The sequence below is a fragment of the Lytechinus variegatus genome, chromosome 12 (genome assembly GCF_018143015.1).
Source record: "Lytechinus variegatus isolate NC3 chromosome 12, Lvar_3.0, whole genome shotgun sequence".
NCBI classification, from domain to species: domain Eukaryota; kingdom Metazoa; phylum Echinodermata; class Echinoidea; order Temnopleuroida; family Toxopneustidae; genus Lytechinus; species Lytechinus variegatus.
Window position 1 is genome coordinate 24,422,197 of NC_054751.1, and position 72,089 is coordinate 24,494,285.

The 72,089-nt window shown below is 36.4% G+C and overlaps 2 protein-coding genes across 2 annotated transcripts in view; one reads left to right on the plus strand and one right to left on the minus strand.

Annotated features, from left to right (window-relative positions):
- Window positions 1-6,293: 6,293 nt before the first annotated feature.
- Window positions 6,294-47,521, plus strand: LOC121424788 (C-terminal-binding protein 1-like). Its single transcript, XM_041620564.1, has 7 exons — window positions 6,294-6,592; window positions 26,854-27,067; window positions 27,612-27,787; window positions 39,884-40,028; window positions 40,619-40,825; window positions 42,675-42,799; window positions 44,257-47,521. The coding sequence occupies exons 2-7, from the start codon at window positions 27,007-27,009 to the stop codon at window positions 44,860-44,862; spliced, it is 1,320 nt and encodes a 439-aa protein (XP_041476498.1). The 5' UTR covers window positions 6,294-6,592; window positions 26,854-27,006; the 3' UTR covers window positions 44,863-47,521.
- Window positions 47,522-51,580: 4,059 nt separating this feature from the next.
- The window catches only part of LOC121425145 (protein Skeletor, isoforms B/C-like), a 31,252-nt gene continuing 10,743 nt past the window's right edge, over window positions 51,581-72,089 (minus strand). The window contains exons 5-15 of the mRNA XM_041621140.1: window positions 69,162-69,327; window positions 66,938-67,010; window positions 65,514-65,706; window positions 62,069-62,305; window positions 60,776-60,914; window positions 59,812-59,922; window positions 58,413-58,589; window positions 57,275-57,468; window positions 55,639-55,666; window positions 54,433-54,602; window positions 51,581-53,807 (exon numbers count right to left, since the gene is read on the minus strand). Coding sequence (XP_041477074.1) covers window positions 53,679-53,807; window positions 54,433-54,602; window positions 55,639-55,666; window positions 57,275-57,468; window positions 58,413-58,589; window positions 59,812-59,922; window positions 60,776-60,914; window positions 62,069-62,305; window positions 65,514-65,706; window positions 66,938-67,010; window positions 69,162-69,327 — 1,617 coding nt within the window. The 3' untranslated portion in view covers window positions 51,581-53,678. The remainder of the gene's footprint in view (window positions 53,808-54,432; window positions 54,603-55,638; window positions 55,667-57,274; window positions 57,469-58,412; window positions 58,590-59,811; window positions 59,923-60,775; window positions 60,915-62,068; window positions 62,306-65,513; window positions 65,707-66,937; window positions 67,011-69,161; window positions 69,328-72,089) is intronic.

The window sequence follows — 72,089 nt, forward strand, 5'->3', positions numbered from 1 at the left end:
CCGCGGCCAATCAGCACGGGAATTGTATGGGATGCAAAGATGGTTGCAAAATGCACCTGTACTATGGATTGTTATTTCTGCTGGGTGTAATTCAAGGAGGATGTTTAAAGGACAAGTCCACCCCAACAAAAACTTGATTTGAATAAAAAGAGAAAAATTCAACAAGCATACCACTGAAAATTTCATCAAAATCGGATGTAAAATAAGAAAGTTATGACATTTCAAAATTTCGCTTCATTTCACAAAAACAGTTATATGAACGAGCCAGTTACATCCAAATGAGAGAGTCGATGATGTCATTCACTCACTATTTCTTTTGTATTTTATTATATGAAATATGGAATATTTTGACTTTCTCGTCATTGTCATGTGAAATGAAGTTTCATTCCTCCCTGAACACGTGGAATTCCATTATTTTAACATTTTGTGCTTCAGGCAAGGGGGTCCTAATCATCAAATTCGTAAAAATTGAAATATTGTATAATTCAAACAATAAAAAACAAAAGAAATAGTGAGTGACATCATCAACTCTCTCATTTGGATGTAACTGGCTCGTTCATATAACTATTTTGTTAAAAATAAGCGAAACTTTGAAATGTCATAAATTTCTTATTTTACATCCGATTTTGATGAAATCTTCAGCATTGTGCTTGTCTGATTTTTCTCTATTGATTCAAATCAACATTTTTCTGAGGTGGACTTGACCTTTAAAGCTTGAGGATACAGAGTCAGCCTGTTACTTTCGCACACAAATATATTACTCTCCTATATCTTGTATTTTATCTTGGTAGGATGGTAATGGAATGTTATCAAATTCTTTTGGGTACTTTGGGTGGTAGCTCTTGCCCCACTGGATTTTTAGAGCACTGTGTTTGATGTTAGATAGGCTTTATAAGAATAGGCCGACACTCATCGAGAGCCAGACATTTCCAAAAGGCAGTACAAATTTAGGCCTATTTATGTCTGCATGTATATCCATCAATCTCTTAGAGGTTTCTCTTTAATTAGTATTCAGGCCTACACAATAGCTCTAAAGAAACAATAAGTAATATCCAAGTCAAAGAAATCCTTGATTTTCCAGCATAATGAGCTTAATTTTCTTATATATTTTCAGTCTTTACCATTGTTTTATTTATTTCTATTTTCAGTGAAGACATACAATTATTGAAGAGATCCTTCTGTCCAATATACATTGAAGTGATGTGTACTTTACTCTCATTTATTTGATTTCAAATGGCATTGGAGTGATGTGTGGGAGAATGAGTTTGACAGTGCGTCTATTACCCCCAATAGACTGTTCTAGATCCATTCTTGAATGAATTATTGGACTCTCAGTCTAGAAGGTATGTAGCCCTAACTGTTGCACCTTTGGCAAATTCTTCCGTTTTCAGTACAGACCACCTTTTCGATGTAGTTTTCTACTGGTACTTTTTTAAAATAGTTTTGCCAGGGACCGGCAGGTGTAATACATTAAGTGAACACCCTACTCTTTGATGAATAGTGTCTAAGGCATATAAAATGTGCATAGGTTTTGACTCTCCTTCTTATAATGACCAACATTTGCATCCTTCCTATGGAGGGAGTGATATCTTATTGCATTTCACACCTGTACTGAATACTGCGGTTATGCATGCCAATGCAGTGTTGTAGCATTAGTTTTGTTTTGTTCTTTCGCCATGATAGGGACTTGAACCTATCGATGAGATGAGATCATACAATCTTATCCGAAACAGGCTCTCTTGTAAAGTGACTGAGCTAAATGTATGCTGCCTTCTTCCATTGTAAAAGGTACACATAATGTACATGTAGGTCCAATGATATAATGTAGGTCTACATACTGGGCTTGTAATTCTTAGGTGGTGACACAACATTTCCTCCGGCAACAATTGCTCTGGGCTTTATTTCGTCAAAGATAGAGGGTTAGGGTGAGGGTTGCAATAGCGTTTTATTTAAGGTTTAGGATAGGGAGTAGTTTTACATCAAGGGTTGAAGTTGGTAGTTCTGTGTGTTGAATTTTCCGGAGCATGGAACCTTCTCAATCAGACCTTAATATTTCAATGTTTTGGGCATGGTCAGTTTCCCATACCACACATTCCTATATTACATGTACCATGCAAATGGTAAAAAGTTAATGAGCACCCAAAATATCTAATGCCAATAAAAGGGGATGAGGACCAATCACAGCGGGCTCGTAGAGGCCGTTCTCATGACGCTTTCTAAAACTAGTTACCTGGAAACCGATACAGGAAACTGGAAACCAGTTTGGAAGATCGCTTTGCTAGCGTTTCTACTTGATCACACGAAAGTGGTTTCCAAAATCACTTCACGTAAAGCGATCCTGTTGCTATGGAAACGCCCTCAGTGGGGTGACAAGTTTCGCGCAAAATTCGAAACTGCATCATTCTACACCTATGGTGTGGAGTAGGGCGCCAAAATTTGCAAAGATCGCTTCCCAAAGAATGGTTGTGTGATGCTAAAACCAGTTTAAGAAGGCAAAGCGATCTTGAAAACTACATCACGAGATGGTTTTCTGAACCGGTTTGGAAGGTCGCTTCGACCGTTCTCACTACATGTTAAACTAGTTTCCACTTAAATAGTTTTAGGAAGGTAGTGAGAAAGGTGTCTAATATTTTCTTGAATGCTGAAGCAATAGGCTTACCTTATTTCAGAAAGCTCACACCTGTACCTGTAAAGTAAAAGAAAAATAAGCATTTAAGTGGGGGAATGCTTCGGATTAGCTTGTGTAGTCTTCAAGGTCAGTGAGAGTTCATGAGTACTGTAAATGGAAACCAAACTGTTGAGCTGTTATCTCCCAAAACTTCTACCAGGAGTGTTTTACTGAAACCCTCCCCCAAGGCCATGAGGCTATTGATGAATCTGGTAATCTCTTGCCCCCCTCTTGATGAGCCACCAATAATCACATGTCTTGTCATAGTGGGTCTTCCACATATTGATATGATTCATTTTGATTCGTGTTGGGTACTATCTGAATAGAACAAGAGTCATTCTATATCTACCCCAGCTCAATGAGATACAGAACTGAGTGATTCTGGAGGTCACTTGGTAAACCAACAGAAGTCAGAAGATAATCAGTGCATTGCGGGGTTGAAAATGAAATATTCTTGACCTTGTCCAAGTTTATGACAAAGAAGTCACATGATAAATGATGTATAGGAGGTGGCAGAATGTCCGTGATAATGATTTCATAGAAATGATTTTGTCAATTGTATGGTTTCATCTATTTTAGAATTAATGAACAAGCTAAATAGCTTTAATGAATCTTTCAGGCAAGTAGTTACAGGTATCCCCTTCACATATTGTATCAACATGTTCAGAGTTTTCCCAGAAAGGAAGATACCACAGTTTTCATAGTTTCTGGGTTTTTTTTTTTTGGGGGGGGGCCAGATATGCTCTATTTTGCATCCTTATCATTTTCTCCTTACATTATTTGTCTTTAACCATGAATATGATTGATTTTGTTTCTGATTTGTATGTGTAATATTTAAGTTCAATGTCATTCCTGTCTCAGTTTCTTCATTTCTCTCCTTATTTCTGTTTCTGTTACCCTCTTATTCTCTTAACCAATTTTGCAATGTTAAACACTTCAATTTTTTGTTTGTTTTGGCCTTTCATCGGTTTTTTGTGTCTCCTCTCACTCTCTCTATCTCTCATTGTCCGGGGGCCCACTATTCCTTACCCTTCTCTTCCGTGACCTGAAAGGTTGCACACAGACCAAGCCATCAAATTTACATTTCTCCCTGGGCGATGCTTGTTCGTTGTGGCATATTACTCCTCCCGTTTCCAATCGTTCTCCGTCATTCTCAGTTGAAGGAGTATTGTTGAAGGTTGGTGCGTTGGACGGGTAAAGGAAACCTTGTCAGCTACCCAACCAACCAACCTTTCAGGCATCAGGCAGGCAGGCCTGACAGGTGATCTTATGCTAGGTTTACAAGTTCTTTTCCCTGGTATTGAAGTCAATGTATGCAGCAGGGGAGGGAAGAACGCTCTAGAAAAACTGGCTGGGCTTCGGGAGATTGTGCAACGAATCACGTATCCACCTTGTTCTTGTCATTCTCGATATGTCAATATTTTTTTAATTCTTTCCATCTCTGCAAATTGCAATGATAATTCAAAGATGTCGTGCAGGAACAATATCTGCAACCTGTGTAAGATGCATGCAGGGAATCGGTTCATGGATTGTTTGTCTTAGTTTTGCCAAGTTTCAAAGAAGTGCCAATTGTTCCAGTTAACCTTTTACAACCATTAAGGGATTTTCTTGCCCCTGTAGGTTTTCACAGATTTTTCCTGTCAGTCTTTTTGAAATCCAACTATTTTTAAACATTATATCACTATTTTAAAATAGGATCCTGTTATTTGTTATATAATGGAACTTGATATTTTTACCAAATATATGACTGTCTTGATGATTTAGCCATCTAACAGATTCCTTGGCTGACATGTCCCTGATATATGTCTTCTTGTATGACTTCATACTCCTCCGTGTTACCTCCAGTGGTTTGGTCATACTCTATTCCTGACAGGTTGATAGGGAAGAAAAAATCACTCACAGCTAGCAGGCTGAACAAGAACAAGTGGGCAATCTTATTTGAAATTCATACAGAGTGGTGGTTTTTCTACCGAGGTGATTTAATCAGCCTGGTAGTTTTACCTTCTATGCAGTGTATTAAAGGGCATGTCTTCAGCTGGGAATGACTTGCGATGATTCGTGGTCCAGGGCAGTTCTGACAGAATCGTTGCATTAAAGGGGATTATATGTGTTTTCCTGTTGTTCTGCATTTCTTTAATATTCATAATGACCCAAAGGGCATTTTCTGAAAAAATGAATTTCACTCTTTAATTGATAAGCTCTGTATATACATCATGAAGACTAGTATATATTTTCTAACAGGTCTAGGAAAAATCCCAAGTCTATTCCTGTCTAGTTGTCTTTCTAAGAAATGATTTCTACATCCATCCTTTATCTTGCTTTGTTTCTTTATTTCTTGATGGTTTGAGAAGATTAAACACCTCAAATAGGAGAATGCCAGTCTGAATCACCTAGAAGATCCTGCCCAAAAGCAAATGAATAAAACAAAGCAATCAAGAAAATCCTTATTGTGTGAAACACTTTTTGTATCAGAACTTTAAAGAAAATTGTAAGTACATTCTTTGCAATTCTCCTTTGGTAGAATTAGCAGAAGATTGCCAAGAAAAAGGCAGGAACCCTGTTATTAGAATCCTATTTAGCTAGCATGATAGAAAAAACACCTTTTATTAACACCAAATCAGGTTATACTCAAGATACGCCATTTATCATAAAAGTTTGTCCTCTTAATGTTTTTTATCCAATACTAAAATCAATGACCATTTCAGTTAAATTGATTCTGCAGTTGATCCTTAGTATTAGATGAGATTGTTTGTTAAGATGTCTTACAGAAGTAGTAGCATCATTAAATTGTCATTCCAGTTTGTTCAATCCTTAATTGGTTTATTGTGAATTCCATTTCTGAAGCAGAGTGATATATCATCATTTTGGTATCTATATCAAGTGGATGTGATTCATCATTTACGTGTCTAGCTTCAATGTTTTTATCATTTGTTTAATTTCTTATTTCCTCTGCTATTCATCATCCCCATGGATCTCAATTAATTGGACAGTCTTTTAAAAAATAAATTACAGATTGGTTGATCAGTTATTTAACTGTTTTTTTTCCTGACAATTATGTTAAGGTTTAAATTGGCCAGTCTGTATAGTTAGGTAGATTCATATTTTCCACATACATGAAGTTGAAATTTTGTTGGTCATCTGTCTTAATAAAACCTATCCAAATATAGTAAATTATTAAACAAGAATACAAAAATGAGAGTGAAATCTTTGTAGAGCAAAAAAAAAACTTATTAAAAGTTTTAAATAAGTAATGAAATGGCAGATCATATTAAGATCCGCTTACTTTACCCATCACCCAGATTTGATGAGGGTTTGAAAGAAAATCCTTTTTAATTTACTTGTAAATCAATTTAAATTGTAGCTAAGAGCAAGACATGAGAAAACATTCTTTAATCCTTTTCCCTTCTCACAGTTGAATATTTTTACAGTGAGTATTTTTTTTCAGGCAGCTGGTTTATATTTAACATCTTGATGTTTGATTGGTGATGCGGAGAAGAGGAGGGAGGTAGGAGTCGGAGAGTAGGAGAGAAGGAAAGAGACACGGATGGGACAATGGAGGACAGAAAATGTGGAAGGAGAGAAGAGAAGAGAGAGGGAGAGAAGAGATGAGAGGGAGAGAAGGTCATTCATGCATAACAATTGCTATTATTACCTCTGTTGTGTCTATTGTGAAGGATCGAGGAGCGTGGGGGCCGTTGGAACGCCCATTGGCTCACGTGTGTTGTGTAGGATTGAGGCTATGTATATGCGGTGCATTTATAAAATCGCATGCATGATTGTAGTGTGCGGTGCATGTATTGTGTGATCATATCATATCAGACTTATATTGCCTCGTGAGATAAAGAGTATAGTGATATAATAAAAGCATGGCAGGCTTCATATGAAGACAATATCCCCTAATCAAGATTATGTGCACTTGCAGAGGTAAGTACCACATGCTTTGAGTTGGATGTTATTTAGAGGTTATATTATTGATGCTTAGATTGGAAGAGGGATGATAACATTTGATGGATGCCTTTCGTGGATTAAGTCCATGTCAATAAGATTCTCTTTGGTCTGTTGTTGGTTCTTTGTACTCTGCGTGATGTCTGTGCGTGGAAGGGAGAGGTTCTTGACAAGAACAATTACTGTCATACTCCGCAATTTAATACTCTCATCTTCCTCTACTCTAAAATCAATGTTATTCTATTGATGTGGATTAGGTGGGAGTAGGTGACTGAGTGTACTGTAAAAGTTGCAGGGCTGGTGGAGTTTAATCAAAGTGATGTAGGCTCTTTGAGACATTGCATATTTTTGGTGAAGTACATTTTCGATTTAAGTTGTATGTCATAACTGCCGCTATGATCGTCTGAAGCTGTTTATTACTTGTCAGACATGTACATGTATGTGATAAGTGGTTCTCTAATAAGATGAGAACCACTAAATACTACATGTAGATTGATGCATGGATTTTCATTTACCAACAGTATCAAGATGTTTTTGATTTCATAAAATGTCCCCAAAGGGTTTTATTAATGAAGCAGAAGAAGCACATGTCCTGCGTATAGTCTGGACTGGTCTCTCTTTATAAATGCTGTTAACTCTTTTACAAATTCTTCAGATTAAGGTTTGCATGTGGTGTCGTCTATGCAAATGATAAGCTTTAATTTTTTAAAAAAAAATGACAAGCCATTGAATCTTTATATATAGATAGAGAAGTCATTTAAGATCAAGCCCCTTGTCTCATACAAGTTACTATGATTGCATCTTTATCACTCAGTGGTAACTACCATGGTAACAATGCTCATAAGCCAATCAGAATCAAGGATTGCATGAAAGTTACCAATGGATTGCTCTTATTCACCAGGGGCCAAGGAATTGATGTTCTCCAACACTTCAACATTCCGTGAGCTCCTGGTTGTTATTTGATAAGCCCTGTAGGATGGACGATTGATAGGTAAGACGTCCATCCTTGGTCAAGGATTTGATGCAATCCAGTACTCGAGTAAGAGGTTGCAGCGCCACATGTAGTAGCAGCACTCACTCAAGCCTGCATGTGAATGACACACGGTCACCAGAAGGTGAAGTGATGTATCTCTAGTTTCAGATTAAAGAAACAGATTAAGGATGTAATGGCAGTTTCTGACTTAAACAGGGAAATTTCACTTTGGCATCAATTTGGTTTCACTATTAAGCAGAAAATTGAAATAATGTCTTATGTACCCAGGGTTTGCGTACTCAGCAGGCCTTGCGTAGCAATGTGCTCGAGAAAATATGAAGGTATGGTGAAAATGCATCAAAGAATGACATTTTTACATTGTATTTCTTTTTTTACTTTCACATTGAAGCAGCTCTGAGATGAATTCAATAAAATGCAATTTACTTTGTCTGAAATATGAAACTGGTTTTGCTTGTGCAATGTGCATTTAATATATATTTCATATTAGCTTCTATCAGAAAATATTTTCTGTCACAATGTACCTTTAAATTTAGTTACCTAATTGAATTTATGAATAACGTTTGGGCAGCTGCGCACATGTAGTGCTGTAAAATCAAGAGTTTATAATTTACTATTCTCCTGGTCTTGGGGGATTTTCTTCAAACCCAATAATTTTTTTGTCAGTGTAGGTTATATAACTTTATTACATTTATCAAGAACATCTGAGTATTCATTAGATGTTGATTGACCTGATACTGCATACATGTAGTTGGAGCTTTTTCCACATTACTTGTTTACTACCTGTTATATATATGATATTGAATTTAATAAGATATACTCATCTAGTTAGTTTCAAAATCATGGAGCTTATGAAATGTACATGTAGATTTTCATGTCATGATCAAATTAATATCCATATTTTATCCTGTAATTGAAAAAAAAAATCAGACTTGCAGTGCATGCAGTAGTTGACTACAGGTATAGAGAATGTAATTGAGGTGATATTCAGTCATTCTACAAGTAGCAGTATTTATAGATAGATTTGTGAGCCCTAATATGCTGTCCGTGGTCATGTTCAGTCCCATCAATTTGTTTTCCTGTGGGGTAGAACGCAGTCGCATCGAGATTGTAATCCAGCGTAGTTGCCACTCGAGTTTTGATACCAGCGAGATGTCTCCAGTCCCACTCATGCATATTTATGCGTGGTCAACCCCTGTCCATCACATGCTGACAGGTTGTTTCTATGAAGCTAGGGCTTATATCGGCTCGTTAGTTCATTAACCCGCTATCTTGCGACAATGACAAGTATTTCTATTCTCTGTGTCGTGGTCTCGGCCTGAAAAAAAAAAAAACAATTTGAGAACATTTCGCCCTGTCATTTGTTTTCATGAAAGCAGGAAAAGGAATTTATTGAAGAAATATATTAATGAGGTTTAAAGAAAAGCCAAGCAGCTGTATGATATGTCATTTTTATCCAATTTCCATTAAGAACCATTTCTAGTGGTTCTTGATGACTTTGAATAAGTCCCACACTGTCTCTGGTGGTATAATGAATGCACTGGTTAAAAAAAACGTCAAATTTTGGAGAAAGTGGTGCTATATGGAATTTACATTACATAAGTAGGTAGAAATATTGGGGTAAGCTTGTTGCATTTATGTGACATCAGTCACATCAAGCCCGTCTCACGCTATGTGATTTGTTGTGATCTGAATTTCAAATAAATTGTGACAACATTGATAAGGATATATTCTAACTAATAAAATATTGCAGATCAGAGTTCAGAATAGTGGTAGGACTACTGAAATCTAAATTCAGACCAGTTAGAGCCTCCCAGAATGAATAAAAACAAATTTCATTCCAAATCGTAATGACGTCATCATTGGCTGCGACTTGAAGCCATTTGGACTTTACTCTGACCATAGGGCTTGCCGCAAAGTAAAAATATGATTTTAGTTTTGCAAACAATATACCAAACATTAAATAGAATAATTTTACTTCTTGGAACTCTCATATTCAATGTAAAATAAGATTTCTTGAAAAATAGTGTCGCACCGGATCGTATAGTGTGAGACAGGCTTTACTCACAGCACAAAAACTCTGGAGATATCAATTCATAACTGTTATTCTTTGATTTATTTTCACCAAGTCATCAGGAGTCCATATGGATACACTCCTAACATTAATGTAGTGCGTATGTTTGGTTCCATTGAACTCTTGAATGAATATTGAATCTCCGGGCCTTCTTGATGCGCATTCCACACTGTAATGTAAATATTTTATCTCGCACTGTTATCATGAGGCAAGAATCTGGGCCAAGTCTCATGAGAGAGGCCCATTTTCATGATTCCCACATTTTCTTTCTTAAAGACCACAGTTCGTTCGTATCATCAGCATTAACGGCCTATCGCCATCCTGGTTTGATTTCGCTTGCAGAGAATAGGACGGACTGCTCAAGGGGAGAAAGTAAAAATAATCTTGGCTCAAGCAATGGCAGAAGAAGCCAGCAATTTCCTCAAATTTTTCAGTGAAGATGTGGAATCTCTAAGATCATTTTGCCCCCTTCCCTTTTGCCTTGGTGTTATCAGTCGATCATTACCCTTCTGAAATCAGTTTCCCTCCTGATATTTATTTCCCTCCTGCTGAATCTGTTTTTCTTAGTGTTTTTGTCTGGTTATCTATGCTTTCAACTTCTTGAGATCAAATTTTATATCCTGGTCTCTAAGCCCAACAAAGGTTGTCGATGTTGGATAAGAAAAGTTGGTCAATGCTGAGTGGTTATTCAATCTTGTCCTTTAAGCTACCCAGATCAAAGACATTCTTAGCAGAAGATAGGCACCATATATATTGGGGGCTGATATTTGTTATTTCAGTCAATAAACAAAAGCAGTTTCTACAAATTATCAAAATCTGTTTTTAATTTGTTTTTTGTGAGATAAAAAAATAAATTTTCAGATCACTGGAATTTTCTCATTTTTTTCAAAATATATGGACTCTAATTTATTTAAGCTGCCTTGTTTTGATCTTATACTGACATTGTCTTTGTCAAAGTTTTCCTTGTGTGAAATGGTAAGATTTGGAGAGAGGAAATTTTTACAAATTTACTGTAATCATGTGACAGCAAATTTTACCACATCCTGTATGTACATGAATTCATTCGGTTATCAGCTAACTAGTCCATTTTATAAAACCAACCAACCTTGTAAAAGATAGTTTGTTGGTGGTTACCATGCCATAAAACTCACATCACGAGGTAGAATCTTTATAGATGCAATCATTTGATATTTTTTATAGGTATCCTCTATTTTAGGTGTGCCCCTTCCTAAGTACCTTTTACTTGACAGATGACATCTCCGCTAAGGATGTCAAACAGATCTTACAGTCAAGGGTCGAAACGTGATCTTTATCTGCAGCTATCTTGTGACTGATTTGGCCAATTTTGTGTTGAGTCTTCCACGTCTTCATTTAGTCCAGATCGAGGTGCTACTTTTATTTCCTTTTGATATCAGTTTACAGTTTTTGTACTTGGAGGTGGCCGGGGGGTAGGTGGGGAAGGAGGGAGGGAGTGTTGTTAATTTGAGCATTTCCTTGACCTTTTTTGTACCTTGACCAATGTTATTCCTTTGACACTATATCCAACCTATTGCTGCTGCACCCAGGAGAGCTACAATAGTCATATTTCATAATGCCTTTATGCTATTGTAGTAGTGTTATTCAATTCACCATCCGTGCAAAGATATGCTTTAGATACCATTTAATCAAAATGCTGTTGCACTCAATGGTCAAGTTGATGGGAATCATCATTAAATATGAATAAAAAGAAGAACTCTCTTTAACAGACCACCTTTTGCTACACTCCTGCTATCAGTTTGAATATTGAATTGATTTGAAGTTAAAAGCATGAGTGACTGTAGCGGAATGATTCCCTTGTGGATGTCTTTGATTTAGACAGCATCATCTATCCATTGATGTATTAAAGACCTGATCCTGCCAAACAACAAGTTGATTGGGGGAGTAGAAATTAAACAAGCTTAGCACTAAATCCAATTCCAGCTATTCTACTATTGTATGTGCTTAATTCATGAGAACATTGTCTCAAAGCATTATACTTATATATTATTATTGTGGTCATCTGATCCTGACTTGCCCGCTCTTATTTTTTTTCCACTCCATATAGAAGTATTCCAGCAATAAGCAGCCAGGATTCAATGAGCCTTCCAACATCTTGATAGCATATTCATTCTTCCAAATATTTTCCCCAACCCCTTTTGGTGCTTTAATCCTTCTCTCTCTCTCGTCTTTATCTCTTCCTTGCATACATGTATCTCCACATCTCGTCTTGATCTATTCAACCTCCTACCCTTTTACCAAGCTCTTCTTAGCCGAGACAGGGAAATGTTTGGGCTCTTGATATCCCCTCACAAATATTATGCCGGTTTTCGCCCCCCTACCCCCTGATAGGATCCTAGATAACCCAATCACTCCCCCCTACAGACAAACAACTTCCCGTCCAGTCTTTCCTGTTATTGGTATACACCCCTTCACCGACTTACATCGCTTGCTTCTAGGGGAAAAGAAACGGATCCAAACTGATGATTCGTTACAGCAACATCCTTTTCTATGATTATATTCCATTGTATGTCAAAAGTTGGGTATCAGTATTGCAATTGACAATTACAAGTTAAAATTTGTTTCCTTTGTCTGTATGGATACTGATCATATCGATAATATTTTGCATTTATTAGCACTTCAATGCAACAGAACATCTCTGATGAACAGATCATTGCACTGGAGCTTGCTTTCATTCAATAAATTTGTGTTAAAAGCAAACTCAGATATTCAAGTTAGATATGTCTTATGTAGATTCCAGAAGATTGAATTTGCATATTGTGACACAATGTATAATCATTAAAATAAATTTTACAATCAGTCACTAAGTTTTGTGTGACGGGTCCCATGGTCTAGCTCAATTGAAATTTATTTGAGATGCATCGGACTGTATTAAAGGTCATTACATGATTTGTGATATGCAAAATAGGTTGTTAGAGAGCACCTTGGTCAATAACAAACTATCAGGGTAGATATCAAGGGTCATCTATCCTTTCTTTATCCCTGCGTTCACTAAGTGCCTCCATGCTATCTTCAGATGATGATGAACTGCCATCTCTTACCATTGCCCTTCCATGCTTGGTTCACTGGACAAACCTACAGGGGATGTCCAATTTGAATTTCAAATCTTGAACGGTGAAGACTTCTTAACCATCTTCTTTACACTGTGTTTATCTGATATGATGAGTCGCTTCAGTAGTCAGCAGAATTCTGGTGGGAAGATCGAAGAGTGGAAGAAAGGGGACAAATATATGCAATACTACAGGATATGGGGAAAGCTGGTGGCTTGTCTAGTCACGTACATCCTAAATTTTTCATCCTTGATGGTGGCGATATTAGGTTGCACTTTTAATTCAAGGTTATTCATGTACAGTGTTTCTGAGGCATTGAACAATGATTAGAGTGAAAGTCCCAATAAGCAAACCCTGATGTAACAATACTCATTGCCCGAGATGATTGTCTACATCAGGTTACACTTCACAGAAACCTTTGTTCTCGTCTTGCCATCGACTGGCTGTAACTCCCCGTCAACTTTCTTTGTTGATCATTTTCTTCTTCCTCCTAATGTGGGCAGTGGCTGAGGAAACCATAACATGGCCATGAGCTGTGACATTTGAAGGAAGTGCCTTTCCCATGAAACCAGATTGAAGTTTGGAAGTGACATGACATGGCCAGTGAATACAGTGCCTTGGACAGTTCAGGAAGACTGCTAACAAGGCCTGACCGATAGGCAAGGCTAACCCTAGCTTTACCCCCTTGGCTTAGCTCCGGTAGGAAGCAGGCAGGAATAGGAGTAGGAGGGGGATGGTATGGTTAGTGAGATAGGAGTCAAACAAGGTGTGTGATAGTTATCAAAGGAAAGGATTCTTCAGCAGTGATGGAAAATATTAAGCTAACAAAGTAGACCTTTTTCTTTGTTCATGGCAATTGGTCATGCATCAAACATTCATTTCAAATTCAGTTTTGTCCTGGTTTCAGAGCTGATGAAAAATTGCAAATATATTGTTTGTCCAGAATCTAGGACTAAATCGCTGTTCTGATTCAAAGACTTCTTTGACAATACAGTTACTGTGTTCTTGAATCCTTGGTGTGTATGTCACTTAGGAAAAACTCCCTATTCTTGCATTTTAGGAGCACATCTGCAGAAGTCTGATCCTCAATTTTGCCTTACACTTTTTAAAAAATATAATTTTGTTATAAATATGCATTAAACAAATAAGTGCATACATAGTTATCTATATCATTTTCTAGAATCTTTACTCTAGGTTTGGATTTTATTACTATTTAGTTTTTTCCAATTTTACACGGTAGCTGTCTGACATATTAGTCTTGTTGGTTGATTGGTTAAATAAACAGAAATTAAATAAAGTGCATGTTTAACTCATAGACATTGCATTTAAACCTTTCCTCAAATTGTCTTTTGAGGTGCAAAAGGGGGTGTGTATGCTCTGTTGAAATTCAGGCCTTGTGTATGGACATCCTCTAGTTGTGATGGGATGTAATAATGTCAGGCATTATGTTTCAAGTTAGTGAGCTCCTTCCCTGATGATTGTGATAACAACAAAAAGAAACGAGATGGACAGAAGTCGCCAGAAGCCAGCGAAGCGGCTGAACGTGGTACATTGTGTGTTCAGTTGACATATTGCCAAATTACACAGAAAATAGCTTGGAGGGAAAGTGTGAGGACAAGACGGTAGTTAACGAGGCCACTGCTCCGCTCTGGTTAAGATTAGTATTAGCAAATGCTAGCCTCTGGCTGGATGTTGAGCCTTCCATCCCTATTCATTCACCCATCAACTACTCATTTAGATAGATGTCACTTATCAATATGTGACTTGTCTAATGGCTAGGTAATTGAAGTCCATGGATGTATTAGAATGATGATAAATTACAAGATATGAGTTAAAGGTATTGTTTAACTTTGTGAGGAGCCGATTTAAAAAATTATCAAACCAAGATGAAACATGTGTACAAGTGCATGTATTAGAACTAATAAACCCTGAAAACAACCATTATTGAGAAGGAAAAGCTAAAACTACAAGGCAAACCCCGATTTTGTAAGTAGGCGTCTTATAGACACCTAAATGGTACACATAAGTGTATGGGATGAAATTAAGTTGGTGTTTCCGGTCACTTTATATTTCAATTTTTGAAGCACTAAATAATTATTTTCGAACGCAATTTTTTCTGGGCTTCATTTTTTTAACATATCACAGATACAGGTGACAAGTGTGACCTTCTTGCTCAGATTTTTTAAAAGTCAAACCAATGTTAACCAATCACTTTAAAGAGTAATTGTGGAAAACGATTGCATCTAGTGTTCAATTTAGGGGTGCCAAGGTCTATTGGTGTGATGCTTGTCTTTCAATCAGAAGGTCGTTGGTTTGAATCCCAGCCATGGCATGTTTTCCCAAACCAAGAGATGTACCTACATTGTGCTGTGGGTTAAGGCCTTGTCACACCGCCCGAGCGTTGTTGGAGCAGTAGGGGGAGAGTCGAATTTCGCTCACAAAATTGGGGGAAAAAATGGGGAAAAAAACAATCGAAATCGAAATGGTGAACGATAGCAAGCAGTGATGATTTTTTCTCTCTGCTCCACGACCGCTCCAACAACGCTCGGGCGGTGTGACCAGGCCTTAACCCAGGTGAATGGGTACCCGGCAGTACCAATTCCTTGAATGCACTGAGTGCTGGTAGGCAGCTTGAGCTCAATCCAAGGTAATAATATTATTAGTGCACTTTGGAATTTAATTATTTCTAGAAAGATGGCACTATGCCAGTGCCTAGTATTGTCAATAGCATTATCATTATCATCAGTAGTAGTGTTAATCCAATGTTTCTAAGCACTGCATACTGTGACCCTGGCTTTAGCATGACTACCCTGATCTGGCGCTCAAGCATTCCAGGAATTCCTTCCTACCAGAAACCCATTGTATTCAGGTAAACATCAGCAAAAGGGTACAAGTTCAATGGCTGGGCAATCATGGGATTTGAACCCCAGACCTTCTGTTTTGGAGTCAGAAGACTTATCCAATATGCACAGCATTTAATTCAAAATTTTTGTAAGAGGTTTTACCTAAAGTTGATAGTATAAAACCATGTCATGGGTTTGACCACTATCTTTCCAATACATTATATGTTTAATTGAAATGAACTATTATCTTGATTGATATCCTATTCACAGTATTATCTTGAATTAATATGAAATTCATAGTATTATCTTGAATTAACATTATGAAATTCATAGATAGAAAAGATGAGTGAAAGAAGGCTGATGTGGTAATTCTATATATATTGAAAAACAGCTCTTATCATTTGATAGGAGATACATTAAGAAGTTATTCAGATCAGATTCAAGTCAGGTGTACAGCTTTAGAATGAGTTAATCATATATAGTTTTTTACAGCCTTGATACATTGTGTATTGTAGAAGAAAATATACATTAGATCAGCATGCTATTTATCTATTTAGATACATGTGAAATAATGAAGTTCAAACAAGCAAAAATTCTAAAGTTTATGCAGAGATGTGTACATTTGATTGCGGAATTAGAATTACTGTATACTTTGGAATTTGATTTAAATATGCTCGTTAATTCAAAAGATCATGCGTACTTCATCACATTATTACTTCTCATGAATTTTAAATGAGACAGAAATCATTCATTGCTTTCACTTTCAAATTCACTTGTCCACTGTAACAAATACATAAATCACTTTTCCATGCCTTTGTTAACAATATTTAATGATTGGTTTAATTTGAAATTTTTAATTATAGAATATCATTTGAACATGAGGAGATTGAAAGTCATTTGTCAAAGAGATTGTGCAGGTGATCTCTACCAGTTGATTGAAAGGATAGCACTCCACTGGTTTTCAATAGGTTGACAATATACCAGAGTTTTGCCTTCTGGTCCTATAAGGAGCATGGGAGTTGGGGTTATGGAAATGGATTTTAGCAGAATGGAGGGAGGAAAGCTTGTCATCGTAGCAGGAAGTCTCATTTATTTGTGGTATAAGATGGTAGACAACAAAAGGAGATGACCACTGAGAGGTACAGGTGCACAGGTGACCCATTCTGAAGCAAAATTGACACTTCCTTCAAGGTGGATGAAACTATAGTTCCCTTTCTTTGCCTCAAGAATATTCAAATACATTTCCTTGTTATGGGATATTTCCCCCCCCCCTCCCCACACACAGATATCCTCATTAATGAAAGTCGGATTTACATGTAGACTTAGTTGAGATTTGATTTTGGAGAGAGATGATTATTTAGTGGAGAAGGTAAAAAAAAGAATAATAAACTTCTTGTTAAATACAGAATTGATTGAACATTTGTCAATAAATTTTAATGGTATTGGGTGTGAAACTGAAAGTTTATTGTTTGCAAAGAGGAAAGATGTGTACATTTTGTAGTTTATAGCAATGTATACTGGGAGACAAGTTAATGAATTTTGAGAGATTTAGATATACATGTAGGGTCTTACTACTACATGTAGGCCCTGCGACAGCACTGAGATAAAATCACTTGTACAATAAAGCATTTCTCTAAATATTTTGTAAATCATCAAAGAAAATGTCTCTATCAATGTTAATGAAATAGTATGATATAGCATGAAAGCAATACCAGAGTTCGTGTACAATTGTATAATTAAGCTTAAGGAGAGATCCATGCTATGGCAAATTATGTACAAAAATCTACAATTGATTGTATATAATAAATTGCTTCTTTTTGCGTTACATGAAAGTGACACCAAAGGAAGGTTATTTCAGAGGGAAGAAGGATGAGGCAAGAAGATAAGGGGGGTGGGCGGGAGCAAGATGGTATCGGAGGAGACAAAGTTGAAACTGTCACCGAGAGGCACTAAGCGCGTGTGCCTGAGACCACTGGAGGCGACCATACCGGGCTTCATTCTGAAGACATTAGTAATTCATTTGGAGTATTTAATGGCAGCTGTATAAAGCTGGTGGTGTTGCATGCCTTGATGGCCCTCCATTGCTCTGTAGTCTTGGCAGGATGTTGGAAGATGAGCTCCTCTAGGGGGCTTTCATCTACATCATCTTACTATCACATTCCCATCTTCTTCCTCCCCTATCGGTGGTGTTGGCTTCCAGTTGCCTTCTTCCCATCTGTTTTCTTTATCCTCGGAGAAGCTTTTGAAATACTCTTCCATGGTAGATTTATTTGATGCTTGTGATCGTATTTTTCCTCATATTCTTATATGAGTGTTTTGTTGTCAGGGTTTGTTTCAAACTGTCTTTACATCTTTCCTCTTTATTTTCTGAATATTTAAATAAATGTCTTCCTTCTGCGTTGCAATTTCCTAATGAAATTCCTTACGCCATTTTATAGAGATGCAGTTTTTAAAAATACTTAATCATATATTTTCTCCTTATTTTAGTTTATTGTATTTGGCCAGATTCATTTGCCTCTAACCAAGAATTAAAAATACCGTGTTGTCATCACGAATTTTGACCCTTCTACGACCACTTTACGATCATTTGTGCCATTCATTATCGCGTATATGTAGAAGTAATGAAACTAGCTATAATATACAGGAGTTTTTGAAATCTTAGCATGTTTCCTTTGAATTTTTCTTCAGAACGATATTGTTAGCATGTTTTAATTTCAATTCAATTTGGCAAGCATCTATTCCAGATGGTTTGATTGGTCTTTGAATGTCATTATTCAGTCTTCACACGTTAAAAGCCTTGATTTACTGTACATCTGTAAACCGTGGCGTGATAATGATGGTCATTAATCTAAATGGGCATGTTAGATTTGTCTAGTTATTTTTTTGCAAATTTTCTGAAAGGATGATTAATTAAAGCATATATTTTGACAAGTTCTGACATGCAATGTATATTACTCTTTCATTTGCCTTGATATGATTTCAACATTACTTTTAATTTGTTTTTGGTAGATGGTTTTAATTACTGGTCAGTGCCCTGGTATGCTGTCATATGAAATGGAAGTTAAATGACATCATTTATCAACATCACTGCAATAATGAAATTTAAGGAAATGGGAATAGCTACTAGGACTTGTTTGATAAGAGTTTGTTGATGATACTGTTTCTATCACTCTAATAATTGATTGTTGGGTAAGGAAATGTTTAACTCTAATGACAGGATGAACTGGAATTATGTTAGTAAACATTTATTTTGTATGAAAATGTATCAATGAAGTTACTAATGATATATTGCAAGTGGAAAACATTATACTGGGGGGGGGGGAAGAGTTCTTAATACTCTCAAGAGCAATTTTCAATTTCAAATTAGGTTTTCGAGAAAGGAGGCACTGCTTATTTTTTTATTGAAAAAAAACCAAGGCTTTGATGAAGAATGTAATGGATTTTTTTTCACCAGGGAAACACCTTCATCTTTGACTAGCCATTATTCAATTTCAAGGACACCCTTATGTGTTGGGAATCAATTGATTTCCCAAAATCTTGAAACAGACTAAAGGGAGAAGAAGATGGAGTAATTCTACCGTGCATTGCATGAGAATCTTGAAAAGACGTGATAGTTTTAATCAGATTATAGCGAGGGCAATCAACTACAATTAGCCCATAATGTAATCAACTTTATGAGAATTCCGTTTCTATGGTAATTTTGTAGTATGAGTAGGGTATAAATCAGATGGATGGATTGTTTGAATCTGGCCTTGGATCAGTGGAAAGTATTAGGGATTAATTCTCAGAGCTTCCGTTTTGATTATTACAAATGATTGTTTGACTGAGATTGTATGTGACGTTTAAGTATGGCTTCCTTGTATTTGATATACAATGTGGCCATCGGAATCCATATTTATTTGACTGCTGTTTGACATTGCATATCCGGAGAATGTAAGTAATGTTTTTATAACATATTTCTTTACAGTATTATCATTGTCTTTATAAAAAAAAACACTGGATGTGGCCACCAAGCAAACATTTTTTTCATGTTATGATGAAAGCGCAATCTCTGTTCTGGTTCACAAAATCTTCTCTCCAAAATTAGTGTCAAGAACAAATCATTTATGGGGATCAGGCTTTCCAGAAAGCTGCACAATGGATTTTTTCCCACCGACTTTACGAAATATTACCTAGCTTGAGCAATTCAAAGTACAATTGAAAACCCACCTCTTTCAGAATGCCTAACTATTTAGGTTTGTCTGTTTTAATAATCTTTGATGTTTATAATCTATATTTGATGTCTAATTTTCAAATCTACAATTCTGACCATATTGCCCACTTTCCTCATGCATTGAGACCTGTAGGTGTTATTGTCTATTAAGAACTGCTGTTATTTATTATCTTATATTTTCATATTGGGTATAGCGGCATGGCTTGAACTCATCCTAGGCGTTTTATTATAGCTATAATTTGTTCCTATATTCTCAATATTCACTGTTTATTCAATGTTTTGGGGTTTAGACTCATCTTATTACATTCAGGAATTCTTCCGTCATTTAACCCCAAGTAGCGCTGTCATAATGATGAATTTAGGATTGTATCCTAAATTGAAAATTTGGATTTGAATTGAACTTTGAAATAAACAAACGGAAATATATCGTTTTCGAGCTACGGAGCTAGTCGGATATAAGATAGTTGTTAAGTCATGGGATATTGCCTGTTTTACATGTAGCTCCAAACATACATGTAGTAGTTGATTGTAATATATCTTTGAAAGCATATTAGGATTTTTACCACTTTCCATTGATCATGCAATATCAGGGAGTGATACAGGATGTCGTTGAGAGAAGATTTTCACTCTCTCCTTTTTTATTTGTAAGAGGAGTAAACTGATGTAACCCAACCAACGGCCCTTGGCTGATTGGACACTGAGAGCTTTGAGGTTTGGAGTAGAAAGAAATGTCACTGCTTTTCACTCTTGTTTCTCTTCCAATGGATCCTGTATCTCCTGGCATTCCATGTTATTACAGCAGTGAGGTGGTGTGTCTTTGCTTGTCCACCCAGTCTGTTCTTCAATCCTCTCTCTTATTCTTTCTCTTAAATTCATTTCATAGCATGCTCTTCCCCTGACATTGAACTTAAGCTTGGAAATGGTGATAGGTTGGGATAGGTTAGGAAAGGCCCAGGCAAAATATTGGGTAATTGTTCCACCTTGTGCACTGTATAAATGCCATATGAAATTCCAAACACGTTTAAAGTTTAAACAAATTGTTTTAAAGTTTAAACAACAGTTGTTTGATTGATGAGCGTAAGCAACATGCTTGGAATTTTAAACAGTGTTTTTACATTGTGAGGCGGGAAAGGGTGGTGAAGTTAATCGGTAAGTGGTTTACCTGCTAAACTTTTCAGCGTTTCAGCATGAAAGGGATGCCACTGGTTTTGTCATTTAATGATGTCAGAAGTCAAATCAACCTCACACCACCTGCTAATCAGAAAATTAAGAAACGCACGCTGTGATATTCCTACACTGTAAAAACTGTGGTGTTAAAACTGACACCAATTGGTGTTAATAGAGGACCATACCCTGAGGTGTTGAAATAACACCCTAGAGATTGAACATAACACCAATGAGTGTAAATGTAACAACCATAGGTGTTGTAATAACATGTATAGGTGTAAATCTAACACCACCAATTTAACACCGGTGTAAAATAACAGGTGTGGTCCTCTATGTACACCGGTTAACACCACAGTTTTTGCTGTGTACTGTACTTCTGGCAAAGCTCCATTTCATGCCTCGTATTTGTCAGCGAGAAACAGGCAGTAGAATCAATGTTCCTTTCCCTTCAACTAAAAGCGGTAAACTTGAACGGCTAATAAGGAAGAAATCATCATGAAAGGGTATACAAGTAGGCTAACCTGTAATCAAGTGTAATGCATTGCCATCTTTCTTCTTTTTTTTCCCATTTTTTTGGTGCTCTTTTAAGTAAACTTCCTAGTCAACATCTTTTCTGTATCTTAATTAGGTGAAAACATACCAAGGACTCCCAATAAATTGACATTTTTATTAGGAGTGGGCTATAAATGGGTGATTTTTGGTTTTACTGTGGGAACAGTTTTTTTGTGTTCCTTTTACCTTATCTCAACATGAAATGACAATATTTTTTGTCTCGGGTCCGAGAAAAAAGTGTGCCGGGCCAAAATCCAAAATGGCCGCCACAACTTCTTTATTTGGTGGTCTTTTTCTCTGGTTTTGGTGTCTATTCATATGTTTTAGGGGGCAGGCAATTTGTTTTTCCTATAATTAGCACTTTTTAACCATTATTTGTAGAGTTAAAAGGTAATTATACCTAAATTTTCCAATTTTTATAGCCTTTTTTCAGCCAAATGTAGGTTTTATCGTCCTGGAGTTCTTGGATATTAGATGGTAAGAGGTCAACAATAGCAAGCAGCTTCAAAGAGCTATATTGCTTTTATTCCTCTACTGTGGGTTTTACGGATATTTGTGAAATATATCTTATTCAATAAAAAAAAATTATCCATAGGGGCAATACAGTATACAATGTACTGTTAATGTACATACTACACTGCATATATCCATGCATTGACCACCAGGACATATGACAAGGCCTGTATATAAACTATAGTGTCATAGAAATAGGCTCCTAAGGTTTAAAATTAGATTGTGAATTGTGAATTTGATTGCTTGTCAGCTGATGTACATGATGAAACCAGCAACGTAAATTGCACATAAAAATATCACATATCATATACGTACATCACATGTGTACATGTAGCCATATCTTCTTCATTTGGAGGCTTTTTTTACCTGGTTGTGTCTAACTGGCCTATGTTAATGGGGTCAGGTAACTATCATGGTAACGTTGATCAACAGCCAATCAGAACCAAGGATTCCATGTAAAGTTACCATTAAGTTAACATAATGGTAAATTTTTATGCAACGGTGCCCAGAATATCTACAGTGTAAATGCCATGATGTTTGGTTAATTACCTTTCTCCGCCCCCTGAATTAGCATATTTGACAAAACATGTCCTCAGTTTCTGAGACAAAACATATCTTCAATTTCTGAGGCATCTAATTCTAAACCTAAGAGCTCATTTCTACATGTTTAACACTATAGTTTATACATGCCTTGTCATGGTGGTCAATGCATTTATGCAGTGCAGTATGTACAGTACATTAGTACTGTATAGCCCCTATGGATAATTAACATTTGTTTTAATTTAATATGATATATTTCACAAATATCCGTAAAACCCATAATAGAGGAATAAAAGCGATATAGCTCTATGACGCTGCTTGCTATTGTTGACCTCGTACCATCTAATATTCAAGAACCCCAGGACGATAAAATCTACTTTTTGGCTGAAAAAAGGCTATAAAAATTGAAAAATTTAGGTATAATTACCTTTTAACTCTACAAATAATGGTTTGAAAGTACTAATTATAGGAAAAACAAATTGGCTGCCCCCAAATACATATGAATAGACACCAAAACTAAAGAAAAAGACCACCAAATAAAGAAGTTGTGGCCAAAACTGTGATTTTGAGTGGTTTTGGCGGCCATTTTGGATTTTGGCCCGGCACACTTTTTTCTCGGACCCAAGACAAAAAATATTGTCATTTCATGTTGAGATACATTACAAGGAATAAATAAAAACTGTTCCCATATTGAAATTACAAAAAAAGTATTTTTGACCCATGTATAGCCCACTCCTATTTTTATTTTGAAATTGAAATACATATACCTGATTTATATGTGAAGGTACAGATTTACCTGTATGTGATAAAATTTACACATATTGTAAAGAAGGAATTGCTTCCACAATATGAAAGAAATCAAATGAACCCCCCCCCCAAAAAAAAGTATGCAGTTCATTCCAAGGAGCTAAACACCCCTTTCCAATTTGGAATTTTAGTATTGAAACCAAGGACCTCTTTCACAAATCTTGTTATAATAAGCTATGGAAATCATTTGATTAGATTGGCTGATTGTGAAATTGTGCATTTTTTATTGTTAAGTCTCTTTGAAATGACACCCAGAAGCATAACTTTTTTTTGCAAGGGAAAGAAGAGAGAGATTTAAAAAAAGTTAAAGAGAGTGTAATGGTTAAGTATGATTAAGCCAGAAGGATCGGGGAAACACAGCTTGCAAAACTGAGATATCTGGTGTAATCAAAAGTGACAACTTATATCTAGTTGAAGGAGTTCAGATGAGAGAAGAGAATAAATTGTGCATGCTTAGTGTGATTTCCTCATTGCCTGTACTCAATTAACAGCTGCAAGAACTATATATTGAATATTGGCATTTGAGAGAGGGGGAAATAATTCAGCACGCTGGCAAATTAGGCTGTCAGTTAACTTAGTATTAACCATCATAATGCTAGAATTTAATCAGCAATTAGGTTTGCCGTCTTGAGGAGATCGTCAGTGAGTGTGGTTTTGCCATTTATCTGTTAGTGCTCATTTTGGGGTTATTTTCTTGAGTTATTATCTGTATTTTCCCCCTCTGTACATCTTGTTTTACATGTGGTAAACTGGGAAGAACAAATGGAATTACTTCCATCTTCTTAAAGTGGTTCCCAAGATTCTTTATCTACATGTATTCACTGCTGCAACCTTTCAAAGTTTCTTTCAGACATTTTCTTGCAACATACACTTTCTTAATGAACCATTTGCTGAATCAGTAGGTAATTTTAATGCAAGATATTTTTTTTGGATAGATTTAATTTGTTTGAATATTTATTGTTTGTAATGACATGAAAATATTAATGCTTTCAACAAACCTTGTAATGTACCTGTTGTGGGTGTAAAGTTTTCCCTAAAAACGTGTTCACCCCTCTCCTCCCCAGTTTCTTGAAATCAGTGGAAGATAAAACTGGTACTGGTTATTTGGCGATGTGTGGTTTCAGCAGATAAAGATATTAACAGGAGCGTGGGCAAGTAAAAGATTGATCAGGGTTAAGCTTTTCCTTTGAGCTCCCAAGTTTTTTTCTTTGACATTACCAGAATAATTCAACATTACCAGAATAATTCAACATGAATATAAAATAACTCATTTTAATTGGATGTATTCGACCTATATGCAGGTGTGTTTTTTTTAGATATATATTTTTTCTTTTCTGGCAGTTTAAAGGTATTGTTCAACTTTGTGAGCAGCCGATTTAAAAAGTTCTCAAACCAAGATGAAACATGTGTACAAGTGCATGTATTAGAACTAATAAACCCTGAAAACAACCATTATTGAGAATGAAAAGCTTAAACTACAGGGCAAACCCCGATTTTGTAATTACACGTCTTATAGACGCCTAAATAGTACACATAAGTGTATTGGATGAAATTAAGATGGTGTTTCCGGTCACTTTATATTTCAATTTTTGAAGCACTAAATATTTTCGAATGCAATTTTTTCTGGGCTTCATTTTTGTAACATATCACAGACACAGGTTACAAGTGTGACCTTCTAGCTCAGATTTTTTTAAAAGTCAAACCAATGTTAACCAATCACTTTAAGCAATCATTCATTGCATAACTTGCTTATTCTGAAATCATTATGACAAAGAGAGGACAAACACCATTTTTGTTGTGTGAATGAAGCTGTCGGCTAAGAATAGTTGAACTTGAAGTTATTGTAAGCCTGCTGCTGTTCATACAAGAATTATTTTTGATGCAATAAGCTTAGCTCAACCTTGAAATATTATCTAGAAATATTTCAGTTTGAGGTTCATGAAGGGGGATGATGTACCTGCTTCAAAGTGACATATTTCTTGACATTTATGGTAGGGATTATAATCTTCATTTCATAGATAAATGTAGGTCTTCATTAGCCTTGACAATCTGGTGTGTAAAGTCTTTTTATTATGTTAGTAATTACTTAATCTGTAAATTTCAGTATTTTGTTGAGTGGCAACATATCTGGTTTCTTACCCCCCGTCCCTCCCACCCCTATTTCCTACCCCCCCACCATCCTGAAGCACTCATCCACACCATTTAATGTTACCACCTTTGTATTATTATACATTGAATGAAAACACACATTTGATAGTGTTATGCACCTGTTATTGATGTATGGTATCTTTGAGTTTCAAAGCAAAGAAGAATGTAATGCAGAGTTATTACCTTCCTCTATCACAGTTGATTTGTAAGTTGGTGGCATAAAAACTTGTGTACATTTCAAGATGTGCAGCTATGTACCTGTTATATATAATGAAGGTTAAATGATTTTGAGAAAGATGTAGGTATTGCATGTATGTCAAACATATATTCAGTTTGTAATTCATTACAGTTATAGAGCATATTTTTTGTAAATTCACTCCCTTGTGAAATGTAGCCATTTGTATGGTAAGTATTGTGCATCATTCAGTACATACGTAACCCCAATTTAACATTTAAAAGCATATTAACAAATTTGGATTGGAAATAACATGTACTAACATACTCTGCTAATCATAAATTCCTAATCCTAATTGTATCTTGGCATTTACCTTGTTATGGAAGGGTCTTGTACCTTTATCTTTGCCTGCTCTATTTGTATTCCACCCTCTTGTACTTTGCTTTTGTCTCAATCTTTTTTTTCTTTATTCCATTTCTATGATATAGTCATGTTTCATACCTTCATGTATCTCATCTGTTTGCTATCACCAGGGGAGGGTTTCATGAAGATTTTTGCAGGTGGTTCTCACTGACAGATGTTATAAGCTACTGGAAATCTTTGCATCTGATTGGCTGAGGGCAAGTTGGTCAGTGAAAATCACTCACAAAACTCTTCATGAAATACTCCCCTGTTCTTCATATATATTAATTTGAGAAGTATTTAAAAAACAATCGACTTATTTAGATTTATAAGTTGTTAATGCTAATGAAAGAAGTGTGAATGTGTTTAAATCGGTTGTTTATTAATTGCTTCAATGAAAGCTTTTTACCGCTTTGCTGCCAGAGACAGTACACTCCCCCAAGAAGTCAATGCTTTTTGGTTTCTCATGGCATAGAATGGGTTAAATGAGACTGTACTCATGAAAATGGAAGACCACTGGAATAGCCTGTTCTTTTGACAATGGGACCTTAAAGCATTGCTCCTGCAATACTACTTGAAAATGAGATGTGCATGATGATTTCAGCCGGAGTGAATACTGACTTGATCTCCAATCTCTCAACTAATCCTCCATCTCTGACTACATCTTAAATGCCTTTAGCATCAATCCTAAATCCTTCTCTTTCTCTCTCTCTCTCTTGTCGTCTTCAGCTGCGTATCTGCAGCTGCCACTTCTCTGGTGGAGAAAAGAAAGAGGGGGACGTCCCCGTGCCTGACCCAGAGGTGGACGAACCTATCAACATTGACATCAGTGCCGCAACAAACAACAGCAACAGTAATCATAGCTCGCCTTCGCGCTGCCTTATGGATAAACAGAAGCGGGCCGCAAAGCGCCAAAGAATGTCCGTAGAGAGGATCGTTGAAGGTGGGTGTAAGACATCTCTCTCTTTTTTAAAAGGAGATGTTCATGATGTTAAAGAAGATTATAGATAAAGATATATTATTGTGGATTTGGGATCATAATAGTAAAGAGGAATTTAACAAAATGATGCATTATTAGAGCAATGCATTTCATCTACTCTATTATGTAAAAGTAATAAGTTGGATGAATTTAGTGTAATGCCAATGAATAAGAAGGCAAGAATACAAAAGAACTTGAAGGGTTGCTTCAATTTTGGGCCACAAGATAAGAATTATTTTATTTTAAGATTATTGATGAGTAGATATCTTGCTGAATGCTCTCTTTAACTGTATTGCTGTATGTTTTGTATTATGTTGTAAATAGTAAACTGATGCTTTCATCTTGCTGTTAATCAGTGATGAATAAATAATATACTGTATATTTCTTCTGGTTTTCCTGAGATCAACTGCTCCATCTTTTCCTCATTCTATTCATTTGTCATCCATCCTACAATATCATTCATATTAATGCCATTTCTCTTGTGTAACTTCCGTCCTTCTCTTTTCAGGAATCCGTCACCCTGCTACCACCGCTGCCTCCATGCCTGCAGCCACCCCTGCTCAAGGTCGTCCGTTGGTGGCGCTCTTAGATGGCAGGGATTGTAGTGTTGAGATGCCAATCCTCAAGGATGTGGCCACTGTGGCTTTCTGCGATGCTCAGTCCACTACAGAGATACATGAAAAGGTAAGATTACCTGAAGACCACCCAACGGAGACAGGAATAACGGTATACATGTATCAGGGCTCGACACTAGCGGCGGTCCGACGGTCCCAGACCGGTAAAAATCGCTGTTGGGCCAGTAGATTTTCAGAAATTGGAAGATTTACTGGTCCGACATGACCAGTAAAAAATATCATTGTCGGGCCAGTAATTTTTCCAAAAATAGCAAGATTTAAGGGTCCGACATGACCAGTAATAAAAACCATTGTTGGGCCAATAACTTTTCCAGAAATGGTCAAATTCACAGCAAACCATTTCCCCCGTTCAATTCTGCAATTCACACACAGAATACACACAGAATGAATCGCACGTGTTACTAGAGTACTATACAGCATGCGTGCAGTGTACATGTAGTCAGCCACACAATCCACATGGTGAATTCTCCACTGGCCGCACGAACGAAGCCTGGCTAAACTCTGGCAGAAATCTCTCACAGAACTGTCAAAATTCACGGTTCATACTCATGAAAGGCTCTTATAATGTCCATATTTCCTAAAAATTGGAGTAACTCTGTCATCTGTAAGCAGTAAAAGGGTAAATTTTCACTTCTGTTTGGTTCAAACAGATCGGGTCTCGGGTGGTATCGTCTGAATACATATAGCCCCACATATGCATTTATGTGTGTGTTGATACACTTGGTTTCTGACTTTCTTTCGTAGCTATTTTAATTGAGCCAAAAAAGAAACAAATTATTTATGATAATAGTTTTAGCTTTCTTCCTCTGTTTTCTTTCCTTCTTTCTTTTCAATCTTTCTTTTAATTTTTTTTCTCTATTTCTTTCCTTCCTTCCTTCCTCCTTTCCTTCCTTCTTTCATTCCTTCCATCCTTTCTTTCTTACTTTCCTTCCTTCTTTCCTTCCTTCTTTCCTCCCTTCCTCCTTCCTTCCTTCCTTTCTTTCTTTCCTTCCTTCCTTCCTTCCTTCTTTCCTTCCTTATTTCCATCCTTTCCTTCCTTCTTTCCTCCCTTCTTTCCTCCCTCCTTCCTTCCTCCCTCCTTTCTTCCATCCTTTCTTTCTTACTTTCCTTCCTTCCATCCTTTCTTTCTTTCTTACTGTCCTTCCTTCTTTCCTTCCTTCTTTCCTCCCTTCTTTCCTCCCTCCTTCCTTCCTCCTTTCTTCCATCCTTTCTTTCTTACTTTCCTTCCTTCCATCCTTTCTTTCTTTCTTTCTTACTGTCCTTCCTTCTTTCCTTCCTTCTTTCCTTACTTCTTTCCTTCTTCCCTTCCTTCTTTCCTTCCTTCCATCCTTTCTTACTTTCCTTCCTTCTTTCCTTCCATCCTTTCTTTCTGACTTTCCTTCCTTCTTTCCTATCTTCTTTCCTCCCTTCTTTCCTCCCTCCTTCCTTCCTCCTTTCTTCCATCCTTTCTTTCTTACTTTCCTTCCTTCCATCCTTTCTTTCTTTCTTACTGTCCTTCCTTCTTTCCTTCCTTCTTTCCTTCCTTCCTTCTTTCCTTCCTTCTTTCCTTCCTTCCATCCTTTCTTACTTTCCTTCCTTCTTTCCTTCCATCCTTTCTTTCTGACTTTCCTTCCTTCTTTCCTATCTTCTTTCTTTCTTTCCTTCTTTCCTTCCTTCCTTCTTTCCTTCCTTCTTTCCTCCCTTCTTTCCTCCCTCCTTCCTTCCTCCCTCCTTTCTTCCATCCTTTCTTTCTTACTTTCCTTCCTTCCATCCTTTCTTTCTTTCTTACTGTCCTTCCTTCTTTCCTTCTTTCCTTACTTCTTTCCTTTCTTCCTTCTTTCTTTCCTTCCTTCTTTCCTTCCTTCCATCCTTTCTTACTTTCCTTCCTTCTTTCCTTCCATCCTTTCTTTCTGACTTTCCTTCCTTCTTTCCTATCTTCTTTCTTTCTTTCCTTCCTTCCTTCTTTCCTTCCTTCTTTCCTTCCATCCTTTCTTACTTTCCTTCCTTTCTTTCCTTCCTTCTTTCCTTCCTTCTTTCCTTCCTTCCTTCTTTCCTTCCTTCTTTCCTTCCTTCCATCCTTTCTTCCTTCTTTTCTTCCTTCCATCCTTTCTTTCTGACTTTCCTTCCTTCTTTCCTTCTTTCTTTCTTTCCTTCTTTCCTTCCTTCCTTCTTTCCTTCCTTCTTTCCTTCCATCCTTTCTTACTTTCCTTCCTTCTTTCCTTCCTTCTTTCCTTCCTTCTTTCCTCCCTTCTTTCCTCCCTCCTTCCTTCCTCCTTTCTTCCATCCTTTCTTACTTTCCTTCCTTCCATCCTTTCTTTCTTTCTTTCTTACTGTCCTTCCTTCTTTCCTTCCTTCCTTCTTTCCTTACTTCTTTCCTTCCTTCCTTCTTTCCTTCCATCCTTTCTTTCTGACTTTCCTTCCTTCTTTCCTTCTTTCTTTCTTTCTTTCTTACTCTCTTCGTTTCTGTCTTGCTTTCTTTTTGTCCTTCATTCCTTCGTTTTACGGGGGGGGGGGGGGGGGGTCACGAAAGGCTAGAAAAATAAACTTGCGCCTTTTTTTAAATGTTTTTTTTACTTTTTGGGACCAGTAGATTTTAGGTTCGGACCAGTAAAAATTTGAAAAACTGGGTATCTACTGGTCCGACATGAATAGGTTGGACCAGTAGAAAAAATGGGTTAGTGTGGAGCCCTGCATGTATGCACTGGCAGTCTATCTATAAGCAGCATGGCTATGTAGCGGTGGTTCAAACGTGCATCTTCTGCAGCAGTGTGCTTTTAAAAGTATGCCTTTTGCACCTGGATGGCCGTGCAATGTTATGGTACATTTGGATGGTAAATTACAAGTGAGATGATATGAATCTTGCTTTTAAAAGTATGCCTTTTGCACCTGGATGGCCGTTCAATGTTATGGTACATTTTGGATGGTAAATTAAAAGTGAGATGATATGAATCTTGCGCCTTCAGCCTCTCATTGCTTTTGTGTACAAGTTAAGGTGAAAAAACTCTTTCGGTATTTGGTGTATACTCGAGCAGCAATCCATGTAAAGAAGGATCTACAGTTTTTTTTAATCTAAAATTTTGTTACAATTGTCATGATTCATTTGTCTATATATTTGTTATTTGGCACTTTGTTACTTTTTGCAATTGGAGTATTTTCTTGTTAAGATATGTGCCACAAAATTTGTAAAAAGGAGGTCTTAAAAAATCGTCTTTCAAATTAAAGGAAGTGTACCCTAAATCTGCCTGAATCCATAACACATTTCTAAAGTATTTATAGGTTCTGGCTGCATATCAAAGTGTTAGATTATAACCTACCTATTCATAGACATAGAATGAAACGATTTATAACGTGAGTCAGAACCTCTAGCCGAGGCTCACACAAATTCTTGCCAGAAGCCGGAGGAAATTCACATGTGGGCCGACAGAGTTGCTTCAAAATGGGGGAAATATTTGAGTGCTGGCCAATTAAAGTAGATTGAAAATATTTAAGGGGAAGGGAAAAAAAGGGGTATCTAAATAATATTGGTTTGTTATGGATGTGAGTCAGTGTGTTTTGACTGAATAGTGCACGTTTTAAAGATCACAAACTGTTTTAGATCAAGAGATGTAATTTTACTTATTTTTGAAATGGAAATTAAAAAGAATTTAAACTTTTTGATTAGATGATTCATTGAGTTAAGTTGATACTTAAAAATTTTAGACATCACTGGTTTGTATATTTCTGTCTCGGCCATCCTGGCAAGTTTGATGCTAATTGAAACTGCAGGCAAGCCTTAAAAGTTGATCTACATGGAATGGCTTCCAATTCTGGAACAATCCTTGATTCCTTGACAAACACCTTTTTGTCTAAATTCTCTGAGTAATAGTGTCCATTATATTCATACCTTCAAAATATTGGTTGGTACATCATCAGACTGGTTTCAGTTTGGAATTCACTCCTTTTATAGTGTTCATTGTATATAGAACATCACAATTTTGGATGGTATAATGTTGGCTTTTGTTAGCCTTGTTAGGTGACGTGACTGGGTTTCAAATCTCCTCCTTTCTTAGTGATTCATTGTTTCTAGAGCATCACAATCATAGTTGGTATGGTGTCAGCTTGTGCCATTCTTGTTAGGTGATGTGACTGGGTTTCAAATCTCATTTCATAGTGATTTGTTGTATCTAGAGCATCGCAATTTGGTTGGTATGTTGTTGGCTTTTGTTGGTCTGGTTTGGCGATGTGACTGGAGTTTGAAAGTGACAAGAGTTCTTCTGATATGATATCGTCACCATCTGACATGTATCTTTGTCCAAGCCAGTCCGTCCAAGGCACAATCCATGCGTTTCCTGTTGTATCATTTCCTGGGAGCATAATGTCCAAGGCCACTGAGCGAGAATCAGACAATCCCACACCCCTCGCATCTCCCTCCCCTTCCTTTCCCTCTCTCCCTCCCTCCTCTCTCCCTTCCTCTAGCAAACTGCCAAAACCACAAGACCTTTCCCCTTTCCCAGTTTTCTTTCAAGTATCTGTGGTGATGCTCCCAGGCAGCTACAGCTGGGGGCAGTTTCTAAAGCTGTTTGTAAATTACGCACTACTAGTGACCATTTCTTGCGCTAAATGAGACACCCCTGGTTTAGAAATTATTGGAGTGCATATCCTAGTATTAAACTCTAATCAAACTTTGGATTTGGATGATATCAAAGTTTTCCATTCAGTTGTTTGTCAAAATTGGAATTATAGTCTACAAAGATACGATTTTAATTGTCATGGATGGGAATAGAAATAATTGAGAATCTGGGGCCCGTTTCATAAAGGATTTGCAACTGTTGTAACTTTGCCATTATGGCAACCACCATGGAAACCTTGATTCTGATTGGCTGCTGAGCCCTGTTGCCATTGTAGTTGCCATTATGGCAAAGTTACCACAGTGCAAGTCCTTTTAATATGAAACAGGCCCCTGATTTATCTTCAGAGGGTCACAGGTTGTGAGTAAAGATGTTCATTGAGTTGTCCGTCAAGTCATGCGTAATAGTGCGTGAAGGTGGGTGCATAGTCCTGCGTAAAATCTTGTATAACTTGCAATCGAGTTTATGACACATCACCCTGGTCCTTGTGTTGGATTTTTTGCTTCCACGACGCACAACGGATTCAAGAACTTAGAAAATGTATTGTGAAATGACCTTCATTACAATGCACAACCAAGGAGTCTTTGTCGAAAATTGGTCAATCGAAACAGCAGTTTCGTCCTGGACCCTGGACAAACGACATATTTGCAATTTTTTGTCAGCTCCGAAACTCTCCATCAAATCTTTGTCATTAGACAGGCATTTTCAATTAATTTACTGAGTTCTTGAATCCATTTCTATTTAAGGTGCAAAAACACTTCCCTGAAGGGCCAAAGGAGGGAGTGAAGACATATGAACCAAAGGTTTTTTTCCCACAAATTACTTACACAGATACTTACGTAGAAGTTAAGTTTAGGGAATGAACATTCAATGAAGCAGAGAGTAATATTCATCTGTCTGGCATTAAGTCATTGTCGATTATCCTCTATCGATTCCAGATGATGCAATGAATCTCTTGTTAATTTGCAGAATCTCTTGAAGTGGTAACACATCTCTTATGTATTCAACTGATCAAAACATGATATCCACAGAAGTGTTAGCATTCAAATCTTACTTTTCTAGGTACCAACAATAATCCCTGTTTGTTATCTAGACATTTGTTTGGCTGTATGTCTATAGAGCCTGGCTTACATACTAGGAAAGAAAATTACTAGATATAAAGGTTTGAAAATTATGGCCAAGATTTGATGATTTGGCTTTTGTAACCAACTGTCTTGGAATTATATAGGTCTGTAGTATAAGAAGCTGGAAGAAAGGGTACCTTTTCTTCTGGATATGATTACAACATACACAAAATGTGCAAAATCCACCTACCTTTAATAATAACATGTTATAATGATACATGTACCTGAATCAAACATACCATATTTGAAGACAAAGGATGTAGGATCAAGGTGTTTTTGCACGCTGCGATTTCCTACCCAAGTGCTGGTCTCTTCCTAATCTCTCAATGAGCATGGACAGAGATTGTTAGCTTTATATTTTTCATTGAATATTCCCTTTGTCTCGTAGATTAATTGTCATGGTATGTGGTTTAGGTTGTCATAAAGTCACCTGTATTTCATGAAAACACCACCCACTTCCTAATCAGCGACAGGCTCACTATATATGCATGTATGCGGACCTTCCAACAATTTTTTGTACTTCATTCATTTAAAGACAAAAACACTTTTTTATGAAATGATCGCAGATCTTCATCCACCGTCCTAGGCAGATGTGTTGCATTATGTGGTGACCATTCTGTCTGCTTGCACCTTTCAACCTATGATTTTGAAATATGTGATTTCCGGTTCTTATTATAGAAAAGAAATTTCTTCAGGCAAACCTACATCATTGACCCTTCTACAGGCTTTGCATTAGGATAGTGGAAAGACTCATTTCATCTGGACTTGGCATATGTGTTTAGGAATAGGCACATACATGTAGGCATAGAATAGACAACAATGAGGTGTTCTGTTCCAGTAAGGATTCAATTAGATACCATATTAATGGAGCGTTTGCCAAGTCACGGAGACGAGGTGCCTACAATCCAATGTCCCTACGTCGACTCAATACTCAGATGTAGAAAGCACATGCCAAGTGATCTACCTATTGCTGTGATTCCCCTATTTGCTATTATTATTATTATTATTTCTGGAGTCTCTCTTCCGCCCAACAATATTCCTCTCTCTTCAGGAACCCCAGTCTGTGCTTCCGGACCTCACCATGCAGCACTGGTAACCTTGCCAAGTCCTGTCACAGTCACACCAACAAAACCGACCACTTCTGTGCCATTGGAAATAATGTGATGGATTTGGTCTGTCTGGAGTCGGCCTCACCGGTGTGACTGTAGCAGAAGTCATGACGGCTTGGTGTTCAGATTTATCTCACCCCCAGGAGGGTCTACCATGCCCTATTTCTAGCTTGAAATCACAATCTTCCTTCCCTCCAGAGACAGAGAAAGGGAAAAGGGTGGAACAGGATATCTTGTCCTGTGTGATTTCTTATAACAGAAAGTCAGAGACAATTTATCGATGAATAACTGAATTAATAAGACATTCGTCTCAAATTAGAAATGGTTGGAACTGTTGTTGATTTTTAAGAGTGAAAAGAGTTAATGTATGTTTGGGAGGGATGAGAGAGGTAACACACAAACAAATACGATAGACAGCTGGTAATTTTAAGTTTCCTGTTATGAGAGACCAGACAGAGTGCTTGGAGAGACCGGGATTGGTGGTAACATGTGCGAGGGCGAAGGAAAGGAAGACAAGAATTGGCAGCATTTGTGTCATCTTAGTATCATCAAGGTCGTACCAATGATCCATGGTCGATATGACCCCCTTTTTCTCTCTTCCCTTTGTTCTCATACTGAATTAACCATGGCCTCACAAAGATTTAAGCTCTATCTGTACAGGACGTGACACGACAAGTGCAATTTGGGCTTTTGGAAGCCGTCTCTCTTAACTGGCATGCTATAGATTTGTTTGTCATGCAATCCAATCAATTGAAGACATCATTACAGGCTTTCACTTTATAGACAGATATTTTTGTCTTCATGTGACCAGAAGAGTGTGTGTTTTGAATAAAGAAGAACATGATTGCCCTCGAAGGAGTTGAAGATGTTCTTCTTGTCTCAGCTCGTAATTGCTTTGTATTGTTTTCCCTCACTTCTGTGTTTCCTTTTGACATTTTTCGATTATGGGTGTGTGTGTTTTGATATCAAGGCATAATTCCTTTGTACCTTTGCTAATGATCATTCTGTACTAAGTCCCTTTATATCACATTTCACTTGTTATTAATAAAAAAAAAATTACACATGAGTTAGCTTAATATTAATATTCAGAATTGTAATTAATTATTTTATTATTGCCATGCATTAAAGTGAAGCCTTCCCATATTTCAAGATTGGTAGAACCTTTAGGAGATTATCCAGGATAATCTCTCCAACAGCAATTTCTTTTTTTTGGTATACTACATGTACATCCTTTTTTTTTTACAATATGCATTGCCTATGGAACAGCTTAGCACAGCTACTGGAATTTATATCTTTTTGAAAGGATGAATCTTTAATAGACAGTAATAACATTTTAAATGTTGTAGTTTAGAAATCAACCTTGAAGATGTACATTAATAGCATCGGATCAGTCGTAGTCTATTGGCTTATTTGGCTACAGGTCCAGAGACCATCCACTGAATATACAGTATTGAATTTACAATGTAGTTAATAACAACTACATACTCGAAGTTTCAATGCACATACTTCCTAATGAAAAATAAAACTTTTTATATTGAATGCTATAAAGTTCATGTTGAAAGTGTTAGTTTTTTTTAAGAGCAAGATTAGATTATTGGGGCATCTTAGCTTAACTTGATAACAAGTCGCGTTGAGTTGGTTGCCTTTAAGTGGTAAGGATGATTCACTGATTGGTGTGATGCCATGTGGTACGTGTACCTCCTCAATAGATCTTTGTCTATTGGTTGGAAGTCACAATGCCAACTGCTAATTTGATAATAACCATGTCCACTTTTCTAACCTCTTTGCTGCGAGATGTGGGGTTCTCCTTCCTATAGCTGCCAAGTTATTCTCAATGGGGGGAATTAGTGGTACATGTATTGTTTTAAAACTTGATCGGGGGGGGGGGGGCATTTCATGAAACAAGTCATCAGTGAAAACGTGATAAGCTACAGAAATCCTTGCATCTGATTGGCTCTGAACAAATTTGTCAGTGGAAAATCACTCATGAAACTCTCTATTTTGACCAAGGAAAATAGGCCATTCTCATCAACTCAATCATTTATGAGATTTCTCATGATGGCCTAGATATATTTTGTCTAGTGGTATACTCCTAGTTTATCTTCTGATTTATTATTTTTCTGCAGTTGTAATTCTCACTGTGTCTTTATTTTGTATATATGCTTTTCTTGTCTCCTTTGGGAGATATAGTTTCACTCTGGTTTCTCCAAGACAAAATTTACTGACAGAATGAGCATGTACGTGTACAGTAACCATGTACATGTAGGAAAACTACACCTCAACAATATACCTTCCTACCACAGACTTTACCGGTAGAGGTAAAAAACCTTGGCCGATTATGAGTCATTCTTCCAAGAGAGAGGGGTTTACCAGTCCCCCTTCCGGAAGACTTGATTTGGGTCACCTCCACCGTACCCGTGCCAGGATGGAGCCCTTGTTCGTTCCCCAGGTTGAGATCCCTGGTTATCCTGACTGCTATGGTAGCCTGGAAGATCAGGGGGAATTAGTAATAACTATCAACCTTTATGATGGTAGATGGTTGTATCTAATGACTACTTATGTGGTAGTATTGCTTTACTTTGAGGTTACTACATGTATGTGAGAAACACTGACAAGATTAAAGTCATTTTGATTGAAAATTATGGACAATGGACATTAAACAGACTGATTTACTTTTTTTTGGGGGGGGGAGGGAGCGATTCTGACTCATTGCAGGTCTAAAGAGAATTTGTTTGATTAATATTACCTTATTAATTTTGGCATGAAGATGAAATTCATACAGTTGAAGTTTTTATTTTTTCAATTTTTTTTTTTGGGGGGGGTCTGTCCAGTATTATACATATTTGAAGTAAAAAAAATTACATGTAGGCCTTGCTTGAGATACATTTCATAAGAATAATTGCATTATTTATCATGTAGAAAGGGCAATGTTGTAAAAAAAAATGATGTTATTTCATATAAAAGGTGAAAAACTTTTAACAATGGAGCCACACGATATGTGTGTTTTATTAAAATCCTTTATTCAAAGTGGTCTTAAAACTTTTAAGACCATTTTGAATAGTGGAAACCGTAAATAACGTGTATCGCAGAACAAAATAATCTAAGGTTCCCATTTATTCTTTCTAGCAGCTTAAATTGATGCAGAATAAATCATGTTCATCATCATGAAATTAATTTAAAAATAGTGCATTATGGAAATGGCTGGCTTGTGATGGTCTTTTAATGGTGTCATATGGATAGGGGCACTACAAAACACACCCTACATGTATCTAGCCTCTTAGATGTGTTCATGCCTTTATCCTTTCACTTGACTCTCTTTCATCATAAAATCTTTCCTTCTCAAGCTTCCAACGTTTGTGTTTTGTGTTTCGCATAATGGATATCAATATGATGAAGGATGTTATGTAGCCGTAGAGGGTCTGTTCCTATAGACTATGTTGGTGTTGTTATGGGACAAACCTAAGAATGACCACAATGCTTTGAGGGAATGAGTCATTGCAGAGCATGGCCACCGACCTCTTGAGATACCCCTGGTATTCACACTAACCATCACTCTCACCTCGGAAAGAGTCAACACCTTTGCAAATTACTGTTTTAAGAGCAAGACAACATTGATCTGAGTTTTTTTTTTCATTTACAGATATATCATAGAGGTAATGTAAGGTTTAACGCACACCCATGTCCATGTCGATAAATGATACATTTATCAGCTCATAAAATTCAAATCATCTGTTGGGACTTTGTGATGTCCGAAGCTATCAGTTGAATATGTATGCCTATGTACTGTAGAGATCGTGGAGATTTTTGATGACCTCTTATTAACTCTTTATTGATGATGATAGCAAGGTGTAAACTAGTGATATCCAGGGTTGTCTTGGCTTTTAGCATTATTTCCTCTAATCCATCATAATAAAGGCCAATCGCATCGGTTCAGGGGAGGTGAAAGACCTATAGATGCAGTCTTGTGCAGTATAGGGTCTGGATTATTCAGGCTGTAGACTTTGCTTCAACCTCGGTCATAGACCTACTTCACCTATATCAAAGTGGTTTTTGTTGTTGCAGATAAAGGTATTTAGGGTTTGTTTACTTGAATGATACGTACATTCAATGCATTGAATGTTCTATCTTTAGAATTTTAGAAATGACTTTCTGATCATACATGTCATGAATGCATAATACAGGTATACCAATTTTAACTAGCTTAATTCATATTTTCTTCACATTTAAGTATTGATATCCCTAAAATAACATCTAAATATGGAATACTTTCCTCTTTGCTACTTCCCTGTAAAATTAAAAAGTACATGATCAATAACAGATTGCTCCATCTGAAATTAGACTTGCATATGTTTTGGTATCGCATGGAAGGAAATGTTTGATTATCAATCTGATATGTTTGGCCCTGGGCGCAGTTGGAAGTAGACATTTTGACAAATGACACTAGAGCTTAATATCCTTTCCTTTGTTGGTTTATGGTGAAAGCCGGCTGTACGATTCCTGGCTTTGTTCTCTGTTCTTAACCACTTCCTTTTTAAACAACCTCCAATTATTCAGCTCCAAAATATATGAAATACCAGAATTGGAAAACATACAGCATTGGAATCTTTTTTCCAACTACTGTGGTATTAAACCATATCATTGTTTTTGTTTGATAATTTGCATGCACATGACTTATTTACCGGAAGTGCATGAACTCTTGTATTCAAGTCAATGAATAACACATAACATACTCTTCTCTCACTAAATACATGTATACTGTCTTTCTAATAATACCCCAGAAATTTGTTTCTACTAGGAAATGTGAATATATTCCGTAAAAAAAGAAACACGAATTGTTTCTGTAACTTGGATCGACATGTAAAACACAATTCTCATATTTATGATCGTTTTGAAACTTTTCTCTATTATCTTCTCAAATAATCTTAGAATCTTTTGTCAAGTGTTTCCAGAGTATAATATATATTTCAGATCATCAAAATCTTGTGTTGTAATTACAGTCAATAATAGATTTTGAACCCATGAGCATTTTGAATCGCTGTTCAGAATATTACCAATTTCAAGTTCTATTTCTACTTGTACACTGTTTTGTGATTTACTATATTGTTATCATCGACTTCTTCACATCTTTACTTCACATTCCATAACCCATGTGCTCCTATTGTATTATCTCAAACCAGTGAACACATAATTCAGCTATTTCTTGAAAAGGAGAAATTTTATCAAAACAGTTTTCATTCAATTGTAATTTAAAATCTGCAACACTGCTACATTCACTCTAATATGAATTTTCTTTATCTTTGTTTGATTTTTTTCCATGTACATGTAGGTGCTGAATGAAGCAGTAGGAGCCCTTCTCTATCACACAATTACGTTGACAAGAGAAGATCTAGAGAAGTTCAAAGCTCTGCGTATCATCGTAAGGATCGGCTCTGGATATGACAACGTTGACATCAAAGCTGCAGGAGATATGGGTTAGTTTTTGCATCTATTAAACCCATTCTGTTTGTCGGTTAGAAGTAGTGCAAGGAGAAGTTGTGGTTGCAGGAGAAGTTGTGGTTGCAGGAGTAATAGGTGTTGGTGATGGTAGGAGTCGTAGCAGTGGAACTTGTAGTCATATGAGTAGAGGCAGTAATAACAATCATCATGATAATATTCTGCGTTTATATAGCTCCTAATACATTCCAACAACGTGTCTAAGCACATTACAGACATACTATTACCACAGAGATCCCGGTATGCCCACACACAATGTATGTATTTCTCCACTCCCTGGGGAGCATTCCAACAAGAGTTCCGAGACTACATTGCTCGGCATACTATATAGGCTTCGCAAGTTCACATCCTACCGGGTACCCATTTAACATGTTGATGTAGTATGGCAATGGGGGATTGATACCTTGCTTGCAGTGGGATTTGAACACACAACCCTCTGATTATGTCGCAGTGCAAGTAGCTGTAGTTGTAGAAGTAGCAATAGCTGTATTAGTAGCAGTTGTAATGGTGTCAGCAGTGGTGTTAGCAGTAGTAGCTCATCTTCATCTACATGTATATCGTTCTACAGGTGTTGCAGTGTGCAATGTCCCAGGGTACGGCGTGGAGGAAGCAGCCGACTCAACGCTATGTATGATCTTGAACCTGTACAGACGAACCCATTGGATGGCTGAGATGGTCAAACAGGGCAAGAAGATATCGGGGGCTGAGCAGATCAGAGACGCTGGCGTAGGAGCTACAAGAATTCGCAACGAGACATTGGGCATTATAGGAATGGGTAAGGGTTGTAGACGGTCTACCTGGGCCCTGTTACATGAGAGATGCGATCGATTGTACGATAAAGACTAACTGGTAGCCCAGAATGACAAATCATGTACAAAAAGTTGCAGTCAATTGTAATTTTTTGTACATGGTTTGCTATAGACTAAAAATTAGGATCAGTTCTTGCTTTTGACAGTAACTGAAAATTCCTGGAACTAACGCAAGGAATGAATTCGCCGTTCACTTTGTACACTGAAATAGAAATTCTACTTGTTCAGTGATATGTGATCCAACCACTTCCAGTCCACTCTAGCTAGTGCTAGTCTGGTTTCACACGCTTTCGCAACACGTTCACAATCTCTTACTACATTTTGAGGAGGAATCATGTAAAACCTTCTAATTGAGTTATCTCTCTTGGTGTAGACTATTCTTAGTAATAGTCATAATATTCCGCATTTATATAGCGCTCAACACATCGCAACAAAGTCTCTAGCCACTTTACAGATATATTATTACCCCGATCATCGGATCCTTGCATGCCCGCATACAATGTATGCACCTTTTCCACTCCCTGGGGAGCATTCCAACAAGAGTTCCAAGACTCAATTGCTAGGCATACTGCATAGGCTTTGGCATACTACCGGGTACCCATTTAACACCTGGGTGGCAAATTGTGGATTGACGCCTTGCCAAGGACGCTAGGTCATAGTGGGATTCGAACATAGGACCCACTGATTACAAGGCGAGAGTCAGAACTGCTACACCACAGTGCTTCCACTTCAAATTCCACCATTCTTACCTTCAAACTACCAGAAGTTACTTGGTCACACAAGTGAGTTATGTCAGGGAAGTTCTGGTTCTTATCGGAAGGGAGAATTGTGCACTGGACTGTATCTAATAATGTTTCATGTCCCATGTCTAAAAGTAGTGTGCCCAATTTCTACTTTGTCAAACACAATTTCAGATAAGCCCATTTGTTTCTATTTGCTCATTAACCTGTAGGTTTAATCAGATACATGATTTATGTTATATAGTGGTTATTCATTTGGCATTGTTGTTTTGCCAAGGGACATGAGTGTTACGGTGGAATTTGAACCTGGTACTTTTAGATAAAGTCCAGAGGCCTTTCCCTCTAGACCATAGTAACACAACTCTTCATTTTTTCTTCTTTCATGGACAGTGATTTCTCAATTCTTAGATTTTATGATTGATTCCATATTGTGGTCAATGCAGTCAATTGTTATTCAGGGAATCCACATTTCAGACTACAGTCTGAATTCAGACTCTTTCAACATATTTTTTGCCATAGAAAACATTTTTGTGTAGCAAAACGGTCATTATAGATGCAGAGACTATAATAATAATGAGCGGAGCAATAAAAAACTCTCCTTAAACTTTTGAGGGGAATGGTAGGGGAGCACTGCAAATAGCTCTTCTGACATACAAAGGAAGCTTTTTTGTCTGATTACAAAATGGATCGATCATTGAGTGACACTCGTTCTAAATTCAGGTTAAATGATGATGTCAGAATCAAGATTATACATGGAAGTAAAATGTTATACATATATGATGTTGCTTGATTTCTAGTTTTTCTGCATTTATCATCTCGCAGAAAATCCAATTCACTTCGGCGAGCGATAAATCACTCTACCTGAAATGAATCAAGGCGAGCGGTAGCAAGTGACCTTTCTCGCTCCTCTTAAAACTGAGTCCCTGCTAGATGATTTTCTTATATTTTAATTCATTATAAATGGTATCCCTGTAATAATTATAATTGATTATGTTATCTAGTTTTGTCATACATAGTATACACCATCTCTGCGACAGCGTGCATTAATTTTCCTTCATATTTTTTTGTTCATCAGGTCGGGTTGGTACAGCAGTAGCGATGAGAGCTAAAGCGTTTGGATTCAACATACTCTGTTATGATCCCTACCTACAAGATGGCATGGAGAGAGCGTTTGGATTAACCAGAGTATACACACTACAGGTTAGTATGTACTTAAATTGAGATGAATAAACTTTCTTTTTACAAACGAACTGTGCTTCTGACAGAATCTCTTTGTATCAGGTTGTAAGAAATTGTTATGACTAGGAAAACTGCAGCATACGCTCATTTGGATTAGCTCGTTGTTTACCTGGATGTTAATAGAATCAGAAATATATGTTTTTGATAATAATGGTATATGTGATATATTGGACGGCTCTGAATGGGATACCAGAAACGTTAGGGCTAATATTGCACAAATCAAAATATAGTCGAAAAGCTATTGCTTTTTTAATGTTTCCTGATGGATATTCAATGAGTTGTAAAGAACTGTAAATTATTTTGTTAGAGAGGTTTTCAATTTCAGATCATTTATTTGACATTCTTTGAAAATATACGAACACATGCACAAGGATAATATGATCATGACGAAAGCCTCCATTTGAGAACACTATACCCCAATTATTTCTCTTCAAGTACGACAAACCCACTGCCCCAAGCAAGCAATAATATTTAAGTATCTAAACACCTGTTTCTTGACCTAAGATAACACAACAGTCAGAGCGATGTCCCTGCAAAGCATGCTGTCATTTTATTTACTTACTTTCCTTATTTCGAGGTCAATTTTCTTCGTTCAAAATTGAAAATGGACTAACATTGGATTTCTGAATACAATATGCCTTTGAAAACGTGATTAAATATCGAATACAATAATTTCATTCCGAAGGTCCTACTACAGGCAGAGAAGTCTTACGTAATAGCACAGCTGTTGTTTATCATTTCGTCCTTGGCTCAACGCTCATTTACTGGCCTCTGGAGGTGAAATTGAGACAACGGGGATTACCTGGCCAAGAAGGGGCTTGGAAATGTTATTGAGATTTTGAAATGAAAATTGGGGTCTAGAACCGCAGTTTGCAATCTGAACTGCGGTCTTTTTCCAAACGGGGGTTTGACATAATGATATAACAAATTTTTTTTAATAATAATACAAACCATAATGAAATAGTAGAAATGTAAAAGAAATGAAAAGAATTATTAGTTATTGTTATTATTATCATACTATTAATACGCATAGAATAAAGAAAAAAAGCTGACCGACACAACATGGAAATCAACCCCCCCCCCAAGACAGGCAATTGGAATTAAAATGATTTGATTGAACCTTGTTTTAGTGAAAAATTTTGGAAATCGCATTACATGTATATAATATTTCAATTATGCAGCAAGAGCTTGCTGGTTGAATTAAAATCCCCTGACCTTTGAATTCTATTAATAGTTTTGGTTATATATAATTTCGATTGACAGTATGTCATGGTGAGAAATTCTCGTATTTTTAACACTGATGTGAAATAAATACTAGTTAAAATTTCAAGAAACATAGAGGAATAAAGAAATGAAGATATTGATATGATGAGTACCTAAACACTCAATTGAATATTTATCGCTGTCTTTTTGTACAGGATCTGCTATTCCAAAGTGACTGCGTGACACTTCATTGTTCTCTTAACGAGCATAATCATCATTTAATAAATGATTACACCATCAAACAAATGCGTCAAGGAGCCTTCCTAGTCAATACAGCACGTGGTGGTCTTATCGACGAAAACGCCCTTGCCCAAGCACTGAAAGAAGGTCGCATCAGAGCAGCCGCACTCGACGTCCACGAATCAGAGCCGTTTACATTTACCTCAGGTCCTCTAAAGGATGTACCTAATCTGATCTGCACTCCACATTGTTCTTGGTTCAGCGAGCAGAGTAGTACGGAGGTACGTGAAAGCGCAGCCGGTGAGATCAGACGGGCTATCACGAGACCCGGCCCCGGAAATCTACGCAATTGTGTTAATAAGGAATATTTGATGTCATCGCCATCCGGTGCACAATGGTCAGAGCCTAATAATCCACCTGAACTCAATGGATCAGTTTATCGCTATGCAGCGCCCCCTGTTGTCGTACCTCAACCAGCTCCCCAGCTGGTCGCAGAAAACCACTCCATGCCAATGAATGTAGTGGCTACACCAGTGGTCACTAGTGGTCATTCGGACACTAAGGCTGAGCCTGAACAATGAAAACATTGAGGAGTGGCTATCGGACCCTTCCAGTCATGATGCGTCAGAGATGATATCATTGAGGCATTTCTGTGGTCTTACCAAGTAACCAAACAAACTTGTGGATTTGTCTTGTATTCTGTGCCAAGGCAGTATTTACAATTTTATGGAAAGAAAAAGAAAATCCTTGTAGAAAAAAAAGTAGAAACAAGTAGTCCGACACATGCACTCCATAGAGCAACTCATTAGAAATGAAGAAAAAGTCTTTGTACCTACCACCGAAACGATCGCATAGAGATACTGCTGAATATAAATATTAGATGAGCAGTACGTAGGAAATATTGTCGTGTTATGTCAGATTGAAATGTGCGCACACCAACCCCTGTTCACTTGTTTGTAATGTATTTGCATGTTTTAGTGGAATTTGTGCCCAAAATTTATATATCTTCAAGAGGAAAAACAGAATTTTATGAAAGCAAAGCATATATATATATCAGATCGGTGAAATCTTGAGACTGGATTGATACACTAAAAGCTACTAAACCAGAGAAGGGCGAGAGAATGGACGATAATTGTACAAAGAAAAATGGATTTTCATTTTGTACTTGGCGCTCTGATATTATGCAAAGGAATGCAAGACATGTCCGAGGCATCAATTTTGTTTTGATCTCGAGTGTTACGTTCAACGTGCGTGTTCACCATGCTTTATTTTCTTCTTTGAGTTGGGAATACCGGCCAGTAGATGTCATCAATCTTCAATCATCTGCTTCTTAATTTCAGTAAATTGATTTCTGTAACATTTTTATGCACATTAATTCTTGCTTTTTGTGGATATGATTTTGATTACTGTGTACAATGTTGGCTGCATTTTGCATTACAAAATGCAGTTAAATACGTACAAATATTTGTTGACATTGTGCATCCTAAACACATTGGATCACATATTGTTTGTATGAATTTGTAAGATCGCTTGTTTTGAGTTTTCTATTTTTTACAAAAATGTTGAAATACGACAGTGCTGGGTTAGGACATTTTATCATGTAATATTTGATGTACTTAATGATATGGTGGTTGCAGCCAGTTGCTATTGTGAGAAGCTTTTCAATTTTATATCTTTATAAATCTTGGCTTGGGCTTTTCCTTGAACATTTCCTTCATGAAATCTGAAATATTCAGATTAGGTTCTTGACACAAAAGGACCTATGAATGGCATTAACTGTAACAGAAGAGGTTCAGTGTTGCATTGGTTCAGTTAACAGCTGAACACCAAGGCCTGAATTCACAAAGTTGGTTTTCAAAACCCACGGTTGAATCCATGGTTTATGTAGATTTCCTATATAAATTACTCTTAATTTAGTTCGTATCGGGCGCGTGTATCAAATATGTCCAATTCAGATACATCAGTGCGTCAAATTGACGCCTGTTACCAGGGCTAGATAGGTTATTTCATTCATGAGTCCACTGTTTGAAGAGTGGACTCGTGAATAAAAACAGAGGACTCATTAATAAAATAGCATATCTTTCCATGGTAACAGGCTTCAGTTTGACGCACTGTGACAAAAGCGCGCATCAGAATTGGACATTTTTTAAACACGTGCCAGATACGTGCTATATTAAGTGTAATTTATACAGGAAATCTGCATAAACAATAGACTCAACCGTGGGTTTTCAAAACCTTTGTGAATTCGGGCCCAAATGTTTGGAAGATTGATGTGAATGAAGGATACATGTACCAATCCAGATAACACTCTGGATTGACAGATCAATGGATTTATTGAGTCAAATTCATTAGTCAAAGTTTTTTAAAGTGTTAAAATGAGTCAAATAGTGATTGCTGGTTTGATCATGGAGAATTTGAATCATCAACGGTTAACAATCATATTTATAATGGGACCTGTTTCATGAAAAGCTAAAAATCAGATGCCCTATTTCCTTCACAAATCAGCTCTAAGCCAATCGAATAGAAGGATGCCACTAGCTTATAAGCTTGTAAACTCATTGACATGTTCCATGAAAGTGCAACCTGATTATTCATACATGGAAAGCTAAGGAAATATTTAGTGTTTGATTTGAATAAATAATTCATGTGGGTCAGGTGACTGTCACATGATCGAATTAAACAATGGGGATCTTGGATTCTATCTCTTGCCATGATCATGATTGAAGCAATTTCTTGGGATTTAAAGATCACCAGTCGCATTTGCGTAAATTTTGCCATCAATAGTTATACCACGTTCATGTATATCATAATCATTGCACTGCCACTGTATTGTTATTTTTCAATATAAGTTGATTTTTTTCTCTCTCTCTTTTCATTATTTTTTTTATTTATGTGTGTTTGTATTCTTGCTTGGTATGACCCTGATAAATATGAATTGATTATTGTTACAAAAAATTTCCAAATCTTATGATTAAAGTCTCTATTGAGGGAAAAGATATCTGTTGAATTTTGTTCTTAATCTGTGATGAAATTTTGGACACATATTGAAATGACCCCCTCAACATTTTTGTGTTTAGTTATTAATGGTGCCACAAACCAACTCACTTCAATCTGTCTAATTTTGAAAAATATTTTTACCAAAGATGTGCTTTCTAATGTTGCAGCATCTTATTTTGCCTTAAATCTTGAAGAATCTGATTGGTCCACTAGATTTCAATAGAAGGTTGGTAATTCCAAAGGTTAGTAGTCCGAAAAAGAAATGAGGTTCGTAATTCCGAAGGTTCTTTAGTCCGAAAACAAAGTGAGGTTCGTAATTCCGAAGGTTCGTTAATCCGAAAACGAAATGATTAACAAACCTTATTTCGTTTTCGGACTAACGAACCTTATTTCGTTTTCGGATTAACGAACCTTCGGAACAACAAACCTTATTTCGTTTTCGGATTAACAAACATTCGGAACATCAAGCCTTATTTCGTTTTCGGATTATTGAACCTTCAGAATAATGCCACAAATGTTCGGATTAACGAACCCTTTTACGTTTTCGGATTAACGAACAATGTGGTATAGGCAATTTACGTGTTCCGGAATTACGAACCTTCGGAATTACGAAGTGTAACCCAAAATATGGGGTGTCCAGTAAAAGTGTACTCTTTGTTGAATTATGTTTTTGTTGTACTAATCATTTGTCTGCTTCATTTTTTTTAATAGTAAGTGAATAGTCACCATTTATCCTATTAGAAAATGTTGAAGACCAAATGGAATTGTGATGAAATGGAAGTTTACCCAAATGCAATTCGAAAATTTGAGAATGAGTTGGGATAAAATATGATATCAGACTAAAGAAATGGCAAAATGACCAAACTACTTTGAGGAGTATCCAACAGAAGTGAGTTCACCATCATGAATATGTTGATGAAGAAACATAACTTGTGTATGCAGATTTTTAGGAAAAATGCTTTGTGCTTATAGTACATGAGGTATCCTGGCATGTCTTCAATATTCTGTAAATATTGTTTAAGTTCAAGAAGATTGTTTGATGAAGAGCTGCAATAATAAATGAATATTTTGTGAGGGTTGCACTCGCTTTTGTTGGATACTGTATGAAACAAAATTGTTAATGATTCATATTCATAATTAAGTTTTTTTTTTATTCAATATTTTTCTGGTGCTGTACTATATAGATACCACCCAAAGATACACAAAGGAAGAGTGAAGGAATTCTATTGGTTTTTGGTTTATAGAATAAGCCTGTGACTTGAATGAATGTGAATTGTGTTCCTACTTATTGCATTTTTATTTTCAATTTTATTTGTCTTTTTTTGGTGTGATTTGCTTATTTTATGTTATGTTTCATGCAATCAATATTTCAATTTTCTTAAAGCACTTGTTCAGCATTTAGTTGCATAATGGTATGTATGATATGTGATTAACACTCGCAAGCTATGAGACTTGTCTCTGTGAACGATGCCTTATTCAATTCTACAAAGAAAGCTTTAGATTTCAATCTTTTGTAGATTAGAACTTTAATTGCAAATTATTGCACAAAAAATGTGTAAACAGTTGCTTGTTGCTCATATTGTATACTTTGTAAATTGACAAGTTTTTGTACTGAAAATGTTAAGGATATTTGTCCCACAGTGTGAATATGTGTTGGTTGATGGTTACAAGCTCTGCATTTTGCAAAGTTTAAGGACACTTTTAATTTTAATTTCACCCATTATTTCTTTTGATGAATCTTTGCATCATTCAGTGGAAGTAGAGAATAGCAACATATCAAAATACTCTCAGGTATCACTTTAGCAAATCATCTTTTGAAAGAAAAAAAATCTTCCATTGGGTTAAAAACAAATTATACTTTTTCTGTAATGTTTTATGCGAGGCATTTTAATAATTGATTTCAATGGAAACAGTAAAGAATCAACTTGAAGTTAATCTAAATTATATAATGCCGAAATTGAAAGCTTATTTCACGTTTAAATGAAGTTCTTGTAACTTTATTTTATTTTAATATAAAAATAGATTTTTTTTCTATACTGATTTTTACTTCATTATTTTGTTGTCAATTTTTGAATTGAGATTGTATTTTATCATGGAGTATTCAAGTGTTATACATGTCATTTTCCTTGAGAGTTTTGTTGATCCTTTTTTTATGTAAACCCTCCTTATTTTTGTAGCATAATTATGTCCTCGCCTTCCCATTCTCACTGGCACGTTTACAATAAAACAGTTGAGTGTCGGCCATGTTAATATATCTTTTGTGTCTATTTCTGGTTCTTTGACTGGTTAGTATTGCCGTAGTTGCTCTCTAAGTCGATATGCTTAACAAACCTTTTTTTTGTCATTAAAGGTAAAGTTGTGCAAGGAATATTTTTTTATATTAATCACAGTGGTCACTAGTAATCCACCCCCTATGATGAAGCAAATGATCGCATCCCTTTAGTTAGTGTTTAAATGAAAGCTCTTCCTGATGATGATTTGGTTTTAATGAAATTAGAAATTTGTGGTGTTATACGCGAACAGCTCCCCCATATATCATGTTGTATATAATCCATAAATTCCATTTTATCAATAACATGATGAATGAAAAAAAAACAATTATAGAAGGGGGTTTGAAGTGATGTTTCTGATATATCCACCCACAGATTTGAGGAAAATCCAACCAAAATGAAAACTTGTTTCTAGAGTAAAAACAAAATAAGACAAGTTGATAGTTGATTGTACCATGTTTAGAGTGAAGACTAGATGCTAAACTCTCTGTCTGTGTCCAATAAGAGAGAGCAAACCACAGTAAATGATGAATCTAGTCTCGCTACTTCAGACTGCATTATGCACTATGCGAATTGCAAAAAAAAACAAGGGTCTGTGCCTGCAGACTAAACACACTTCATCTAACTGGGCGTTTTGGCATGCGCCTGTAATCCAAGCTGTGTGGAAGTTACAAATTGATGCAGCGGTTCTAGCCCTAGTCACTTCTTTCGGATGGTGACATTAATGGTCGGTTCCAGACGTAAATAATCATATATGATTGATACACATCTGACAAAACTCAAATACACACACACACAATTACCGTTGATACAAGCATCACTTGGTCTAATACTCGGCCTGTCAGTCCATAGTCTGCACTTAGGGTTTCAATTAAATTATGTTTAAAGTTAACTGTGAATAGCTCATTGTAGCACCAATCTGTATAAGTAAATGTTCAGTTCGACTCAATCTGACACTCGAAGCATGCATAGTTGTCTGGGAATAGTAACTGAAGTCTTTTTCTTCATCATGAGAGCAAGGGTAAACAAAATGAAACATAAGAAATAAAAGATATAAAAAGATATTTTGACTTATCTTCCCATAATTCTAGCACAGAGTTATACTGGTCTAAGTTAAACGGGACTTGAGATTATGGGCCACTGAGTTTACTCTATTGTCCAGATGGTCTAATTTTCACTTTGTCAAATGACAATCTAGACTATAGTCAAAGTAAACCAAGTGGATAGACTAAATGGGTATAGCTTAACGTGGTCGGTGGGCTAAGTGGGAATAACACAGAATAGAAAAACTGGTTGTAGTGTAGCGTTCACCAAGCAGTAATTTACTGTGAAATCTTGCAAAACCTTGAATCCTCTTGAATAAAGCAAACCCAAATATGGCGGGGGGGTATGGAGGTGTTGTAGTAATTTTGAATGAGCCATGAATAAAAATATAAAGACTCATGACATAACAGCAAAAATGGTCTCTATTCAGACAATGATAAAAATGTGTTTTTCTGCTTTCTAGCATGTTTATTTTATTTCAGTATGAAGACTGACAATTCAGCAAATATATATATATATATATATACATGTATATTGTGCATTTAGACAAAGTAGAAAAACAAATGATTTGACAAACTGCCATTGAATTCACGAAGCACAACTAGTCAACTCTGACATTGTTATTGGTTGCATATGAATAATGGACATACACAATAAAGTAATGCGATTGTACATTTTATTTACATATTTGTTAATTTATTCATTAATTAAAAAGATATGTTCACCATCAAAGATGTGTCTTCTTCATTTTAACTTCTAAAAAAACATGAAGGGCGGCCTAATGAATAATGGATTTCAAGTGGAGGGATGGAGATGGAGAAGGGGTTGAATTTACATCACAGCAAATAATACAAATACCTCCAGATACTCCTGGTGCTCAGTATTCACATTGAAAATTATAATAAGTTATTCAGGAGAATAATACACTTTCAGGAAACTATAATAGTTTTGTGTACATTGCAGGGATCTTTTTTAAAGTGACAATGTGTCATTTCTCTGTACTCACTTGGCATAAAGGGTAATATAGAAATATTCCATCACCTTTTGATATTCAGTGACATATCTTCATATTGAATAATGATTTCATATACATGAACTCAAATTCATGTTACCGACGTCAAATCTTATCATATCCTTTGCTATTCCACTAGAGTTAGGGAATTCCTTTATTAAAGAAAATGAAATCTATCATGACCCACCATTAATTTTTGAAGGATTTCAGCTGCTCTAATTTTATTCAAATAGAAAACATCAAAATCAGTAATGACATATAAAGAGACATTAACGAAAACTAAGAATTCATGAATTTGTGCATCATTTGAGTATAAATTGAAACACAAGTGAACTCAGTACCTCGAGGGACAGGTCAGTTGGCACATCCCGACTTGATTCGCCTCTCCTGTTTACAACCATAGAGGGCGGATTGCTTTAGTGTCCCCTTCTCTGTTTTCCTCGTCACTTATTTGCAACTTAGATTTTGTAGAGCAAAGAGGAATTGCAATAATCCAGAGTTATCTTGTACCTTTTAGTTTCATTCCCTGAAGTCCTCCACCAGGAAGGGTAACTCAGGGCTGACGAGAGTGGGAGTGTTATTACTCTGTTTTGTTTTGTTGCAGGTTTTGCATGTTGAACCATTTCCAACAATTTTGTGGTCTTGTTCAATACTTTGATAGTCACTTAAACGTAAGAAACAGAGTATGAGGCATTGGCTTGAGAAAATGGAAATTTCTATGAATTAAGGAAACCTGTACGAATGTTTGACCATTGGTTGAAATAATTACCAGTCTCTCATTTCCATGTATGGGGTTGCGTGAAACTTTCACTGTACATGACTGTGCAGATTGGTTATTGCTTTCGCTCATTTTTAACCATAACCATGCTAACTTTGCCATGGAGTCATTTCAAACTGGGTCACAGACAGTAGGAATGGTCGGCGCCCTGTGCACAAGAGAAACATATGGTAACATTACTATCTTCTGATAACTACCAAGGCAACAGAATGCAGCATCTAATCAACCTCAAGGAATCCACGAAAGTTACCGTTAAAATGTATTTTTTTCATTACATTTTGGCCATTTCATACAATACTTAACAAATCCACAAAATTTGAGACATTTTACTACAACTTATACATTTCGAAATAGTTTCATGCTACTGGCTTGATATCACTTTATCTGATTGCAAGTATATTTTAACTTCTACACATAAATTCTTTCCATGGCAGACACATCATAATTTATAAACTAGTCTACTGCATACTTTTGTTATAAAAATATATAATTTCAATTCAATTTTAATAGATTAATTTTAATAGCGTTCATTAAAAACATGCATGAGACAATAAATACAAACTTGATTGAAATGACCGGAAGCAAAGATTAAAAAACAAAAATGATCTGTGAGCCACTACATTATATACATTTTTCATCACTACAGGCCGATTCCTATGTCAGAATACACAGCAGTGAACAGAAATATTTCATCAAAAGAAAGAAATTGCTATTAAAGGTCAAGCGCACCCCAATGATATAGGTTAATTTGAATAAAATACAGCATAAGAAGTTAAAACTTAACCGAAATTATTCACAAAATTTAATTTTCCATAGTAAAGAATCCAAACTTACACTAAAAAACAGCTATATGCACAACATGGAGCTGCAAATTAGAGAAAGTTTATGATGTCACATATCAATTTCTTTTTAAACTGTAATATTTTTGCAGATTTTTAAAGAAAGAAACTCTCCATTTAGCCAAATTTAGTCAAGATGATGGCGTTTTTACACTTTCAAGAGGCCAAACCCACACCAGTAGAAAAATAGTAAACTTATCTAATCCTCAATATCTTCAAATACAAGGGAAAAAGTGGGCATGTTCTAGAGATTTGCATACTGACAGAGTAGGGAATATCAATCTTTTGTCAAATGTAATGATGTGCATGCCAGGTCTCTCTCTTATTATGACCCCCGAGTTCAATAAAGTTTTTAGCCTTGTGTTTTCTGAATTTTTCTCTGTTCAAGAAACATCTGTTGATATGAACCTAGTTTATAACTCTGTGCATGAGACATGGTTCCCTCATGTTCTTTCTATCAATCATTCCTGGACATCGCCAAGATAGCGAAGATGAGTGCAGTAACCATGGTAATAAGAGAAAGAACAACTTTGTTAGCATCGTCCACGACGTTAATCTTCCATCCAAGGTAGCGATGAGTGTAACACTGCAAAGATAGTGGAATATTGACAACGCATTTTTAAAAATTATAATGTGATTATTATTCTGGGCTCCTCAGAAGAACAGTCTGTGACTGAAGAGGGCAATCCATTGCATGAGTGGAAAATAAATAAATAAAAATGAAATAAATGGAGGGTTGGGCTCTATTACAATATAATTGATTAATTCCATTGATTAATAATCATTGTAATTGAAGAAAGTTAATGAGCCCAACCCAAATAAAATTTATTTCAACACTTTCTTCAAAAGCCGGAGCTCTATTAAGTAGGCGTTGAAGAAGAATAGAATGAATGAAAATAAAAACAAGAGAGATGAGAAGACGAAGAAGAAGGAGAAGAAGAACAAGAAGAAGAAAAAGAAAAGAAGAGGAGGAGAGAGGGGATGAAGAAGAAGAAAAAGAAGAAGAGGGGATGGAGGAGAAGAAGAAGAAGAAATGGAGGATGATGATGAGATAGAGGAGGGAGGAGGATTAGAAAATGATGATAAAGGAGAATAAAAAGAGAGAACAAGTATAAAGAGGGAGAAAAAACATTACTATATGCAAAACTATAGGATAAAAATAACGATATCAAAATGAATGGATGTAGTACAATGTAAGATAAAGTGCATACCTGGTAATAGACAACATCAGGTGTAGTCTCATCAGGAGTCCATTCGAGAATACCAGCCACAGCATCATTAGGACAAATGTATTCCAGAGTATCACGATAAGCCTTGTAAGAGACTATCTCATCTAACTCACCAGTAGCATCAGTCTCGTCATAGGTGCAATACGGACCGGCTATTATAAAGCATAAGATAACATTATGCTACTACTAGGCTACTACTACTACTACTACTACTACTACTACTACTACTACTACTACTACTACTACTACTACTACTACTACTACTACTACTACTACTACTACTACTACTACTACTACTACTACTACTACTACTACTACTACTACTACTACTGCTACTACTACTACTGCTGCTGCTGCTGCTACTACTACTACTACTTCTACAAGTACTACTTCTACAAGTACTACTTCTACTACTATTACTATTACTACTACTACACTCTAAAAAACGAAGAGCTAATTTAGCTCTTAAAGAGCGTGTATAGTGACTGCAATTCGGAGTGCTGATTTGTCTAGTTCAAATTTGAACGAGAATCTACACTTTCTGAATCACTGAGATTGACAGATCATGTGATACCATTTTATGAACCATAATTATAAAATAAGGTGAGAGAAAAACTGATAAAGAAATATGTCTAATATCTGACCCTTTATGAAACCGAGCGTGGCATTGATAAAAGGCTTTGTTAATCCAAGCTCCTCGGATATATATATATATATATATATATATATATATACTTCTTATTTTCAGAGCTATTCACATAATAGTAAATAATAATAATAATCCGCTTTTATAGCGCTTAATACATCGGAACGACGTGTCTAAGCGCTTTACAGATTATGTTATCACCCCGGTCATCGGATTCAATCAGTCATTCCCGCACACAATGTGTGCACAGGCTGGACAAGCTTCAATGACTTTCACATCCTACCAGGTACCCATTTAGCACCTGGGTCGAGAGTTGCAAACTGTAGATTAACGCCTTGCCAAAGGACGACAGACCGTGGTGGGATTCGAACACAAGACCCCCTGTTTTTTTTAGGCGAGAGTCAGAAGTACCACTACACCACGGCTCCTCCACACATCATATTCAATGAATCATAAAGAGTGTGGGGATATATAAAATATAAATGAATATATTAGAAAATTGCTAATATAGAACACGATAAATTTTGAATGATTTTACTTACTCGTTGGACCAGCATATATGATATGATCCTACAAAATAAAAAAGAAATATTTCAAGTAACAAGATCAGTAAAGTCTATACGGTTGAAAAGTGAGCTTGTTAACTTAATGAAAACAGGTCATCAAACTGCTGTATAAAAATATTTAGTTGTAATCATTCAGAATGGTGGCTCGGTGTTATGAGCACCTGTCACTACCGGGCTCACTGCACACCTTTACGATTAGTCTGCGACCCGATTTTGGAACTATAAATCGCATTATGCTCATTTTCTGAAAATATGAATGAAAAGTATCTTTTTATTTGAGGCTCATATTAACTGAAAGAATATTAATATAACAACGTTGAATCATTACAGGACTTTATTTTTTAGTATAGGCTCATCGTGGCGCCATTGACGTCATTACGACTAGATATTAAATTCGCTTTTATTCTAATAAAGATAATATTTGCGTCACAGATTTGAACATATAGGTATTCGAAGGATGATTTAGAACATTACACAGTAAGTCATTCCATGTCTCAATATCAGCATCAAATTCTACTGCGTTTTGTTCCAAAATCGGGTCTGCAGTATAGCCATTACAAACATATTCAATAATCAGCCCTGTTTATAATAAGGAAAACATAAGAAAACATAGAAATAGTGAATGCGTAATTTGCATACAAACCAGAAATACAGATTTACGGAATGAGTGAAACTTTAAAATGTCATGAATTTCTTAGTTTACATCCGTCTTTGATATTTTCACTGTTACTGTTTCTTTGGACTGTCTCTTTTTATTCAAATCAAGTAATTGCACGGGCAGACTTGTTCCTTAAGATTGGAACAAAGCTGGTAAATTGTATTCCCCTCTTCAAACTCAATGCAAATTTTATTTTAATTAATCCTTTTGAGATTCTAGATATTGTGGTTCAACCATTTCTTTTTTTATACTTTGACATCTTGTCTACATTATAGAATTTAGACCTCAATAAATTTCTCTTTTGTTTCGAAAACATTGCAAATGTAATTACTTATCATTGCACTACATCTATACTTTTCTACACCCTTCTTAATTTAACGAGTTATGTTTTTCGCTCATTTCCCCCTTGATTTAAATCAACAATTTTTTTCTGCTGTGTGCCCTTCTTCCCCTCTTTTCTGTCGTTCTTAATATCGTCCTCGCCCCTTCTTATTTACCTCATCCACTCCACTGTGGAATCCTCTTTTCCCTTTTCTGTATAATCTGGGGAGCGTTTCATCAATATTTTCATCCGACAAGTTGTCAGATCTGACATTTTTCCATGAATTTGATTGGCTGTGAGGCACTGTTCCTATGGTAACTGTCGGATAAAATGGGACTTGTCGGATAAAACGTCCGACAAGTCCTTTCATGAAACGCCCCCCAGGTCATCCTTTCCTTAATCTGCCCGGTTACCAAATGCGTTTGTTCTATTTGTAAAAAAGAGTATATTTATAATATTTGATTACTATCATTTTGTCATTGCATTATTTTTATATTTTGTACATCCAATGCAATTCATCCTAATCGACGGCGATAGGTGAATATTTTAATAAAACTTAGCCATAACCATCAACAAATACAATTCCATTTCAAGTGAGTTAAATAGAATATAAAAGAAGGAAGGATACTAACCTCTTTCTCAGCCACCGAGAGCTGATCATAGCCCCCAGCTGGATTGTCAGTTATATAGAAGGGGTGGTATGAAGCTGAAAGATCAGGGTCCGAACCCCCATAAACCTTGAAGGTATAGGTCTCGTTTCGTCTAACGGTAATCTCTGGGATGAGGTTTCCGTTGATATACCAGGCAATGCCCCATCCGACTGAACCTGTGAAGAAATGCATATGATATATTTACGGGGTCGGGAGAACTCGAACATCGGGACTACTAGGACCAGGGTCTCGGACCGAGTTGGTCAACTGTCTCGTGATTTTTTTTCTCACCAATTTGTGTCTAATTTTCCATCACTTCGAATTTTCTTTTAACAATTTTCTAGGGATCTGGTCTGATGAGAGCCATAGTCAATATATTTAATGTAAACATTCCGTTAATACACAAGAGTTAGTTTGCTCCCCCTTTTGAAAGTCACAAGAAATATTTTGAATTGGGAACAAGTCGCTCATAAACAAGTGAGCACCTTTTTGGGGGTCAAATTTTCGTAGCCCCCCTTTTGGAAAATCCTGGATCCGCCCCTGGTAACAACGTTGTTTATTATTTTTAAGCAAGTTGTTTAAGCCCGTCACGCTAAACAATATTATTGTTTCAACTTTTAAAAGTATTATTAAACTTTTTAAACAACTTGTTTAAGGACGTTCCACAGTTAAAGTGAGATCCATGTGATTTTCACTAAACTTTCCTCATAGATACTTTAGAACCTGAATGTTCGAAATATGCAAAGATTAACATGGGTCCATGTGCTTGATTTTTTTGCTATACAGCTTCAAAGTTCGCCTAAATGGATGTTCTTAAGAATTGCGCGTTCAAAAGAATTTGGCATTTTTAGACCTCACAAGATCACTATATAACACATCGGATCTGCAGTAAGAGTGCAAATAATGAGAAAAATCAGCTCATACCTATACAGCTCATTAATCACCTGTTCATCAATTTTGACGTCAGCGCTTAGAGCGTAAAATATGCGCAGATCATAACGTGCACAAACATAACTGTGGAACGTCCTTTAAAACATTAAACAATAATTGTTAACTAGTTCTTATCGTGATAGATTTAATCAAGTTGTTTAAATGTTTTTAAGCAGCATTTGTGACATACCTGTAATTCCCTCATAACCTTGAGGTCCTCCTGATTGTCCTATATTACAGGTGAATTCAGTACCCTTCAAGGCCTTGATTGGCTCAACTTCGAAAGGTATGAAGTTCCCACTTCCAGTTTCGATGGTTAACGGAGGGCAAGTAGACATAGCCATTCCAAATTCAATCTGCATGTCTCCTGTAAGATTTTAGTTTTCTCTTTTTTAATGATTTTTCTTCAAAAAACTTCAAATTTTTCAATTCGTATTGAACTCAAAGTTTACGTTATTTAAATTTCATTTAAAATCCAAGTTTCCAAAATTTAAAAATGATAATAATAATAGCTGGATTTATAAAGCGCTTTATGCCAGATGATACAAAGCGCTGCTATTATTACCCTGGTTTTAGCTCGAGCTACCATCACCGGCGCTCAGTGCATGTAAGGAATTATTCCTGTCGGGTACCCATTCACATTACCTGGGTCGAGTGCAGCACAGTGTGGATAAATTTCTTTCTGAAGGAAAACACGCCATGGCTAGGATTCGAACCCACGACCCTCTGTTTGAAAGGCGAGAGTCATAACCACTAGACCACGATGCGCCCACAACCTTAATGTTGTAATTATTCAATGTTGTAATTGTGTTCATCTTTTCTGAATAGGAAATAACATGAATATCAATATCATACACTTTTCATCCTAAACTCTTCAGAAAACACTAGCACCTCTAGCACTGCAACACAGGGAGAAAATTCCATAAATGCATTTTTATACCTTCATGGCCTGAAAGATGCAAGGTTGCAACAATAAAGTTTCTCCATGAGCAGAAAGTTATAAAGTTGCACTTAAAATAGAAAAGGTTTTCCCAATGTTTGGATGTATCTTACAAATGTACACTGTAAAAACTCTGGTGTTAAAACTGACACCAATTGGTGTTAATAGAGGACCACACCCTGAGGTGTTGAAATATCGAGATTGAACATAACACTAAAGAGTGTAAATGTAACAACCATAACACCTATAGGTGTAAAACTAACACCACCAATTTAACACCGGTGTAAAATAACTGGTGTGGTCCTCTAAGTTAACCGGTTAACACCACAGTTTTGGCTGTGTACACTTATCCACAGTTCCACACTATCATTTCTATTCAATATACTCTGAGAAGGCGGCAACGAAAAATAAATTAAAGAAATACCGTTCTACACAATGAGAGACTTATGCAAGAATTTAGAAAAGAAAAATATTGCCAGGGATTTTGGCAATGTCTTGATTTGATTTATATAAGAAAAATATTCTTAAGAACGATGTAATTGGTTATATACCAGCCGCTGGCCTTGATGCAGCGGAAAGCTGATTTGCCGTGTTCCTATACGGGAGTTACCCCAACAGAAACAGAAAGAGATAAAAATGATTATTATACCCAGTGTTCTAGAAGTGTGTTTTGTAGCCCGTCCGTCGCTATTGATCGGTCCTAACGCCCAGCTGATATACTGTGACCCTGTTGTACGAATGTCTTTGTCGAAGCCATCACCTAATGGGGGTAAAAACGAAAATACTGCATCAATGGAATACTGACGACGAAAATAAAAATAAAGTACATGTAAATCAAAATATGCTATTAAAATTATAGTTAGTCAAGGGAAGTGGTGAAGAAAAATGCGAGAGAAACTAAAATGAGAGGATTGATAATGTCGAGGAGAATTTTCACGTGCTATATTTTCAGTGTAAGTCTGTTTTCTTTGTCATGTTTTTACAAATCTCTGGCAAAGGGATTGCTCAAAAAGGGATGATGAGGTCACAATCGACTTTAAAATGCTATTCATCGCCTGTATGATAAACATAAGCCTACCTAGAAAGTTAAAACAAATGCAATGCCGTTCTTTAGAATGGCAAAATATAGGATGTACTGGGGTAGTGTGGCGAACACAGAGCGTATTGCATTTAGTAAGTCTCACATCCATTTCAAGAACTTCACTACTGCCTCTTTAATGTTTAACAAAACTTGCAGTAGATATAATATACAAACTGAATGACGACCGAAATAATGTAGAAGAATCTTATTGTCCGGGTAGGTCTATATAAGGAGATTGTCTTAGTCGGGAGATTGCCCGGGTAGCGATACTCTCCGGGTATATAGGGATATTGTCCTGGTATAGTGAGATAGTTTGGGTAGGGAAACTGTCCGTGACATGTATATTGGGAGATGGTATTTTTTCCGGGGATAGGGATGCTGTCCGGGTATATAGGGAGACTGTCTTGGTAGGGAGATTGCCCGGGTAGGGAGACTGTCTGGGTAAATAAGGACAATGTCCTGTTATAGTGAAATTGCAGGGGTATAGGGAAGCAGTTCGAGTATTGTCCAGGTATGGATACTCTTATCTTACCAGCCAGAAGTGGTCGTCTGTAATTGATCCGTGTGATGCCTTCACTTCGGTAATATCCCACCAATGTAATGTTATTGGTACCGGGAGTTTGCCCGCCAGCCACTGTATCAGGGCACACCCCACCACCATCCGCTGTACACTGAGAAAACAAAAGAAAGGAAAAAATATGGAAGCTTAAAAGTGCCACCGAGATGTTGAGATAATTATCTCGGGAAGTCGACATCTTGATAGCAAAAGATAAGATGACGAGGTCCCAGATCTCATCATGTTGACATCTTGTAGAAGAGATGATGAGATGACAAGATCCCAGATCTCATCATGTCAACATCTTTTGGAAGAGATGATGAGATGACAAGATCCCGGATCTCATCATGTTGACATCTTTTAGAAGAGATGTTGAGATGACAAGATCACGGATCTCATCATGTCAACATCTTTTAGAAGAGATGATGAGATGACAAGATCCCGGATCTCATCATGTCAACATCTTTTAGTAGAGATGATGAGATGACAAGATTCCGGATCTCGTCATGTCGACATCTTTTAGAAGAAATGGTCAGATGACAAGATCTTCGATCCATGATCATGTCATCTAATCATCTCTTCTACAAGATGTCAACATGATGAGATCCGGGATCTTGTCATCTCATCATCTCTTCTACAAGACGTCGACATGATGAGATCTGGGATCTCGTCATCTTATCTTTTGCTAACAAGATGTCGACTTCCCGAGATAATTATCTCAACATCTCGGTGGCACTTTTAAGCTTCCATAAAAAAAAAACAAGAATGAGCCATCTCATCGAAACCAGGGAGGGTCCACCTCAGAACAATCTTACAGGCCTATATATAAAGAGCTATCGCATTCATTGGTGATTTTTAAACACATTTTTACTATTGGATCGATTGAAAATAGCCATAATATGGATTTTCAGCTTTGAAATACATAAAAAAATATATTGACCGACACATTTCATGTTACTTCCTGCTCAAAAATGAAAATATATGAATTCGTAGTGTAGTTCAACATATCACTGGCGGATTAAGGGGGGAGGGGCACAGCCGGCCCGTGCCTCCTTCCCCCCCCCCACGTTGAGAGGCACAATTACAATTTGTAATGTAAAAATGCCGTTAGAACAGATGGATGTGAAAGTAATAACCTTTTTTTGTAATGACTTTCTTATTGTTTGTCCAATCATTCTCACTCTTGTCAAAGATCTCATCCCTGATTTATTCTGTTTTCATAAAGGCTAACTTGTTCCAAATTTTCATCATCCTTTAAACATTACTTACCATTCCATAATCTCCAAGGTAGTAATCATCCACCACGCCCATTTGGGCATCGTTGACGTAAGCTACGGCGACATCGGACCCAGTCATAATAGTCCTACTGTCCGACCCACTTGGACCGAAGGCCATGTATTCATTAATCCCTTGACGACTAACCAAACTAAACTCGATTTGATCACCATCCACGGACCAACTCACTTGAAATTCGTCCTCTTTCAGAACAGCACAATTATCATAAGCCTATAAACAGAATAGAATAAGGGAGAATTTTTAACGATATTCATTATTTTTATCTATAATGGCACCCATGACATGTTAAAATTGCATTTATTATTATTATCAATATTACAATATCATCATCGTTATTATCATTATTGTTACTATCATCATCATCATCATCATAATCATCATTATTATTATTTATTCTGCTTTTTCGTTTTACCCCTCTGATGGCTTGTCTTATACGATATTGGCTATGATTTTTTTTTCAAGAGTTCTTTGGAGTTCAAGCAGAAAAGAAGAAAGAAATCAAAAGATTCTTTGAGGAACAATCTATCTTGAGAGATAAAATAACAAGTTGAACGCCTCTGGCAGTCTGAATTATTTAGCAGCAGTGTTGACTTTGAAAACAACTACATTTACAATGAAAAAAGTCAAATGAAGAAGAAAATAAGTCTATTACCCTTTTTACACACGTTAAAATTTCCTTAACCCCGTACTAAAGATGGGGCTAAATTGCCATTTAGCCCCACCTATAGCACGGGGTTTAGCTTAGCCCACTTTCCTTTTACACAGCATCATTAGCAAAGTGGGCTAACCCCACCTTTAGTACGGGATTATTTGGCCCTTCAAATAAGCAGGGTTATCCCAGCAATTGATTTGCTAAGAGCGATAGTACGGGGTTAAGATCGCTAGTGTAAAACGAAAGTGGGCTAACCTTAACACCGTACTATAGATGGGGCTAAATGGCAATTTAGTCCCACCTATAGTACGGGTTTAAGGAAATTTTAGCGTGTGTAAAAAGTGTCGAATGATCGACAAATGTATTTAAAGCATGAGCTACCACTAGTCCGGGGTTAGCGAGTTTCGTGTGTGAAAAGCAAGCATTCCTTATCCGGGGTTAGCTATAACAATTTGGCATGTGTTAAAAGGAAAAATAGTATGGGGTTAAGGATAGTACGGGGTTAGTGATAGTCCGGGGCTAAGAAAATCCTGTGTAAAAAGGGTAACATAAAATTCATTTGATAATAATATCCCAAGTTGACCTCCGCTCAATTGACCTTTGATTAGTGACCTGAAATATATCTGTCAATTTGCCAATAACTGATAACCATTTGGTCTTGATCAATTGATTTGCCATTCATGTCAGATGGTCAGTGATACTTGATCACCACTGGACAGAACTATGATAGGTTGGCTTTCTGACTTGGCCCGTGTTAAATTCGGCCCATGGGCTAACTATAACCATGTTTAGCCCATCGAGCGTTTTATTAAGTGTGGGCTAATAATTAGCCTTCAGCTTCAGCTTAATGCTTGGCCCGGCTAAATAGATGACTGAATCTAGCGCTCTATCATAGTGCTGTACTGTCCAAGTTTCATGAAATAGGCCTTAGTTTGTGCTTTCTTTTTTCTACCTTTTTTTAACAACAGCTATTAAGTTTCAAGTTTTTCAAGTTTATTTTATTTCTCAACTCAATGATACAACATAGGAAATAATTACACAGATATAAAATGATGACCATATAAATTAAATACAAATGAATATAGGGGAGATCGGGGTAAGTTGGAACGTGGAAGTTGAAACATTTTAACGACTGTAAAAAATGCAATAAGGCCCTCAATTTATTGTTATTAATAATACAACACTGTTGTTTTATTAATAGCAGTAAATTGAGGGCAGTATTTATTGCTATTAATAATACAACTTATATTAGTAGCAATAAATTGAGGGCAGTATTGCATAAATTTATTTTACAGGCGTTAAAGAAATTTACAATGTTTCAACTTACCCCGCGTTCCAACTAAGCCCGATCTCCCCTACATTGCAAGCAATATGACTATACAAGAAAGTAAACAAGTGTTTATGGTAAACACTAAATAACGTAATAATCATATTAACCAATAGCAATATATGCAATGAAAATAGAACAAAATGTATAACATTCTCGATAAAACAATTTGCAAGGCTACCTTATAACTCTTTCTTCAATAAAATGAAAGTTGAGTAAGCGGAGGGATCCACTAAGAAGCATGGTTTGTTGAGTGTGGATCCCTCAAGAAATTGATCAATTTAAATAATTATTCACAAAAGAAAACACTCATAAAAATACTATGTTCATTGAACCAACATGACCTTTGACCATGGCATGTGACCTAAGACATGTGCAAAATGATCATTCATACTTGATTACCCTTATGTCGGTTTCATGAACTACATGTGTAGATCCATAAACTTTCTAAGTTATGATGCCAATTCAACAAATACCCCCAATACGGCCATAGTTCATTGACCCCAAATGACCTTAGATTGTGGTCATGTGACCAGAAACAAGCACAAGATATGAAGGGATACATGGTTACTCTTATGTCCTAAATTTTCATGAATTAGATCTATAAACTTTAAAGTTATGATTATAGCAATTCCACAAATACCCCAACAGTACCACAGTTCGTTGACCCTAAATGACCTTTGACCTTATTCATATGACCTGTTACTTGCACAAGATGTTCAAGGATTGCTCTTATGCCTAAGTTTCATGAAATAGATCCATAAAATGTTAAAGTTATGATGACAATTCCACAAATATCCCCAACATGGTCAAAGTTCGTTGACCCTAGTTGACCTTTGACCTTGGTAATGTGAACTGAAACTCAGGCAGAATGTTCAATAACACTTGAGTACTCTCATGTCTAAATTTCATGAACTAGGTCCATATACTTTAGAAGTTATGACGACATTTCAAAAACTTAATCTAGGTTAAGATTTCGATATCGATTCCCCCAACATGGTCTAAGTTGCTTGACCCTAAATGGACTTTGATCTTGATCATGTGACCTGAAACTCGGGCAGAATGTTCAGTAATACTTGAGTAGGCCTACTCTTATATCAAAGTTTCATGAACTAGGTCCATGTACTTTCTAAATTATTATGACATTTCAAAAACTTAACCTTGGTTAAGATTTCAATGTTGACGACGCCGCCGTTGCGGCGCCGCTGCCGTCGGAAAAGCGGCGCCTATAGTCTCGCTCTGCCATGCAGGCGAAACGAAAACCTAATTATGTAACAGATTAAATTTCCTTACCTTTCCTTTTGTCTTCCCCCCCGGTCATGATTTTTTAAAAAAATTTTGCGGTCTTTGCCCCAAGCCCCCATCTGTACCACAGTGTATGTAAACTTATGTATATGATGTGAAAATTGTAGGAATTTGTGAATTAAATGCATTCGTACCTTGACGTCTGAAGCGGGGAGAGCGGGTATAATGAGCCCAGTGGCCTTAAGGCCTGCAGGGATGTTAATATGCCCAAAGTTCTGCCTGGCTAGCACGCACCACAAACCGATATTTTTGATGGAGAAAACATCAGTCTCTAACCGTACAGTGCGAGTTGCACCTGTCAATCGATTTCTTAACCTAGATGGGGAGCTGTACGCAAATTCAAAATAAAACAATTTATAAATAGACTACCTACTCATTCAAACTTCCAAGTAATCTACATTTTGTTTGCCTTCTTTCTTCGTCATGCTAACAATGTTGACATTTGCATAGTTTGATATAAACAATCAATAAAAGTTGTTGTGGAAATAGAATCGTAAAAAATGGAAATATGAAAAGAACAAAACAGAAATGACCTTATACAGAGTATGAGATTGACAACTACACACCTTTAACCCATCGTGTAAAAACACTTTTGTGTATCTACAAAATCCATCTACGAAGGAATAATTCCTTTCATAAGATACTGTTACAATTTCGTACCATATGGTCATGCTTTCCAAATACCTACGCCTACACTGTAAAAACGCCGGTGCTAATTTAACACCATGCAGCCTGGTATCTATATCAGTCTACACCAGAGATACGTTGAAACAACACCAATTAAGAATCAAACCAATATTGGTTTAACACTAATTGGTGTTGCTTAAATGCCTATCTGGTTTTCGCCTAACGCCAAAGCAACACCTCTCTCGTGTGGACCGATATAGATACCGGACTGGTGTTAAATTAACACCGGAGTTTTTTAATCAATTTATTAGCTAAAGTCCTACAATAAACCATGCCCTAGCATACCGACCTCTACCATATGTTTAAGGGTTCCGATGATATGATTTTGTAAAATCAACTATTACACCGCACTAAACAAAATATCAGGACCTAAAGAAGATCCTGAATCTGTGGAAAAATCATTGGATCGTCGGATGATGAGATCATACGATCACCTTATACTGCAAAAACTCCGGTGTTATTTTAATACCAGCTCGGAATCTATATATGTCCACACCAGATAAGTATTTAAACAACACCAGTTTGGAATCAAACCGAGACTGTTTTAATACTAATTGGTGTTGTATAAACACCTATCTGGTGTTATATTGATTAAGACTAATACAAAAATCGGTGTTGTTTAACACTTCTCTGGTGTGGACATCCGGGCTGGTGTTAAATCAACACCGGAGTTTTTGCAGTGTACGGGACCCTATGATGATCGAAATCTAATTGTATTCCAAATGTGAACGGGCAATAAAGCATATTTCAGAACAAGAAAACAGCTATTTCCCTTCGTGTTGATATTCTATAGAACTAACAAATTAACTGAAAATAAAAATAGTGATCTTTCGGACAACATCCATATATAGGGAGCAATCATAAAGCATACCTTTCACCAACTTGAGTTTCCCTGTTTCCGTTGGTTGTCGGAGGAGATACAACGTCCGTCCAAAAGTAAGCATCTATGGAAGATATGATTCTCGTAAATATATATAAGGGGGGGGGGGGGGTTCTAAAGTTCAGGTATATCAATTATACAAAGTTTATTCTTAAGATGTCTAATCTACATAACTGAGTATAACTCTTAATAATAATAATGATAATAATTGGCTTTCATATAGCGCTTTATCAGTCTACGACTGCTCAAAGCAGGGACCTGGGAACGATTTTCTCATTGGGGGTGCTGAAATCTCTCCTAAAAGGTCGGGGGACACAGTTGAGTTTTCCATAATTACACGCACACACCCTTATATATCCTCTTCATGATTAGAAAAGTGCTTAGTATATCTCGTTTTTGGTCTGAAATCTCAATTTTGTTTCAGCTCGCGCTTCGCGCTCGCATCAATTATATATTTATATACCTATCCTTCTCATGATTATAAAAAGTGCTTAGAATATCCAGTATTTAGGTCTAAATGTCAAATTATATATATATTTTTATATATATATATATATATATAAATATAATTATATTTATAATTATATATATATATATATATAATTAGATTACTTGAGCGCGAAGCGCGAGCTATTTTTTCCGGGGGGTGGAATTTCATGTATTTTGTCCTGAAAATTTAACATTTTGAGCAATGTTTCTGAACAAGATGCGTATGCAATAAGTAATAACTGCGAACGTGATCAGTGCGAGCAGATATTTTTATATACGCTCTGGTCTGATCGAAAGGGACTTATTATAAGGACTATTTGCAGTTACCCATTAAGACGCTAATCTACAACAATCAAATAATGCGAGCGCGAAGCGCGAGGAGAAAAATTTGACATTTAGACCTAAATACTGGATATTTAGGTCTGAATATCACAGGAATATCATTTATTGCCTTTTAAAGATTAGCATTATTCCGGTGAAACAGTTTTAAGCATGTCTTCATTAATATTCAATGATCAAACTGATGTTATGTCCCCACTTGTTCTTTTGTATTTTATTACATAAAATTAGGTTTATTCAATATTTTCCCTTCAAGAAAAGTTTGACAACTGATTAAGTCCATTAGATAGTCTTTGCTGCATCTTATTTCGTTATGAGGGAGACATATCATTCACACTGGTATGAAAAAAATGAAACAATTTTGATTCCATGTTATACCCGGAGTACCACCAGTTGCGTATCTGAATAACATGCGTGCGCGTGTTTAGAGTTAGACCTAGAATTTGGGCATTCTACATACATTTTTTTTAATCATAAAAATCAATGATGCGAGAGCGAAGCGCGAGCAGAAAATATTTGATATTCCAATCTAAAAAAGGTTGAAGAATTTAAAGAATATTTTAAGTACTGTGTACTTGAGTAACTCTATGTTCAAGTTTCATTAACTAGGTCCACATACTTTCTAAGTTATGCTGTCATTTCGAAAACTTAACATTCGGTTAAGATTTGATGTTGACGCCGCCGCCGCCACCGTCAGAAAAGCGGCGCCTATATAGTCCCACTCTGCTATGCATGGGAGACAAAAACCCTTAAACTCATTCCAAAACGCTTGTACAAAGCTACATTGCCAAATTGCATGTTCCAAAAACAACATAGCGACACTTTAATTCTGCAATGTTTACGATAAAAAACACAAAAAATTAAGTAAAACCTTAAACTGAAATTCTCTAGTTTTTGCATCGTTGGACGTATTTAATATTATTTTTCTAGCTTTATATAATTCGATATCCCACAATTTGCATTTGCCATTTACATTAGTCGAAAAGAATTCGGAGATTGTTCTCTCTTTTTTATTTTACAAAATACTTCTAAAGGTGTTTTGTGTGTGTAACCTTAAAGTCCTTCAAAGCATTAAACATTATACTCCGTCATATTTTATAAAACATCATTTTCGTCTAAAAAATACTTTTCACTCACAGAATGAGCGAAATGCAGTTTGTTCTAATATCGGATTGTTGACCAGTTACGGTGTGCCAGCGGTGGCCTTTATATACTACTCCAGAAAGGAACCTCGTATTTTTAATTCTTACTAATTCGATTTCGACGTCGACAAGAGATATGATTTAAGGCTAGATTTCCCGACGCTAAAACAAAATGAAACCGTCCCTTTTTGATAATAGCAATGATGTAATAATCTCAACACAATTTGATACAGAAGATCACCTACCAGGTCCCCCTCCGTCATAGTCGAGACCAACAAATCTAATCTCTTTCGAATTTAAAATGATGACCTCATCAGCATTGACATCATGAGCCTGACCCCTCAGTTCACCTAACGAGTATTCCGCAGGAGGAGTGAATCCCGATTCTATTGTAACATCAGCAAAATTAGCCTGTAAAAAAAAAACGCAGGCGATAATATAAACATGCACGATGATGATGATGATGATGATGATGATAATATTTGTCATAACATTATTGAGAGATGGACAGATGATTTAACACAATGTCTAAAATAATAATGATAATAATAATGAGGATGATGGTGATGACGATGATAATGATAATAACAAACATAATTATGATAATAATAATAATAATAATAGTAATGATAAGTATACTAAACTAGAACTGCAATCGTATCAGAACGATGTGCATGCATTGACGCCTGTGACTAAATAGAGTGCAAGAAACACAAGGAGACAGAGAGAGAGAGGGGGAGCTCTAGATGATGATATATGTATATACTTATCACCATGACAATTCGTGGGTGAAGTAAGGTTTCCGCATGAAACCGATTTCTGCCATACTGTTGCTAATAAAGTATGCATTGCATAGTATGCCACGTGATCAAATCGCATTATCTCAAAATTTTGTTATAACCTATGGTCATATTTGGTATCAATGGACAAGAAATATCGGTTACACTTCGTAATTCCGAAGGTTCGTAATTCCGAAGGCTCTTTATTCCGAAGGTTCGTTATTTCGAAACACGTAAATTGCCTATACCTCGATGTTCGTTAATCCGAAAACGTAAAAGGGTTCGTTAATCCGAACATTTGAGGCGTTATTCCGAAGGTTCGATAATCCGAAAACGAAATAAGGTTCGTTAATCATTACGTTTTCGGACTAACGAACCTTATTTCGTTTTCGGATTAACGAACCTTCGGAATTACGAACCTTTGGAAATACGATCCTTCGGAATAACCGAACCTTCGAATTAACGAAGGTTCGGAATTACGAATGTATGCGGAAATATCAATGCGGTGACATTGCTACCACTTTTATTTGTGTATAAGCAATAGACCGGAAGTAAATGGAATATCAAGTAATAAATAACAAATGAAGGGTTTTTGCAATAATTCTAAGCTGATGTCCGCTCTTTGACAGTTCCAGTCAAATAAGGTTGACGAACGGTTGAGGTATACATTAATTCTGATATCTGCCAAGTTTGAAAGGTTTCGCTTCTATGATAAACAAGTGGAATGCCCCTGGCCGTCTCACCTGCATCACGCGATTCAACAAAGCAGCAGTGCTGACTTTGAAAACTACTATGACTTGCACAAATGTTCAGTGATACTTGGTTACTCTTATTTCCACGTTTTATGAACTAGACCAATACATTTACAGAGATAGGATGGTAATTCAACAAATACCTCCAATGTGGCCAAAGTTCACTGACCTCACATGACCTTAGACCTTGATCATGTGACCTGAAACTTGCACAGGATATTCGGTGATACTTGATTACTTTTATGTCCAAGTTTCATGAATCAGATCCAAAAACTTTTAAAGGTTTGATTTTGATTCAACAGATACCCCCAAATCAGTCAAAGTTCATTGACCCTAAATGACCTTTGACCTAGGTCATCTGACGTGAAACTCATGCAGGATGTTTGGTGATACTTGATTAAGCTTATGTCCAAGTTTAATGAACTAGGTCCATATATTTTTTTAAGTTATGATGACATTTCAAAAACTTAACCTCAGGTTAAGATTTTGATGTTGATTCCCCCAACATGGTCTAAGTTCATTGACTCTAAATGACCTTTGACCTTGGTCATGTGACATGAAACTCTAATAGGATGTTTAGTAATACTTGATTAACCTTATGACCAAGTTTCATGAACTAAGTCTATATTCTTTCTAAGTTATGTCATTTCAAAAACTTAACCTTAGGTTAAGATTTTATGTTGACGCCGCCGTCGCCGTCGGAAAAGCGGCGCCTATAGCCTCACTCTGCTATGCAGGTGAGACAAAAAATCATCATTGAATGATAAAGATATTCTGACATTATTGCGCATTTTCTTTCAAATTTTGAGATTTTCAGGCGCATGTTTGAGATATTTCGTCAGTTGTAAGGTATATATTTTTGTTAATGTCTTGAAAGGGCATATCTTGAAGAACCTAAATCTAAGAAAAGGTACAGGTTTGACCTTGCATGAAACAATGAGGGTCAATCAACAACAATCTCAAAATTTAGAGGGCGCTGTTTATGAAAGTAGTGATAACTGATGCGTAGAGCACAGTAGAATTATGAAGAATGATACCATAAGCAACCCCTAAAAATATGAGACCGAAATGAATAAAAACAAGGATGATATGGCCATTTTGAAATTTTCCGAATTTGCATTTCAATAAATATGAAGTTTTTGAACGTAGACTATTTTGGATTTGAATTTAGGGCATGACGATTGCATTTTGAAGGGTGGGTCATATTTCCATATGAAAGAGCAACTCCTCAACAATCAACAGCATTTTATTAAAAGTCTTTATAGCATGCAGGATAAGGGAGATACGATAGAGTTACGAATGGTATGCAAATGGACATGAAATTTGCAAAATGGCGCCTGGATGGTCATGCATGAATGATTTTGGAAAACTGATTCTCGTGGCACAACTAGGGGTGCTTGAGGCCATGTCTGCCAATTTTGGAGGAATTTGGATGAGGAACAGGGCCAGGGCAGAAGCCAGAAATTTTAAGCAGAATAAGAAGAAGATTGCAGAATAGGAATAATGAACAAGAACAAGTCACTGTCGCCATTTTGCGTCAACGCAAAGAAGATTGCGGAGGAGAAAAAGGGAACAAAAACCAGGCATTGTCGGCATTTAGCGTCAATGGAACAATAATTTATGGCCATTTTAATGATTTGCA

Coding starts and splice junctions, on each gene's coding strand:
- LOC121424788 (XM_041620564.1), top strand. CDS start 27,007: ATGGATAAACAGAAGCGGGCCGCAAAGCGCCAAAGAATGTCCGTAGAG. Junction 27,788..39,883: donor CTACAGAGATACATGAAAAG/GTAAGATTACCT, acceptor ATGTACATGTAG/GTGCTGAATGAAGCAGTAGG. Junction 42,800..44,256: donor CCAGAGTATACACACTACAG/GTTAGTATGTAC, acceptor CTTTTTGTACAG/GATCTGCTATTCCAAAGTGA.